At 44.1% G+C, this 72089-nt stretch overlaps 1 protein-coding gene across 5 annotated transcripts; it reads left to right on the top strand.

Annotated features, from left to right (window-relative positions):
- Positions 1–36384: 36384 nt before the first annotated feature.
- TMPO (thymopoietin) lies at positions 36385–59453 on the top strand. Of its 5 annotated transcripts, XM_073651578.1 has the most exons (11): positions 36385–36814; positions 40315–40441; positions 40548–40697; positions 50820–50917; positions 55186–55293; positions 55556–55675; positions 57204–57293; positions 57416–57526; positions 57754–57819; positions 58133–58227; positions 58343–59453. In XM_073651578.1, exons 1-11 carry the CDS (start codon positions 36590–36592, stop codon positions 58644–58646), a joined length of 1494 nt encoding a protein of 497 aa, XP_073507679.1. In that variant the 5' UTR covers positions 36385–36589; the 3' UTR covers positions 58647–59453. The 5 variants fall into 5 exon arrangements, with proteins under 5 accessions (XP_073507679.1, XP_073507682.1, XP_073507681.1 ...); XM_073651581.1 differs by lacking the exons at positions 58133–58227; positions 58343–59453 and adding an exon at positions 57909–58126; XM_073651580.1 differs by lacking the exon at positions 55186–55293 and having other exon boundaries at positions 36386–36814.
- Positions 59454–72089: the final 12636 nt, after the last annotated feature.

Consider the following 72089-nt stretch of genomic DNA (forward strand, 5'->3'; position numbering starts at 1 on the left):
ACTGGCATAGAGGGAAACCGTATGTACCCTGCGTGTCATTTCTCCCAGGAAGTCCTCTAAAGCTGCTTGCACTTGAAATGTGGCCTGAACATTACTGCTGGTACTTTTCTGTGGGAATTTGCTTGCCTCCTACCAGCCTGGAATATTTCCAGCAAACTATGGTACGACGCCATGGTATTAGCACTGCCCCCAGTACCAGTAGCGAAGCCATCTCCAATTTCCTTCTCAGGAATTTTATTTGGTAGACTGAGTGGCTGCCCAAATACATTTTCTCACAAAGGAGCTGAAGATAGAGTGGCAGTAGGTGCAAGTTTTTCCAGCCTGTTAGATATTAGAGGGTGAACGGCAGCACATTGGATCAGTTGTCAGCACTGAAGCCTTGCAGCACTGGGATCCTGGGTTCAAATCCCAGCAAGGACAACATCTGCAAGGACTTTGTATGTTCTCCCCGTGTTTGCGTGTGTTTCCTCCTCAGTAAAAAAGCAGCCAGAGAGTGTCGGGAACCTTCCCACACACTTTTCTTAGCCAGGGCTGCTTCTCAGCAGGGTTAGACGGTCCCACCAGAGAATCCTCTGGTGTGCCTTGGCTTCTACCTCAGGAGAGTTCATGATAGCGCTAACTTTGCAGCTGCTATGGGGCTCTTGAGCGGGTGAGAAAGGTTAGCCCTCAGAATCAAATCCTCTGGTGGGTACAATGTTTTTCAATCGGAAACAGCTTCTCAGTGGGAGTTGTATTTCACCACAGCCATATTCTTTAGTTCGGTGAAAGGACTGGCATAGAGGGAAACCGTATCTACCCTGGCTGTCATTTCTCCGTCACCAGGTTCCGTCCATTGTCACACACGACCATGCCTGGCTGTATGTTCAGCGGTGAGAGCCACAGATCAGGCTGCTGTGTTACAGCTTTCAACAACTCTGCAGTGCTGGGCGGTTTGTCAATTAAGCATTAAGCAGGGTATCTTCAGCACAGCCTGTTGCCGCTTGGCCAAGGCAGTGCAGCAGTGCTGTCAGCTTGGGACTGATGTGATCATTTCGGAGATGGAGGAGGAGGTGCATGAGCTCAACAATGTGATTACATTGAGGTTAAATTGGTGACGCTGTTTTTTATACTAAAGAAAAATCCTATTGTTTTGTTTTTTTACGTTATTTTTTAAGACAAATGCATTCACCGGGAAATGTCATTTTAACATTTTACAACCTTATCTGGCAATGTGGTGTGTGACACATCAGCAGACACATACTTTTTTATTTATGATGGAGGGACTCTGAAAGTCATAAAGCCTATTTTTACAGGGACATCAGAAGGCCCTTACTATTCTTAAAAGGCCAGCAGTCGGCCGTAGCTATTGTTAGAGAGCCATCAGCCGGCTATGCTTTGTTGTTCCCATTATTAACAAGTGGGTCTCCTATACTGTTATTGCGTATCCAGTGACTGCAAGGGCTGCCAAAAATTTGGACGCAACCCAATACCCCTTTGAAGAGACATAGAGGAGGGTCTCAGTAAAAAAAATGTTCCCATTATAAAGGAGCGGGTCTCCTATAGTGGTAATGCCCATGCTGTGACTGCAAGGGCTGCCAAAATTTGGGAAAAACCCCACTAAGAATTTAAAGACACATAGAGCAGGGCCACAGAAACAAGGTATGACATGTTCCCATTAGAAAGGAGAGGGTCTGTTAAACAGTTATAGGGTATGCAGTGAGTCCAACGGCTGACCAATTTTAGGAAAAACTCCACTAAGAATGTAAAGACACATAGAGCAGGGCCACAGTAACAAGGTACGACATGTTCCCATTAGAAAGGAGAGGGTCTGCTATACAGTTATAGGGTATGCAGTGAGTCCAACGGCTGACCAATTTTAGTAAAAACCCCACTAAGAATTTAAAGACACACAGAGCAGGGCCACAGTATTGACAAATTCCCATTAGAAAGGAGAGAGTTTCCCATAGTGTTGGCCTATGCAGTGAATGCAAGGGCTGCCAAAAATTTGGAGGCACTTCAATGCCCCTTGGAAGAGACGTGGAGGAGGGCCTCATAAAAAAATGTTCCCATTAGAAAGGAGCGGGCCTCCTATACTTGTAATGCCCATGCCCAAGTGTATGGGCTGACAAACATTTACCCCTGGGGGGTATACATGAACATACTGTATAAAAAAAATGCTCACGGCCATCATAAACACCCTTTAAAAAATTATGTGGGTGTTGCATCACAGACCACGGTCACCCTGGTGATATGGTGGTGGAGGATGAGGAGAAGGAGGAGGACAAGAGCAAATAGACAAAATCAGGAAGAGTATAACCATGCGTGAGTGTGAAAAGGTGCAAGGGAATACACCTCCCAAGAAAAGACACTGGATTTGAGATTATGTTACGCTGCTATCATTCGGTGGTGTTGAGAAGTCTGGCCCAATCCAGCCCTTGTTCATTTTTATAAGAGTCAGCCTGTCAGCATTTTCAGTTGACAGGCAGATGCGCTTATCAGTTATAATTCCACGAGCGGCACTAAAAACCAGGCCAGGACCTCCAAGGCATAGAGAGCCAGTTCATTCAATGTATCCAGCTTGGATACCCAATAATTATAAGGCACAGAGGAATCACGGATGACGTTGGTACGGTCGGCAAGGTACTCCCTCAGCATCTTCCCAAACTTTGCACTCCTTGTGAGAGTACCCCGCGCCTCAGGGCCTGTGCCATGGGAGGGTCTGAGAAAACTCTTCCAGAACTTTGACAGTGTTCCCCTGCCTCTGCTGGATTGGAGTTGTGTCTCTCTCACCTGTACTCCTTGGTTGTCCAACGAAGTGTGCTCTCTGCCGCAAGCGTTTTCAGATGGGAATTTTTTAATAGTTCCGCAACAAGGGCCTTCTGGTACTGCCCCATTTTTGTAGACCTGTCCGCCTCAGGAATAAGAGATATAAAGTTCTCCTTGTAGCGTGGGTCTAGAAGTGTCACCAACCAGTAATGACTGTCACCCAAAATTTTGAGAACGCGAGGGTCATGGGAAAGGCAGCGTAACAAACTCAGCCATGCTTGCCAGACTACTAACAGGCAAGACTTCCATGTCCTCACCAAGAGGATGACTGACCATGCTCTCCTCCTCCTCTCTGTCCTCTGGCCAGCCACGCTGAACAGACGGTATGACAGCTGTGCAGGTAGTACCATCTATAGTGCATGAAACTAGCTCCTGTCCTTCCTCCTCCTCCTCCTCTTCCTCATTGTCACTCAATCCACGTTGGGATGAGATGAGGCTTGACTGTGTGTAATCACCCTGTATGGTTCCTTGCTCCATCTCATTGTGCTCCGCCTGCAATGCATCCTCTTTGATTGTGAGCAGAGAGCGTTTCAGAAAACAGAGTAGCGGGATGGTGACGCTAATTATGGCGTCATCACCACTCACCATCTTGGTGGAGTCCTCAAAGTTTTGAGCGATGGTACATATGTCTGACATCCATGTCCACTCCTGAGGTCTTATGTGTGGAGTCTGAACTGAATACCGACGGCCTTGTTGATGCTGGTACTCAACAACTGCCCTCTTCCGCTCACAAATCCTTCCCAACATCTGCAGTGTAGAGTTCCAACGCGTGGGGACATCACACACCAGTCTGTGAGCCGGAAGCTGCAAACGCTGCTGAAACACTGCAAGGGCGGCGGAAGCTGTAGCTGACTTTCTAAAATGGGCACACAGGCGGCGTACTTTAACAAGCAGATCTGGCAGCTCCGGGTAGGATTTGAGAAACCGCTGAACCACGAGGTTAAGCACATGGGTCAGGCATGGTACGTGTGTGAGCTCGCCTCGCCTCAGAGCCGCCACCAGGTTCCGGCCATTGTCACACACGACCATGCCTGGCTGTAGGTTCAGCGGTGTGAGCCACAGATCTGTCTGCTCTTTCAGAGCTGTCCACAACTCTTCAGCATTGTGCGGTTTTTCATCTAAACATATTAGCTTCAGCACAGCCTGTTGCCACTTGGCCGAGGCAGTTCTGCAGTGCTTCCAGCTTGTGACTGATGTGGTCATTTCGGAGATGGAGGCTGATGAGGAGGAAGAGGATGAGGAGGATGAGGTGCAGGAGCTGTAGACCATGGGGGCGACTCTGATTGACCTAGGGCCCGCAATCCTTGGCGTCGGGAGGACATGTTCCGTCCCAAGGTCCGACAGGGTCCCGGCTTCCACTATGTTAACCCAGTGTGCCGTCAGCGAGATGTACCGTCCCTGCCCACAAGCACTTGTTCAAGTGTCCGTGGTTAGGTGGATTTTACCCGTAACTGCGTTGTTGAGAGCACGGCTAATCTTTTGGGACACGTGCTTGTGTAATGCGGGGACGGAACACCGGGAGAAATTTTGCGGCTGGGGACCGAGTACCAAGGGACGGCTGCCGCCATCAGGTTGCGGAATGCTTCCGTCTCCACGAGCCTAAAAGGCAACATTTCGAGCGCAAGCAGTCGTGAAATGTGAGAATTTAGTAGTGTGGCCTGTAGGGCGTTGGCTGCATATTTGCGCTTGCATTCCAAGGACTGGGGAATGGACATCTGAACGCTGCGCTGGGACAAGGACATGGACGCGCTTCCTGATGCTGCTACTTGAGAGTGTGCAACCACAGGTGCAGGGCAGGAGGCGTCTTCGCATGCACCATGGACAGGGGATTGGCTTGCATGCACAACAGTGGAAGAAGCAATGGTGCCACCCACAGACACTGTTCCCGGACCCTGGGGTTCGGCCCACAAAGTCGGGTGCTTTTCTGCCATGTGCCTGATCATGCTGGTGGTGGTCAGGCTGGTCGTTTTGCCACCCCTACTGATGCTGGCCTGGCAGGTGGTGCAAATGGCCTTTTTGGGGTTATCGGCAGAGTCTTTAAAAACAACCAGACTCAGAAAGACCTAACAGTTGTACTGGCAACTTCCTTCGTGTTGGTGTTTCGGGGAACGGTTGCCTGCCTTCTGTCTGCGGCCACCACACTGCTTCTTCCTGCCTGTTGGGGTGCTCTGCCTCCCTCCCCCTGTGTGCTGCTGTCCTCCCTCTGCATGTCCTCCTGCCAGGTTGGGTCAGTTACTATATCATCCACCACCTCGTCTTCCACTTCCACACCCTGATCCTCCTCGTGACTTTCTGGCAATTGTGTCTCATCATCGTCTACCTCTTGTGACGCTTTCCCACCGTCGCCTTCTTGTGACCATGGCTGCTCAAATATTTGGGCATCGCTACACGCGATCTCCTCTTGCCCCGCTTCAAGTGGACTGGGGGAGAGACCCGAATCTATAAATGGAAAAGTGAACAGCTCTTCAGAGTGTCCAAGTGTGGGATCAGTTGTCTCTGGGTACTCGGCATGATGGGAGGAAGGAGGATCAGGGTGAGGAATATGCGGTCCAGACTCACGGCTACTGAGACTTGACCGTGTGGAAGACAGGGTGGTGGTGGTGGTGGTGGCTAAGTGACTGGAAGCCTTATCCGCTATCCAGCCACCAACCTTTTGACACTGCTCTGGGTTCAATAGTGGTGTGCTGCGGTCCCCTAGGAATTGGGACAGGAAGGTCAGGCGAGAAGATGTGGGTGTTTGTTGTGGCACAATTTCGGCTTGCCCACGGCCTTGTCCTCGGCCTCTGCATGCACCATTACCATCACGTCCAGTTCGCCGTCCCTTGCCACGTGCCTTGCCCATTTTAAATGGAGGACAGTATCTTCCACGCTCACTACAAATGACTACGTTTGGAGCGAACTTATATGTGATCCGTGTGATAGAGAAAACAGAGTTTTAAATACCTGGCCTGTAGGTAAGTAGTTTGAACAGCAAACTGCGGTGAATTGCTTCAATGACACACTAAAGGAAAATTTAATGGAGGCCAGAAATGGCAGTATTTTCTGACAATGTAATTGTGATCCGTTTGACAGAGAAAACACGGTTTTAAATAACTGGCCTGTAGGTAAGTAGTTTGAACAGCAAACTGCGGTGAATTGCTTCAATGACACACTAAAGGAAATTTTTAATGGAGGCCAGAAATGGCAGTATTTTCTGACAACGTATATGTGATCCGTTTGACGGAGAAAACACAGTTTTAAATACCTGGCCTGTAGCTAAATAGTTTGAACAGCAAACTGGTGTGAATTGCTTCACTGACACACTGAAGGAAATTTTTAACCCCTTTAAAGCCCATGACGTACTATTCCGTACCTGCGCCCTGGTACTATGTGCAGGGAGCGGTCCCGCACCGCTCCCGGCACATTAACCCCCACAATGCTGCGATCTAAGTCGATCGCAGCTTTGCGGTGGCTAAGGGGAGGTGATCGCAATACTCACCTCCTCTTCCGGCCTCCAGCGCTGTCTGCCGTGGCTTCCCGGGTATTGCCATGATGACCCGATGTTGTCATGACAACATCCGGGTCACCAGACAGCAGGAAGATTTTTTGGTCATGCGCAGTACATGACCAAACAATCTTCTCACTGTGCAGCGCTGACTGCCTGCATGGCACAGAGATGGTGCTCCATCCCTATGCTATGCAGGCGATCAGAATAAAAAAAGTGAAAGTCCTATAGTGGGACAAAGTAAAAAAGTAAAAAACTGTAAGAAAGTGAAAAAAAAAAAAAAATTGTAAAAATATAAAAAAAAATAATCCACCAAAAATAAAAATATAATGTACCCATCAATAAATATTATTATGAAAAAAAAAAACAATAAAAGTACACATATTTGGTATCGCCGCGTCCGGAACGACCTGACCTATAAAATTGTCCCACTAGTTAATTCCTTCAGTGAACACGGTAAAAAAAATAAATAAAAAACTAAGCAAAAAACAATGCTTTATCATCATACCGCCAAACAAAAAATGGCATAACACGCGATCAAAAAGACGAATATAAATAAAAATGATACCGCTGAAAATGTCATCTTGTCCCGCAAAAAACAAGCTACCATACAGCTCCATCATCCGAAAAATCAAAAAGTTATAGCTCTCAGAATAAAGCGATGCAAAAAAATAATTTTTTCTTTAAAATAGCTTTTATTGTGTAAAAGCGCCAAAACATAAAAAAACGATATAAATGTGATACCGCTGTAAACATACTGACCCGAAGAATAACGCTACCTTATCAATTTTACCACACGCGGAGTAGAATAAAAAAATTTGAAAAAAAACAATTCCTGAATTGTTGGCTTTTGTTTATTCTGCCTCCCAAAAGCTGGAATAGAAAGCGATCAAAAAATGTCACATGCCTGAAAATGGCACCAATAAAAACGTCAACTCATCCCGCAAAAAACAAGCCATCACATGACTCAGTCGGCCGAAATATGGAAAAATTATAGCTCTCAAAATATGGCGATGCAAAAACTAGATTTTACAAAATATGTGTCTTTTAGTGTGTGACAGCTGTCAGTCATAAAAACCCGATATGATTCTGGTATCTCTGTAGTCGCACCGACCCGAAGAATAAGGTCGTCTAATCACTTATACCGCACTAGGAACAGCGTAAAAAATAAACGCTAGGGCTGGGGTTGGGGTTAGGGTTGTACTAATGTTAGGGTTGGGGTTAGGGTTGGGCTAGGGGTTGGGGTTAGGGTTGGGTTAGGGTTGGGGTTAGGGTTGTTTTTTTTTTCAAAAGAAAAAAAAAAAAAAGATGACGATATGGCAACTAGTGTTGAAAGCAAGTGCTGGCTACTTGAGTTTGCATTGGGTGCTCGAGAATGCATTGAGTATCGTGGGTGCTCGAGTCTCCGCCCCATATGCTTCGCGGCCAAAAAAACCTTGCGGGGATTGCCTGCCATGCACGAGCGATTCCCGCATGTTTTTTTGGGGGTGTCTAATAACCGTGAAACATGCGGGCGGGGACTCGAGCATTTCACTTGAGCACGCGTGATACATGGTGCATACCTGAGTACCCAATGCAAACTCAAGTAGTGAGCACTTGCGCTCAAGACTAATGACAACTTATTCAATATGATGACCTAATGTTATCAAATTCTGTGTCGTACCTCTGGGTTCAAAATGTTCACTATACCCCTTGATAAAATCCTTGAGGGGTGTAGTTTCCAAAATGGGGTCACTTGTCGGGGGTTTCCACTATTTAGGCACATCAGGGGCTCTCCAAACGCGATATTTGCCTGCCTATACACCCTGCCTGCCTTATATCTCTGCAGATAGATTAGTCCTCAGAAGGACTGTTTGTTAAGATGGATATGTGTAATGTACAGTTTTTCTCTCTACACTATCTAATACACAAGCAAATCTGTCCCTGACGCAGCAGCACCTCTCCCAAAACAAGCAAATGGCGCAGAAAAACGGTGTTCTCTGGATTGCTTTTTAAGCAAATAATGAGGATTAAGATCCAAAGAAAAGTATTCCTGGCCCCTGAGACCTGGGCCTTTGTATAGAAATATCTAACAGCAGCAGAAGACAGAATTGGAATGGAGCCTCTTGTGCTATATGCACATCAGTCTGCTATATACACCACCTGCCTGATATCTCTGCAGATGGATTAGTCCTCAGAAGGACTGTTTGTTAAGATGGATATGTGTAATGTACGGTTTTTCTCCCTACACTACCTAATACATGACCAAATCTCTCCCTGACACAGCAGCAGCTCTCCCTACACTGTCTGATCCGGAGTGACTGTGACAAGCATGGCAGCGCCAGGTCTGATATAGACCTGATGACGCTGTGCGGCCAGACAATCACATTAATGCCCACAATCAACATGGCTACGGCATTACAGTGCATGGCAGGCAATCCCTGCATGTTCATTGGCTCTCTAAAGAGAGCCAAACAGGCAGGGAGGGGGCCCGAGTTCCCGCCCGAGCAACCCGGAAATACTCAGCGAGCGCCGAGCATCTCGAGCAGTGAGATGCTCGGGCGAGCACCGAGCAGTAGCGAGCATGCTCGCTCATCACTAGTAATAACTTTGGAATGCTTCTTTCTATCCCAATGAGTCTCAGTTTTGTGACACACTGTACTTAATTTTAATTCTAAATTTAAGCACATACAATCGGGAACTGGCCCCAAGTTTTTAATTTTTAAAAGGGATAATAGGAGAAAATGGACTGTACAATTTGTTACACAATTTCTCCCGAGTACGTCGATAGCCCATATGTGGTCGAAAACTACTTTTCAGGCTATTGTAGTGCAGATTTTGCTATTTGCTGCTGATGATTTGCGGGTGTCATGACCCACTGAGAGAGGTCCTGAGGTGCCAGACCAGCAGAACCCCTATAAGTGACCCTATTTTACAAACTACACCGCTCAATGAATTAATTTAAGTGTGCAGTAATCATATTGACACCACAGGTGGGTCACAGAATTTTATACCATTGAACACTGAAAAAAAAATTATATTTTTACCACAGAAAAAATATTTTAGTCCCAATTTTTACATTTTCACAAGGGGAAATGGGTAAAAATGGCACCAAAATTTTTCACACAATTTCTGCTGAACGTGGCAATACCCCATTTGTGGCCGTATAGTACTGCTTAGCCACACGGCGAGACTCGAGAGGAAAGGAGCGCTATTTGGCTCATGGAGAACAAATTATCGTAGAATAGTTTGCAGACTCCATATACAGAGCTCTTAAGTGCCAGAACGGGATAATCCCTTCTCTAGTGACCCCAATTTGGAGATTACACCCCTCTAGGAATTTATATACAGGTGTGGTCACAATTTTGACTCCATGGGTGTTTTCCAGAAACAAGCAGCAGTGCATGTTGCAAAAAAATTGCAAATCTGCCAGTGTAGGGCCCAGTACATTGTAGTGCCCAGTACATTGTAATGTTCATACATTATGCCCAGTTTGTGCTTCTGAAGACAATGACCCGTAAATTAAGCGAGCTGTCATCGCTATAGATATGCCAAACATGTGGACGTTAAATGTGGTTTAGGCACACTGTGGGGCTCAGAAGGGAGGAGGGGCATTTGAATTTGGGAGCGCAGAATTCCCTGGATTTCTTTTGAGGGGCGAGGAGCCATAGCGTTTTTCCAGAGCCTTTGCATTACCAGTAACGTGGAAGCCCCCTATATTTCCATTGACGGATGACGGTCCTGAGTAGGGACTTGGTTTTTTTTTTGTGAATTGAGTTGAAGCTTTCATTGGGAACATTTTACACGACATTTTGGATCATATTTATCCTGCGCTCTATGCTGAGCACTTACATCGGGGTTGCCATCTAAATCTCAGAGTGACGTGATTCAGATGAAACCCCCGAGGGATCCATTTACTATAATGAGGCAGCAGAGTTACTCTGTACTCCGTCTGTTTTTTGTTCAATGGTGTCCTTTTTTTCAGAAGTGCACAAAACTGTGGCGAGAGGACATTTATGTACGCCTAAAAAGATGGACACCGCCATCTCATAGGCGTGCCTCCATCTGCTTCATTATGGGGAATCTTCCGCCGGGGGTTCCGACTGAATCACGTATTTCAGAGATTTACACGGAAACTCTGGTGTAAGCGCTCAGCACAGAGCGCAGGATAAATGTGGGCTGAACTTACTACGATCTTTGGGAGACCGAATGAACAAATCAACAGCAGGTCAAGAATTAGTTTTATTTATTTTTTACTCCGTTTCTTGTGCAGTATAAGCGATTAGATTGCTTTATTCTTTGGGTTGGTGCAATTACAGTGATATCAAATTTATATAATTTTTTTCTGTTTGGCTGCTGTCACACACTAAAAGATGCTTTTTTTCATATTTTGAGAGCTATAATTTTTCTATATTTTTACCGACAGTCATGTGAGGGTTTGTTTTTGCAGAACGAGATGACGTTATTATTGGTACCATTTTCATGCACATAGCATTTTTTGATTGCTTTCTGTCCCGATTTTTGGGCGGTAGAAGGAATAAAAACTGGCAGTTCAGGAATTGTTTTTTGTTTTTTTTTCTTATGCCGTTCACAGTGTGGTAAACGTGATAAGTCAGTGTGACGACACAGCATTTAATCTTAATTATGCCAGATGTAAATTTAATAGGCGCAGAGACATAGAATATTGCCTCAAAGTTGACTATTGAATTTATGTGTTTGTTTCTTTGGTGGGTCATGAGACATAGGCCATTGTTATATGAGCCTAAATGTTAACTCTTGGGTTGATGTTTGTTGTAACTTATTTTCTGTTATCTTTAGAGGGCAGGGAGCAGGGTCTTTGACCAATCGATCTTTGCTAATATGTTGATTACACATTGTACCAGGCGATGTAGCTTGTTGACCTGCAAAACAGTAGTGGACAAAGTAGGCAGATTGATTAAAATACTCAAACAATGAGATCAGTATGACCTGTGGATGACGGCTTGAAGGACAGTTATGAACTATAAAAAGGGGATCTGCCTCCATTCCAGGACACCATGGCTCCATAAAGGGAGAATTTACAAGACCACATCCAGGAACACTCTACAGCACAGCTGCCAGGACACCATGGTTCCATCAAGAGGGCTGCAGATTTGACATTCTACAGGATGCCAGAGTAAGGACCACGGCCCTAGTTGGAAGAATACAGATCTGCTTCATTGACCATCACAGAACCCATGGAGATGTATGGGAAGCCAAGAATGGTCGCCTGGCACCATTGAGATGTTTGGAGAAGCCAGGATTGGGACCCACTGGTCACCTGGCCCCATGGATATGTTCAGGGAAGTCAGGATTAGGACCCACCAGTCACCGGGCCCCATGGAGACGTTCGAAGAAGCCAGGTTGTGACCCTCCGGTCACCTGGTCACGTACCTCTGTCAGCTTCCTAAGCTTGTCGTTATCTTTTCTCAGTGGGTGCCTGCCAAAAGCGAGGTGCCACTGGCCGGAGTAGTCGGCCCTGGAAGCCACAGCTGCTCTAATCCCAGCAAGTCAGCGATAGGGGGAGACTCTGTAATTTGCACCATCTTGGGTATTTGATTGGATTGTTCTATATGTGTTATTGTCTGTTTGGTGCTTCAATAAAGTATTGCCACACTGTTTTACCCTCACCCAGTGTTGTCTGCGTAGTATTCTGCACACAGGAAAGGAGAGCAGGCGATAAGTGGGATGAGCCCTTCTCCATGCAGTCTCGAGACAGCGGATGAGAGCACCCACTGACACTCTGTGTCTCCACAGACAGCTTCAGGCTATGTGCACACTGTGTGTTTTTAATGCATTTTCGAGCCAGTTTTTCACCGCGGAAATGCACCAAAAACGCTAGGTAATCCATGTGCCAGCTAATGCAATAACAATCCTGAAGTGCTGTGCACATGATCAGGAATTTTCCTGTCAGAATTGTCAGAGCGTTTAAATCTGCAGCATGTCAATTCTTTGTGCGTTTCTGCAGCGTTTTTCACCCATAGACTTGAATTAAGTCAATCAAATCCGCAGCAAAAAAGCAGGTATAAAATATATTTGCAGTTTTGCTGTGGATGTTTGCTGCGCATTTGACTGACTCAACTCTAGTAAATGAGGCAAAAACACCGCAAAAACACAAAGAATGGTACCCAGGGAAGACTACTCCTCCCATCATCCGACAGCTGCTCCCGCTGATAACAGCGGGAGTGGCACGGCTGAGGGGAGAAGTAGTCTCCTCAGCCAGCGTCTGTGCGCTGTGTTTAAAAAAGAAAGAAGTAAATATCTATATTAAAATAAAAAACACCTTTTATTCTCACCTGTCCGCCATCCTCCCAATGTCCCACGGTGACCCAATCACCCGGCGGTACACTTACGGTAGCGCGATCGCTCCCGGCAGTGTACATCGCTGTGCTGCTGGGGCTGAATTCACCGGAGTTCATCAGCTGAAAATCAGCTGACAAGCTTCGGTACCTCACTTACGGCCTCTGTGCTGCGCGGGAATTTTACCACGCAACACTGATGGACTGAGGGTACCGGAGCTGATCAGCTGATCTTCAGCTGATGAACTCCAGGGAACTCAGCCCCAGCAGCGCAGCAATGTACACTGACAGGAGTGATTACACTCCTGTCAGTGTATACAGTGCTGTCTTCTACAGCAGTCACATCAGTGATTGCTGGTGTGACTGCTGTAGAAGTGACCCGGATCGTCGTGGGACACTGGGATTATGCCATGATGTTTGACAGGGGAGGGATATGGTTGTTTTTAATTTTTGGTTTCTTACAGGATACAAAGGATTTGGCGTTAGGTGAATATACAATGTTTTTTATTTAAATAAAAGCTTAAAACAGTGTGGAATTTTACTTTAATAAAAGACTTTATTTGAAAACGTCAGAAACCTTACTACGGGGTTAGTAATGGGGCGTCTTATAGACGCCCTCCATTACTAACCTGGGCTTTGTCAGGCGCCAATACAAGGCTGACATGAACCCCAACCATATTACCCCACTCGCCACAGCTACACGGCAGTGGGAAGAGCCAAGGCTAAGCGCCAGATTTGGTGCATCTTATGGAAGATCCATTTCTGGGGCTGCTGAGAGCTGATATTATTAGCCGCGGAGGGGACCAGGATCCATGGCCCCGTCCCTGGCTATTAATATCAGCCCGTAGCTGTCTGTTTAGCTGTTGCTGGTTAGATTTTATAGGGGGACCCTACATCAACCCTACGTCAATTTTTTTATGGGGTCCCCCTGTAATCTAGCCAGTAAAGGCTAAGCAAACAGCTATGGGCTGTTATTAATTGCCAGGGAACAACTTTGGCTAATGGCCCCTTCCCCAGGTACTAATATCAGCTCCCAACAGTCGGCTTTCCCTCTACTGGTTATGAAAATGATGCGGGAGCCCACGCCGTTTTTTTTTTCATTTTAGGATATGTGCCCACAATCAGAAACGTAGCAGCGCTTTGGATGCTGCATATTTTTGCTGCGTCCAAAATGCTGCGTTCTATTGAACGCAGGTAAATCCACATATGTTCACTGAACCGCATTGAATACATTCTAGTGGTCAAATTTCTGTTGCGCAGACTAGCGACTCTGCAAGAGAAATTGACACGCTGCAGTCCTGAAAGATGCATCGCATGTCAGTGTCTCCGGGTAATCTGCAGCCTCAGATGCATGCATAGTGGACATGGGTTTTCAAGAAATCCCATCCACTATGCTGTAATATCTGGCCGCTGCGGGTTTGATGCTGCATAAATACGCAGTGTCAACCCTGCAGCACTGACACATAACCCCAGCTTTAGTAATGCAGAGGTGTCAGCCAGACACCCTCATTACTAAACCTGTAGTAATGAGAATACACTGAGAATAAAACACTATGTTTGAAATAAAACAGATAAATTCTTTAATAATTTAAATTAACCAATATACTCACCCCAGGTCCGACGGTAATCCAAGGGTTAAAGCGATGTGCCATGTTTCTTTTTTCAAATATCTTTATTTAGCTTCAAAAAGCATTCATTGCTGTACAAAAACGCATAAAAAAATGCATCAAAATCGCAGCAAACTGCACATTTTTGCTGCCAAGAGATGCAGAAACATTGCAGAAATTTCTGCAATCCAATACTGAACGTACGCACATAGGCTTCTACAAATAAGCACACAGTAGATGAAGATGTATTATTTTAGTGCCCAATGCATTGCCCAGCTTGTGCTTCCAGAGATACACATCCCATAAATCCATAAATTTAATGGGTTGTCCTCACTACCGCAATGTGCTAATTGTTGTCTGGGCATGCTGCTGGGCTTAGAAGGAAGGAAATTCGTTTAGCTTTGGTACAGCAAATATTGCTGGATTTTTGAAGGGGCCGCCATGTCACTATTCATGAGCCTTTATTCTACTAGTAACTTGGAAACCCCCTATTTTCAATTAACAGGTGACAGACTTGAGCAGTGGCTTGTCTTTTAGCAGGGGTAAGGTAAGAAAGATCAGATTTCATAGATAAAATAAAACTTTTAATATTCAAGATTAAAATATGGGTAGCCAATACCTCGCAATGACATATACAGACATTAAAGTGATAAAGTGAACCAGTGCTCAATTAAAAAATGGTTGGGTCTTACCATTAGAAGTTTTCAATCAGCAAAAACATCATGAAGAAGGGAAAAAAGGGAAATAAAGTCAGACAGGTAAAACTGCATTCTGTGTCATGCCCAATGCAATAATTCCCGCCCTGACCAGGACACTTTATTTCCCTTTTTCCCCTCCTTCATGATGTTTTTGCTGATCGAAAACTTCTAATGTTAAGATCCAACCATTTTTTAATTAAGCACTGGTGCACTTTATCACTTTAATGTCTGTATATGTCATTGCGAGGTATTGGCTACCCATATTTTAATCTTGAATATTAAATGTTATATTTTATCTATTAAATCTGATCCTGCTTACCCCTACTTAGATTGGATTCTTCTACCCCTAGTGGGCTTTGCTTATCTTGTCTTATCAGAATGAGCCGAAGTTTTTAACAGTATCATTCTGGGATAAATAAAATTTTAGATCGCTTTATAGGTTCACATATTTATCATGTGCTCAAGTAGTTATGTCGGGGTTTCTATCTAAATCTGCAAACAACATGATTTATACAAAATCCCCACTGGAACCATTAACTATAATAAGGCATACTATAATGAATCAATCTGGACTCTATCCTGATAGTGTTCATCCTTTTGGAGAGGCACACAAGTGTGGTCAACTGAGCTTTTGTGCATGCTTAAAAAGACGAAAGAACATCGTAGGAATAGAGCCTAGATGGAGTCCAAAGTGAATTTGTATTTATTTATTTGCTTATAAAGCACCATTAATTTCACAGAGGGGGAGGGGTGATTTATTAGGATGTAATGGTTCTTCCATTAATATATGCCATATTTAATCTTTAGCCTAAGATTCCAGAAAACTTACTCTGCACTGTTAAAGCTGACTGCATTATTTATTTTATTATATTCACTTATATGGCATCATTAATTTCGTACTTTACTCACATTATCATCACTATCCCCATTGGGACTCACAATTTAAATACTATATCAGTATGTCTTTTCAGTGTGGAAAAAACATGGTATGCAGAGGAAACCCACACAAAGGGCGAACATACAACTTCTTGCAGATATAGTCCTTGGTGGGATTTGACCCCATCGCTGCAAGTATTCAGTGCGCACAACAGAGCCAATGTGCTGCCCGTACTTCATGTGCCTCCTTATAATGGATGGTTCTAGTGAGAGTTTCATCTGAATCCTGTTTTTTTTTAAGATTTAGATGGAAATCCCATGTTCAGAGTGAATCACAGCATCAATGTGAACCTAGCCTTACTCCGTTTTTAAGAGGCAGAATAAACAAATAAACAGCAGTTTAAGTTTTACATTGTTCACTGCGCAGTATAAAACATAAGACAATTTTATTCTTTAGTACTGTACGATTAAAACAATACCATATTTATATTGGTCTTTTTATGCTTTGCTAGTTTTAAATGATAAAAACACATCTTTTAGAAAACACTATTTTTTTTGCATTTGCATATTTTGAAAGCTGTAACTTTTTTATTTTTCTGCTGACAGACCTGTATAAGATATTTAACTTTGGCTACCTGATGAAGGGTGTCTAAAGCTAACATCAAAATAAAAGACGTCCTATGAGGACTCTAAGGTTTAACACATATTCTGATTTGTTTCACGCTTCCTTCATCTTTATTTCCATATGTGTTCCATCGTGGTTTTCCTGTTTTAAGTCTGAATCTACAATATCCACATTCCAATAAGAACAAGGAAAACCATTGCATGAACAGGTGTGTCCAACCTTTTGACCGGTATAAAAAATATATATATGTACCAATTAATTAGAGTAGTAATGCTGTGATATTAAACTAAAAGAATAGCAAGTCATAGGCAAAATGTCAATGAATACACAATAATATACTTGATGAATACACTATCATAAGTTAAAGAAAACCTTTAAGGTCAAGAAATACGATTTACATGCAGATATATAGTAATAGTATCTATAAGTAAATAAGGTTTAAATCATGCTTGGCAGCTCCATTATAGTGACTACAAAGAGAAAATGAACTTATATTCTACCTGAAGCGGCTTGCTTTCAGTCATCGGAGCGGTGCAGGGACCTGTCACAGTCACCACTCACTATACAATGAGTGCTCTGTAATCACTCCCTGGCACACTGATTGACAGTCTGCTCTGCAGGGATGATGGTAACAGCCCCCTACACCAGCCCAGTGATTGTAAGCAAGCATCTGCAGGAAGAATAAATCTTGATTTTCTCTCTGTAACCGCTGTTCTAGTGGGCCAGCCAAACATGATTTAAATATTATTTACTGGCAGATAACAACTTTTTATGCAGGTAAATAGCTTTCCAGGAGGTGACAGGGTGCCTTTAAATAACAAGTATACAGCAATACAATAATACTTATGATATATAATATCATAAGTGGACGAGTACTGACCCAGTTGCATAAGGGAGGAGAAGCCTCCAACACATGTTTTGCTACATCAGGGTGTATGGAGGTAGGGAGAATGTGGTGTAGGGAGAGCAGAATAGAAATGGCAGGGTGGCGGTGATATTAAACAACTAGATATGTCAACAAATCGGGGTATTCCACAGCGGAGGCACAGGGCTGAGTGGCCTGAATAACATCACTTCAGCACATCCAAAGGTCGCATTCAATGACATCAGACAAGTTCACTCATCACTCCACATCTGGAGTTTGTTGCACAACATACTGGGAGGTCATTTTAAATTAGGGAAAAACATGCATTATTTATGATAATAGGCTACTAGCAACAGGGGGCTGTGAAGAAAAAAAGAAGGATACAAAAACTATAGGTGCACAATGAAAACGAGCATCAAACCAAATAATGAGAAATACAGTCATGGCCAAAAGTGATGGCATCCTTGAAATTGTTCCAGAAACTGAAGAATTTCTCCCATAAAATTATTTCAATTATATGTTTTGTTATACACAGCAATGATTTTGGATCTAATTCCTATTGAACACCTGTGGAGAGATCTTAAAATTGCTCTTGGGAGAAGGCACTCTGCAAATATGAGAGATGAGCAGTTTGCAAAAGAAGAGTGCTCCAAAATTCCAGTTGAGAGGTGTAAGGAGCTTGTTGATGGCTATAGGAAGCGATTGATTGCAGTTATTTATTACAAAGGGTGTGCAACCAAATATTAAGTTGAGGGTGCCAACAATTTTATTCAAAGAAAGCAAAGAAATCCCAGCATTTACGTATTGAAGATCAATTGTTTAATTCATTTATTCCACATATCAATGAACAACAAGATGTTCCAGTCCTTCCAAGGCTTTTATCAATTGATAAAAGAACTGCACCCAATCTTAAACCCCATAGAAATCAATGAGGAGCCGACCTTTGTAGCTGGAAAATCTATCTCTCTCTTTTCTCTTGTCAATTTTAGCCTTTTGGAGCAAAGCGACATCCTGATGTTTTAGGAAAAAAATAATAAATCCTTGTGTATACATCATGAGTTATAATAGAAGGAAAAGACCCAACCTGCCGGGTGAAGCAGGCACCATGTATCAGTCAGCTGATGGTCCTGCAAGCATTTTGGAAAACACCTTTGAATGGGATGTGAAAGACAAGAGACTCCCTTAGAATTGTCCATGGAGGGATCAAGAGCTTTGTAAAAGTCCCCCACTAGAATCAATATTCCTTCTGTAAACATCACTAGTTGATCTAGCAACGTATAAAGCGCTTTACCTTGACCAGAGTTGGGTAAGTACAAGGAGGCGAACATGATCTTGTTAGATGCAATGAGGCCTTTGAACATTAGTAGATGTCACTCTCCATCAGTGCGAGACTCAGAGAACACCCAAGGGACCGAGCGTGATATAAGTATGCAAGAATCTCTGGATTTCAAATCAGGTGAGGGACTTTGATAGGCCTTAGGAAATCTGTATTTAGAAATATTATATAGTTTATTTTCACAAAAGTGGGTTTCCTGTAAAAAGGCAGCGTCTATCCTCTTTTTGTGAAGGAAGTTTAGTAGAATGGATTGTTTCTCAGGACTATGTAAGCCTTTGACATTTAAAGAGCCCACTGTTAGCTCACAGTCTGGGATTTTGTCTAAATCACGATTTTGAGGATATACACAAAAACCTCAACACAAGCACTTAGCGCAGAGCACAGAATAAGTGTGACCCGAGCCTTATTCTGTTTTGGAGGCAGAATGAACAAATAGACAAGAGTGCAAGAATAGTTCTTTTTTTTGCGCAGTTCACCATACGGTATAAGTGATAAGACAACTTTATTCTTCGGGTTGGTGCGACTACAGCAATATATATAGCGATATCAGATTTTGCTGCTGTCACCCACTAAAAATTATTTTTTATAAAAAATAGTTATTTCGTTGCCATAGTCTGAGAGCTGTAACTTTTTATTTTTTGGCGAACAGAGCTTTATGAGGGCTTATTTTTTGCGCGACGAATTGGAGATTTTTTTTTTCGTACCATCTTGGGGTACATAACGCTTTTTATTCAGATTTTTCAGACACAGAATGAACAAAATCCAGCAATTCAGTTGTTTTTATCGTCTTCTTTTTTGCGCCATTCACCGTCCAGTAAAAGTGATAAGATCGATTTGTTAGTCGGGTTGGCATGATTACAGCAATACCAGAATTACCGTATATACTCGAGTACAAGCCAACCCGAATATACAGATGCTTCTCACAAAATTAAAATATCATCAAAAAGTTATTTAATTTCAGCTCTTCAATACAAAAAGTGAAACTCATATATTACATAGAGTCATTACAAACAGAATGATCTATTTCAAGTGTGTATTTCTGTTAATGTTGATGATTATGGTTTACAGCCAATGGAAACACAAAAGTCATTAACTCAGTAAATTAAAATAATTAACAAAAAACACATGCAAAGGCTTCCTAAGAGTTTAAAAGGTCCCTTAGTCTGTTTCAGTAGGTTCCACAATCATGGGGAAGACTGCTGACTTAACAGATGTCCAGAAGGCAGTCATTGACACTAAGTAAATGCAAAGTAAATTTTGCATTTCATTTGGAAATCAAGGTCCCAGAGTCTGGAGGAAGAGTGGAGAGGCAGACAATCCAAGCTGCTTGAGGTCTAGTGTGAAGTTTCCACAATCAGTAATGGTTTGAGGAGCCATGTCATCTGCTGGTGTAGGTCCACTGTGTTTTATCAAGATCAAAGTCAGCGCAGCCGTCTACCAGGAAATTTTAGAGCACTTCATGCTTCCCTCTGCCGACAAGCTTTTTGGAGATGGAAATTCTATTCTCCAGCAGGAATTGGCACCTGTCCACACTGCCAAAAGTACCAATACCTGGTTTAAAAACAACAGTATCACTGTGCTTAATTGGCCAGCAAACTCGCCTGACCTTAACCCCATAGAGAATCTATGAGGTATTGTCAAGAGGAAGATAAGAGACACCAGACCCAACAATGCAGACGAGCTGAAGGCTCTTATCAAAGCAACCTGGGCTTCCATAACACCTCAGCAGTGCCTCAGGCTGATCGCCTCCATGCCACACCGCATTGATGCAGTAATTGATGCAAAAGGAGCTCCGACCAAGTATTGAGTGCATTTACTGAACATACATTTCAGTATGCCAACATTTCGGATTTTAAAAACATTTTTCAAGCTGTTGTTATAAAATATTCTAATTTACTGAGATAATGACTTTTGTGTTTTCATTGGCTGTAAGCCATAATCATCAACATTAACAGAAATAAACACTTGAAATAGATCACTCTGTTTGTAATGACTCTATATAATATACGAGTTTCACTTTTTGTATTGAAGAACTGAAATAAATTAACTTTTTGATGATATTCTAATTTTGTGAGATGCACTTGTAAGCTGAGGCACCAAATTGAACCACAAAAAACTTGGAAAACTTATTGACTCGAGTATAAGCCTAGGGCTGGAAATGCAACAGCTACTGGTAAATTTCTCGATCCTGGTAAGCATGGCCCCCTAATCCCCAATCCTGGTATGCATGGCCCCTTCATCCCCAATCCCGGTATCGATGGCCCCCTCATTTCCAATCCCGGTATGCATGGCACCCCTCATTCACAATCCCGGTATGCATGCCTCTCCCAATCCTGGAATGCATGGCACCCCTCACCCCAATCCTGGTATGTATGGTACCCCTCATCCTAATCCTGGTATGCATGGCACCTCTTATCCCAATCCTGGTATGCATGGCCCCCTCAACCCCAATTCTGGTATGCATAGCCCCCTCATCCCCAATCCTGGTATGCATGGCACCCCATCCCCAATCCTGGTATGCATGACCCCCCTATCCTGCTATACATGGCCCCCCATCACTGCACACAAGAAAAAAAATAAACACTTATACTCACCTTCCTTCCTCACCTATGCTCCAGTGCTGCGTCCTGTTTTGCCAGCATCTCACCTCTGCATCTGAGTAGCGCATGACATCACTGCCATGTGCCTTCAGATGCCGAGGTGAGGTGCCGGGATATTCATTCCTCACCACGCCGGGACTATGGTCGTAGAGAGGAGTGATAAGTCATCCTCCGTACTAGCGTAGTGTGAGTCGCAGCCGCACTTCCTGCAGCGGCTCAGGGATCCTCTGTGCCTCTCTAATAACAGGCACAGAGGATCGCTGAGCCGCCGCAGGAAGTGGCGGCTGCAACTCACACTGTGCTATTAAAGAAAATTAATATTCACCCCTCTCCACTCCCATGGGCGTGGAGAAGGGTGAATATTCATTTTCTTTAGCAGCGGGCACACGTGCCCGCTGCTCCACCGTCACAATCCCCCATGGTATGTACTGCATATATAAGTATATATAAAGTACAGTTATATGAAAAAGTTTGGGCACCCCTATTAATCTTAAGCTTAATGTTTTATAAAAATTGGTGTTTTTGCAACAGCTATTTCAGTTTAATATATGTAATAACTGCTGGACACAGTAATGTTTCTGCCTTGAAACGAGGTTTATTGTACTAACAGAAATGTGCAATCTGCATTCAAACAAAATTTGACAGGTGCATAAGTATGGGCACCCTTATCATTTTCTTGTTTTAAATACTCCTACCGAATTTTTACTGACTTACTAAAGCACTTTTTTGGTTTTGTAACCTCATTGAGCTTTGAACTTCATAGCCAGGTGTATGCAATCATGAGAAAAGCTACTTAAAGTGGCCACTTGCAAGTTGTTCTCCTGTTTGAATCTCCTCTGAAGAGTGGCATCATGGGCTCCTCAAAACAACTGTCAAATGATCTGAAAACAAAGATTATTCAACATAGTTGTTCAGGGGAAGGATACAAAAAGCTGTCTCAGAGATTTAACCTGTCAGTTTCCACTGTGAGGAACATAGTAAGGAAATGGAAGAACACAGGGACAGTTCTTGTTAAGGCCAGAAGTGGCAGGCCAAGAAAAACATCAGAAAGGCAGAGAAGAAGAAAGGTGAGATCAGTCAAGGACAATCCTCAGACCACCTCCAGAGAGCTACAGCATCAACTTGCTGCAGATGGTGTCACTGTGCATCGGTCAACTATACAACGCACTTTGCACAAGGAGAAGCTGTAAGGGAGAGTGATGCGAAAGAAGCCGTTTCTGCAAGCACGCCACAAACAGAGTCGGCTGAGGTATGCAAAAGCACATTTGGAGAAGCCAATTTCTTTTTGGAAGAAGGTCCTGTGGACTGATGAAACAAAGATTGAGTTGTTTGGTCATACAAAAAGGCGTTATGCATGGCGGCAAAAAAACACAGCATTCCAAGAAAAACACTTGCTACCCACAGTAAAATTTGGTGGAGGTTCCATCATGCTTTGGGGCTGTGTGGCCAATGCCGGCACCGGGAATCTTGTTAAAGTTGAGGGACGCATGGATTCCACTCAGTATCAGCAGATTCTTGACAATAATGTTCAAGAATCAGTGATAAAGTTGAAGTTACGCAAGACAATGATCCAAAACACCGCTCCAAATCTACTCAGGCATTCATGCAGAGGAACAATTACAATGTTCTGGAATGGCCATCCCAGTCCCCAGACCTGAATATCATTGAACATCTGTGGGATCATTTGAAGAGGGCTGTCCATGCTTGGCGACCATCAAACTTAACTGAACTGGAATTGTTTTGTAAAGAGGAATGGTCAAAAATACCTTCATCCAGGATCCAGGAACTCATTAAAAGCTACAGGAAGCGACTAGAGGCTGTTATTTTTGCAAAAGGAGGATCTACTAAATATTAATGTCACTTTTCTGGTGAGGTGCCCATACTTATGCACCTGTCAAATTTTGTATGAATGCAGATTGCACATTTTCTGTTAGTACAATAAACCTCATTTCAAGGCAGAAACATTACTGTGTCCAACAGTTATTACATATATCAAACGGAAATAGCTGTTGCAAAAACACCAATTTTTATAAAACATTAAGCTTAAGATTAATAGGGGTGCCCAAACTTTTTCATACAACTGTATATACCCAAGTATAAGCCGAGGGGGGCTTTTTCAGCATAAAAATGTGCTGAAAAAGTCGGATTATACTCGAGTATATACGGTATATCATTTTTATGCTTTTATACACTAAAAACAATATTTTACAAAAATAAATTCATTTTTGTATCTCCATATTTTGAGAGCTGTAACTTTTTTATTTTTTGCCCAGCTCCATTCCGGGGACGCACCATGCCAAACCAGGCTGTGTCCCCGGAATGAATCGCTATGCCAGTTCCCAGAGATGCACTGCGCCACTGGGTGTGACGTCAGATGCCTAGCTGGTTTCCAGGGAACAAATATATACCAAACAAAAAATGGAAGTAGAAAAATGCGCCTTAACTTTATTCATAAAAAATCCCAATTCTTTATTGAAGCATACAAATATAAAACAGTTAAAACAGACAAGGAGAAGTGACAATGAGTGCCACACCACCGTGGGTATATAAAATTCCACAAGGAGTAGATAATAATAATAATCTTTATTTATATAGCGCCAACATATTCCGCAGCGCTTCACAATTCAGTGGTTCATATACAACAGTCATAAGTAACATAACTAAAGATAATACAATAATTAAAGCAAAAATAATGACGACCCTGCTCGTAAGAGCTTACAATCTACAATGACGTGGGGGTGACACAAAGTACAGGGGCTTATTTACAAAGATGGTCAAGCCATCTTGAGGGGATGAGGGATAGATAAAAGCTGCATGAGCTCATCACCAGCAAGTATTGATAGTGCTAGATAAAAGATCAGTCCAATAGTACAACAGTTATAGGTGCATGCAACCCCAATTCATACAAGGGGATATCAGGGCAAAAACAAGCTCCTTAAAAATGTTTTTGAATATACTGGGATGCAAAATTCTTTAAGCTAATAACAGAAGACTGAACTGAGTGCTGATATGGAAAGCAGATAGATCAATATAGTACTATAAACAGAAAGGAAATACTTATATACTGAAGATAGTTAGAATGTGACTAAACTTGTCACACCTGTACCCCTATGTAAGGGCTGCTCCAGTACCAGAAAGAGCCATGACGGAGGGTAGTCCCATAAGTCAAGTACAACAGTACATAGTTTAAAGGTAGTCTCATGGATCAAAACACACATAGCGGATAATGCATAGAACAGGTAAGTACCTAAATATAAATTATAAACATATACAACCTGGTGGTGGAATGACAATTGCCCCAAGGAGAAGGACATCTTTTTCACTAATCCAACCCCTTTGATTGCCAAGTTACTGTTATGATCTGCAACATGTACTAAGGAAAGATAGGGGAAAGCTGTCCCTACAGTAAGACTAAGCTGAATCCCTACGATGTAGCGGGCTGCCTGTTCCTAGTGAACAGACCCGCCTTAGTCCTTGGCTAGTCTGAACGAAGACCTATAGAATTAAGGGGAAGGGTCCCTAAAAGAACTAAGAACTGGGACAAAAAAGGGACACCTCCTAAACAGAAGTTGTTGCAGAACACAAAAAGACAAACTGACAAAAAGTACTAGAGGTCCCAGAGGACCAAGCGAACTTGACAGAGAAAGACACAGAAGCACCTGGCTAGCAAAACAGTCAAACACTGAAGTCCAGCACAGCCAAAAGGGCGGAGCTGGAATATAAAGGCAGATGGTCACATGACCGCAAACCACAAGATAGAAAAAACAAACAGGAGGGTTCTAACAGTTACTTCTCTGGACCTGTTATATAGATGACGTCCTGACTATCTGACAAGGTAGTGAACAAGAACTTATTACATTGATCAAACAATTAAATCAGAATGAAATTAATATCAAGCTCACTTGTCATTGCAGCCAAACAGATGTCGAATTTGTGGATACACATATTTTCAAGAGAACAGATGGGACATACCGAGATCTATAGAAAAGAAACGCTGCGCTGCCTGTGCCAACCTGGAACGCAGAACCTCCTCGTATCAAGTAATGGACTCAAGGAGTTCAAAAGCACACAACATATCACCTGTAGCACCGAAGAAGTGATCTATGATGCGTCCTGCCCTTGTCAGCTTATCTATGTCGGACTCACATCCCGCCAACTCAGAGTTCAGGTTAGAGAACACGTCGGGGTTATATAGGAAACACATCAGAAGCAATGGATGACACTCAGCTTAAACCCATACCCAGACAATTTAAGGCTGTTCATAACTGCAATGCCAGTCTCCTCAGGGTGCACGGGATAGACCGTGTTATGATTGATAAATAAGGGGGAGACTGGAGGAAGAAATTGGCGCAATTGGAATCCCAATGGATTATGCAGATTTATTGTTTTTGCCCTAACGGCCTTAACGAGATCCTGAGTTTTGCCCCTTTCATCTAAAATTAGTTTTGTAGGATTTTATAATTTAGTTTTAGCTCTGTTTTTAACCTTTCATTCTATAGGCTCCTTGAGGTTGTTTCTGATGTATGTCCCTGCCTGTTTATAGCTGGAGATCGCCTATCACCTTTAAGTTTGGACTACACTGGGAATTTGTGGTTTATCCTATCTTTATGTGGAGTTATCGCCTCCTATCCTGATCTATTTACATTAATGACTTTGTTTATTATCCCGGTTTCATTTGGATATTTTTGAGGAGATGCACATGTATTGTGTTGACATATGTGGTGTCTTCATTTGAGTATTTTTGTGTTTTTTTTTAGCACAGTACTGAATAACACAACTATATATGGAAATGCTATAGTTTATTGGATGGGGGCCTAGAACTATTATTAAAGAAGTTGTGCGCTACTTTATATTATTCCCCCAATGTATCCCCCCAGGGCCCCTAAGACTTTTTGTAATTACCTTACGTTACTATTGTGGCCGCTCACAGGCATCACGTGACCCCATGCTGACGTCACGACAAGTGAGGCGTGACTCAGCGCTGGGGTCCCCGCGGTGGCTGTTGGGTTGTGGGCTGGGTTACCCCCCGCGTCACACCCAGCATCCACCGCGCGCTTTCCCAATGAATGGGGAGAGGCAGAGTGCGCGGTGGATGCCGGGTGTGACGCGGGGGGGGGGTAACCCTGCCCACGGCCTGGCATCACTGGTGGAACCAGGAAGATCATGACCCCGGCTGATGCCAGCACTTGTCGTGACATCAGCGGATGTCAGAGCCGATGGCAGCCGGGGGTCACGTGATGCCTGCGAGCGGCCAGAGATAGCGCTGCTCACAGGCATTATCTGCAACATTAAGTATTTACAAAAAGTCTTAGGGGTCCCGGGGGGTAATCTAAAGTACTGGACAACCCCTTTAGTTGTATGTCCCTTCACATACGCAGCACCCTTAGTGGTTTTTGTGTATCGGCACTTCTTTTTTAAATTGGACTGTGTATTTTATATGCCATCATGCTCACGTATACAGTATTTTAATCAATGTTCACTGATGCACTTGTTTTCTTGTGTCTTATACTTGTAGTATCTTTGACTAGATACTAGTTTATATCTGAGAAGTGAGATGCACTTGCACCTTTCTTCCTCTTTGGCCTTTTACGCTTCTCTACATACATACAACTGTGTCTATATTGCTGTACAATTTGGAAGTTATAATTTTAATTTGCACTAAAGTAGTGGAGAGGACTCGAGTTGAGTAGGTAAAAAATGTTTTTATTTGATACAGTATCCTAAAAAGTATTTTTAAAAGATATAAATTGATTTTTCATATTTCATAAAAGCAAAAATGATATAAAATGATATAAAAGGATATGGCACAATCACTTGGAGCTGGCGTATAGATTTAGGCGACCCACTGGGTTCATAGGTGGAGGACCTGTAAGGAAATTGCAGAATAGATTTATTATACCCAGCTGAGGGGTGATAACCTACAGTAATTATAGTACTTAGATCTACATATACCTGGTTGGATGGTTAGTAGGTTATTGAGTACGATGGATGGAGAGCCCCTCAATATTTCTGAAAATCAAATACACGAGTTACTATATTAGGTCCTGCTAGAGGATATAGCCCTACAGTGATTGTATCCACGTGTACCTGTAATGGTGATTAGTAGAGTATTCTGTATGGTGAATGAAGAGCCCTTGATTAATTCTAAGTAGGAGCTGGGCTATGAGAAAATTACATTAAAGCATGTAGAGGTTATTCAAGGTGATGGGGGTTTTATGGATATCACCAGAGATATAGGTGTTGTCACTGCATTCTTGGTCTTCTATCCTTTGGATTACGATATCGGAGAGAAGAAGACACAGGACAGGATGTTTGTGTCTAAACATACTCTAACCTTTATTACAAAACACAGGGCTAATATACACCCTGAAGGCATGAAACGGATTTGCCCTATATGGTTCGATTATACAGTTTAGCTGAACAAGCGAAAAAAGCTAGTTTCTGTATGCTTTAAAATATTTAATTAGACTTATCTGGTTAGCAAGGCCATTTTATCTTCTTGCAAGAACACATTATTGCTACAAGAAGAAACATCTGGCCAGGGAGAACACGTTATCTTTTTAGCAAGGACACGCTATTGATACAAGAAGGAACATTTCAGCTTGCTGTTGTTTTACCTAAAATAACTGTGAGACTTATATAGTATAGATGGGGCCTTTAAACTTGAAGGACTCCATCTTCTGCTATAACATTCCATCCTTTTGTTCCTTCATTTATCAATACGAATCTCTATGTTTTCTTTTAGTACAACGCTGAATACACATTAGAAAAAGCTTAAAAACCAAATAAACCGCAAGACACATTAGCAAAACCTGTAAAATAGCTTGCACTATACCAGCCAACCACCCACCGATACCTTTAAACCAATTTGCGGGATTTAGAAAGGAAAAGGTGTTTGCCCACCAGGAATCCTGATTCTTGAGGTTGGCCTCATCATAAAGCTTCCTTAATTTTACCACATCTTCCAACTTATGCTTCAGCGTCAGTACACTAGAATTGTCTATGTAATGGCAGCATGCGGGCCCTATAATCTGGCACATCCCTCCTTGTGCTGCTGTTAAATAATCTAGTACAAGGGTATGTTGGTTCGTGACAATAATCAATTGATTCTGTACTGCAAGAGATCCGTTAACTACTTCTAAAATATCCCAAATCTGATCATCAAGATAGTCTGTAGCTTCTACTAATTTATCCCACGTTTGTGTCAACATAGGGTATATAAACAATGCACTGAAAAATTTGTTTACCCCTCCCATTTGAACTATATGGGGTCTCCCACTTGGTCTTTCTTTATTGTCTGCTGATCGCTTATGCAGTGTATGTTTTGGGATAGACAAAGGATCTATCTGGTCTGGAGTAACAATATAAGTTGCGGGGGTCAATCTGGCTAAGGTACAAGTTCCTGATACTCCTACTGGGAGCCACTTGAAAGCCTTGTCTCCACATACCCAATACATGGATAAGGGGAGATTCCATAATGCTGAATGTTGCAGTATTAGACGGTGAACTAAATCAATAAACTTAGAAACATTTGACATCATACACCACCCAGGCTGCTGACCTAAGGGAGAACAATAGCCAGCATCAGGATTGCCACAAGTAGGTGCACCTTTCTGATAACTTGAGCTTTCATTACACTGTAGATTGCCAGGTATTTTGGCACAGGTATCACTTGTCCCGTTTTTAAAATAGACATTATTCACCCAATAAGAAGTGTGTAGATATCTTTCCAACAGGGAAGGTTTAAAGGCATCACTACTGTCTGAGGTGGGCTTGAAACTTACTTTTAACCCTTGTTCTGGTATCTTACCAAAATCAGTCATTTTTGTTTTGTTTTGAGGTACCCACTCCCCTCCTTTAAATGCTAAATACAACCTGGGAATTATTTGACCCGTCAGGTTCCCTTGCCACCACGGAAATTCTGTCCATCCTACTACGGGAATCCCAACAGTGGTATTCCACAGTCTCTGTGTGGCATTATTGGCCCAAGTATCTGAACAGTTCACCCAAAAGTTTATCTCTTCCCATGAGACTGGGACAGCGAGAAAGGGTATGCTAGTGGACGTCACAGGGGCATGTGTACATATCCAACAATTAGCAATGGTCTGGTTTTGCTCCTTTAGTCCATCGATTAGAGCAAGATGATGTCTAATGAATCTATTGTCGTCTCCATCTGTGGCGCTCAACCTAGTCCATGCACCTGTGGTTGTAAGTATGCAGGTAAGTATAAACAATGTCATCATTCTTTGTCCACTGGTTCTCCTAGTATCTTTTTGCAATGGGACGCGTGGATCCAGGTCTCTTTTCCCTCTAGCTTAACGGCTGTACTTGTGGTCAGCAGAACTTGAAAGGGTCCGTCAAACCGTGGATCTAGGCTTTTCCTCACGTGTCTTTTTATAACCACCCAGTCTCCAGGTTGCAGCGTATGGCTGCTAGAGTCTTGATCTGGAAGAGAACTGAAGACATTATCATGTACTTGCTTAATCTTTTTGTGTAAAGCCCTCACGTAGGAACTTAGCACATGGTTGTTCATTTCTAATGCTTGCGGATAGAAACACCCTAGGCTGGGTACGTTGCCAAACAATATCTCATATGGAGAGAGTCCAGTCTTTTTATTAGGCGTGTATCTTACTGAAAACAGAGCAAGTGGTAAACAGTCCGGCCATGGTTTTCCTGTCTCAGCCATGGCTTTCTGAATTTTTAATTTCAATGTCCCATTCAGTCTTTCCACTTTACCACTACTTTGCGGGTGATATGGGGTGTGGAATGCTTGTTGAATTCCTAGAGCTGACATGACTTCATTCATTATTTCACCTGTGAAGTGTGTACCTCTGTCACTCTCAATTACCTCTGGTACCCCATACCTGCAGACCACCTCCGCAAGCAGTTTCTTTGCGGTTGCCGCAGCCGTGGCTTTGGCAATCGGGAAAGCCTCTGGCCATCCTGAGAACAAATCAATACAGACCAACACATATTCCCATGATCCTGACTTTGGCAGCTGAATAAAATCAATTTGCAGTCTCTGGAATGGATAGAGGGGCCGGGGGGTGTGTTTGGGTGGTGTTTTAACTACTCTACCCTGATTATGTGTAGCACATATTATGCACCCTTGTACCAGGTTTTCAATACAGGTGGAGATTCCTGGTGCCACCCAATGTTTCTGCATCACACTCATCACACCCGTTTTAGATTGGTGTGTCGGCCCATGTAGTATCTGGGCAGCTGCTGGGTACAGTGCCCTTGGAAGGCATCGTCGTGTCCCTTTCCCCCATACCCCATTTGCTTCATTCAGGCATGCACCTTCCTTTAACCACTTATCAACCTCCTCCTTTTGAGCCTGAGCCTGCATTTGGGATAAGATGTCCTCCGACACAAAGGGGTTTTTAGGGGCACTTAGCTGACGTACTGTTGACCCTTGTTGCGGCTTACAGGCTGCTGTTTTTGCCGCTGTATCTGCCATCGCGTTTCCTCTGCTTACCTGGTCGGTGCATCTGGTATGTGCTCTTACCTTTATGACAGCTACATGTTTGGGTAGTTCTAGTGCATCAATTAACTGCTGGACCGCATCAGCATTCTTAATGGGGTGTCCTGCTGCCGTCAGGAAACCTCTTGACTTCCATATTGGACCAAAATCATGCGATATACCGAATGCGTACCTAGAATCTGTGTAAATGTTAACAATACTACCTTCCGCTAGTTTACAGGCCTCGGTTAGGGCCCTAAGTTCAGCTTCTTGAGCCGATTGGTGTGGGAGCATTGGTTCTGCCTTGATTACTGCATTGAGGGAGACAACTGCATATCCAGTATGGAAGGTACCTAAATCGTCCTGATGACGGGATCCATCTACAAAAAATTCAAAATCTGCATTTTGTAATTCATGTTCAAATACAGTAGGTAAACCTGCCGTTTCTTGTGCCATCATTTGTACACAGTCATGAGGAACTTCCTCTCTTGGATCTTCCTTTTAAAGCACAGTACCTGACCCCTCCTTTAGATCCGAGAGAGGTAACAAAGTTGCTGGATTCAGGGTAGTACACCTCTGTAAAGAAACATTGGGAGGCATTAACAGTGCACATTGTAACCTAAGATGACGTGCTGCTGAGAGGTGAGCGGGTTGCACTTGATTCAATATAGTATAGACATCATGAGGTGTTAGCACGGTGAGCGGATGATCTAGAACAATGTCTGCGGATTTATGGAGTAATAGTCCAACAGCATGCAGAGCACGTACACAGGATGGTGCACCTCTGGCTACCGCATCTAATCTGCCACTAAAATAGGCAACAGGTCTCTGATTATCACCGTGTGTTTGAGTTAAAACTCCTGCTGCATGTCCGGCTTGTTCATGAAGGTACAGAGTAAATGGGAGCTCATAATTAGGGGTACCCAAAGCTGGAGCGGCCAAAATACGGTTCTTGAGAGAATAAAAACAGTCTATTGCCTCTGGTGTTAGTACAAAAGGTGTTGGAGTAAGACAGTCATAGAGGGGCTGCATTAAAACAGAGACGGCATGAATCCACTGTCTGTAATAGGAAACAAGTCCAAGAAAAGTTCTGAGGGCTGCAACATTAATGGGGACGGTGAATGCCTGTACTGCTTGTTTGCGTGCATTTGTTAAATGACGAGCTCCTGGTGTAATGCAATGTCCTAAAAAGGTGACTGAAGATTTACAAAACTGAAGCTTATCTTTCGATGCCTTGCAGCCAGCGCGATAGAGAAACAACATAAGCGATATAGTTGCACTATGACATTGTTTCCTGGAGGGGGCACAAATGAGCAGGTCATCGACATATTGCAAAACAACGATATCTGGTTCAGACCATCCCTCCAGTATTTCCTGCAGACTTGCAGTGTACATTGTGGGTGAATTCTGGGCACCCTGTGGCAACACTGTCCATGTATATTGACTACCCTGGAATGTGAAAGCAAACAAGTACTGGCAGTCAGGATGTAATGGTACACTGAAAAATGCATTTGCCAAATCGACCACTGAAAAACAAAGAGAGTTAGAAGGTATCTGTGACAGAAGAGTATGCGGGTTGGGCACAACTGGTGTTAGAAGTTCTGTGGCTTTGTTAACCAACAGGAGGTCATGGACCATTCTATATGCGGCTGGTTGTCCTGGCATGCTCTTTTTCTTTACTGGGAACAGGGGAGTATTGCAAGGGGACTGGGTTTTGACTAGGACTCCTCTCTGTAGTAATTTTTGGACTTGCTGGGCTATGGCATTCTCCTGAGCCGAGCTAAGGGGTTACTGCCTCTGTTGAGGCAAGATTGCTCCTGGTTTTAATTTTACCATTACTGGTTGAACTCTTAACCTACCAACATCTGTTTTGTCTGAGGCCCAAAAATCATGTGGCACAGCCTGCTCTAATATCAGGGGAAACTCATTTGTCTCTTCTATGCTGGCAATATCTAGTAACATAATTTTGCAAAGGGTACTTGGTTTTAAACCTGGGGTCATGGTCACAGTGCCATCGGGATGATACTCTATATGTGCTTGTAATTGGGACAACACATCATTTCCCAAAAGATTACATTGGCCTCGGGGCGATACCATGAGCTGGCTATGTACAGTAGCTCCTTGAATTTGCAGGAGAATTCTTTTAGTGACATGGAGCAGGACAGACGGGGAATTGAAGGGGGTGGCAATGACATGATGTGAAAACTCAGTGTCAGTGTATGGCCAATCACCTTGCGTAATTACTGAATTGTCGGCCCCCGTATCTACTTGGAAATCGATTTCATGTCCCCCTGGTAGGTTCACCTGCACTATACAACTGGGAGTTGGGGGTAAGGAGATGAGGGGGTTCATGTGCAAGCTACCCTCATCCTATGGGGGCGTTGTTTGGTCGGCTGGAGGACCCGTACTCTGAGCATATGGATACGGGTTGGTCCTACAGTTCTTTCTAAAATGTCCTGGCTTTTTACATCCGTAACACAGTTTCTGTCCTCCTCCTTCAGTCCGTCCTCTGCCTCTGTTGTTTCTGGGGGTCGTCTCTACTATGTGTGTTCTGGCAGCTCTTTTTGCCTGCGCTATGTCATGTTGTGCCCCCTGAGCTATTCTAGCTAAATCCTCTGCTTTCACTGATCTCCAGTCTGGTCTACTTGCTTTTACCTTCTCTGCAATCTCTTTCTTTAGTCCATTCATGAAAGCACTTGCTAATACCCTCTCACTAGTCTTATTCCCGGGGTTGAACCCCATTTCTGACCAGGTTTTCTTTAGTGCATAGAAATAATCCTTAGGATCTTCCTCCTTCCCTTGCACTCTATCTTCTACTGTAACTTGCTTTTCTGCTTGCCTGTCTTGACATGCTTTTACCAACGCTGCTGCGAATAGGACTCCAGCTGCTGCATCATTAGATTCTGCATCTACGGGTCCGGTCCTATTGGCATACTGTTTTTTTGTCTCATCTATCAACCTATCATAGCGGGCTTCATCTGCCAATTTTCCCTTAATTACCCCCTGCAGATCTATTCTAGTGGCATGGTACGTATCCAGTATGGTGGTGATCATTCTAGAGAAACCCATAGGTGACTGGGATGGGTCTGGCAGCTGGGAGATCAGTGCCAACTGCTCTGAAGGACTCCATAGTCTATACATTAACATTGTACGAGCTTCCTGACCTGGAACCACTGCATCCCCCCCTGCTGCTGCTGCTCCTGGCACAACTACTGTCCTCATTGGGAATTGTCTAGCTGGGTGGGGTCTCGGTCCTCCACATGCCACACAGATGTCTACTGTCAAGGGGTTCTGCTGTCCACATCTGGGGCAAACCCAACATTTAGGTTCCTGGGAATTCTGATACTGGGGTGGGGGTGACGTCGGGGGCGGACAGGGAGGAAAATCTGTCATTCCGGTTTTTGTCAGTCTGTAACGTCCGTCTCTTAATTTTTCAATCTTTCCTTCAAAATAAGCGCATGCATTCATCCATACATCTACTGTCCCTAACAGACCCTTATCTTTCAGCCATCCATGATAGGAGTTAAAGAAGGATTTCCATTTCTCTCCATTCTCATTCATTCCCGCTTTACACAATATTTTGTCAATTCCAATCAGTGCCTATTTCCCTTCTCTGCGTACTACTAAGTCTTTGGCTATAATGCCTTCCTTGGCATTTTGGTTCCCCATTTTTTTTTCCAGTTCTCCTCACCTAGAAGAGACTCCTCAGTCACTTAGACAATGGTCACTTAGACAATGGGCCACAAAGGTTTCTGAACCATTCCACTACTAGCCTCTCTAGGACTTATACGCCAGCCAGAAAAAACAGACCAAAAACATCAATCCCGGGACACATCCACAACACAATCATCGGATCCATACTTTCATTCTTAAATTCTCCAAAGGATAGAAGGCAGGACTGATCTGAGGGGATTCTACCGGTTCAAAGGGACCTGAGCCAGACAACAATCTGTGAATTACCTGGGGAGCCAACCGCTCGGGGGTGAGGGAGTCTCTTCTATGCAGTGATATAATTAGGTAGAATATAACAGTTATTCTTACCTCAGCGCTGTATATATCACCAACAGAGAGCTTCACTCGTCCCACGTCTCGGACCGGTTGAGCACCCCTGGGTAGATTAACTGAAGGTCCCTGTTCGAGGCGCCAGCTGTCGTCACTGCATTCTTGGTCTTCTATCCTTTGGATTACGATATCGGAGAGAAGAAGACACAGGACAGGATGTTTGTGTCTAAACATACTCTAACCTTTATTACAAAACACAGGGCTAATACACACCCTGAAGGCAGGAAACGGATTTGCCCTATATGGTTCGATTATTCAGTTTAGCTGAACAAGCGAAAAAAGCTAGTTTCTGTATGCTTTCAAATATTTAATTAGACTTATCTGGTTAGCAAGGCCATTTTATCTTCTTGCAAGAACACATTATTGCTACAAGAAGAAACATCTGGCCAGGGAGAACACGTTATCTTTTTAGCAAGGACACGCTATTGATACAAGAAGGAACATTTCAGCTTGCTGTTGTTTTACCTAAAATAACTGTGAGACTTATATAGCATAGATGGGGTCTTTAAATTTGAGGGACTCCATCTTCTGTTATAACATAGGTTTATAGAGATCAACGGAGAGGTGAAATACCTTTTGCCGTTCTGGTATGAGAACAAATTATTGATTGGATTGGTAGTTTGATTTGACTACCAGGTGATGCACATCATTATGCACAGGTTCTGCTTCAGGGTTTTGGTAGGGTCCAGGGTTGTCCTTCGTAAACCTGGTGATTCAAAATATGCCCCCAGGTTTAGCTAAGTCAGGTGGTGTGTCAGTCTGGAGTCCGGGTGTAGTAGAGCTGAGTGCTCGATAGGTAGTACCTGATACAGGGATCCAGGGACGTTTTTGCAGAGTTCAATTCTACTCACAGTTTGGAGGAGGCAGGCAGGATGTTTGAGAGCCGGAGCGAGAGCAGAGTCCCGGCCGGTGACTGACGCTGCTCGCATACTTCCGGGTTAGTGTTTGCGCTACTTGAGGTGAGTTTGCAAGGACCTGTGTGACGTGGCGGCACGTGACACACACGTGGTCCGGACGATACGGTGGCTGTTTAGCGCTAGCTGAGCTGGATTAGTGACGATTCCAACGCGTTTCGAAAGCATCAGCTTCCTTCCTCAGGGATATATTGCTGTACAGTTGAAACCAGTTTACACGACACCGATTTATGTTTTTCTCAATATCTGACATGAAATCAGAATAAACCTTTCCTGTTTTAGGTCAATTAGGATTACCATATTTAGATTTGCCAAATGCCAGAATAATGAGAGAGAGAATGTTTGAAGGCATCTTTATTACTACAGACAGCGTGGTTTGGTCCTTATTACAGAAAAGCACAGTAATAAACTATAGAGATTTTTAAGGTAAAGAATGCAGTAGGGAATAAGCCTGTAATAAACTGGAGCGGGCTTGTCTAGGGCAGATGCTGGAGCTACAGCACTCATGGGTGACATTTGTGAGTGGCTTAGTCTCGGCTCAGGCTCTCTCCCTTTGATTAGACTCCGCTCCGTGCAGATACGAGCAGTCAGCTCAGTCTCTCGCCGCCCTCCTCAGTGGGCCAGGCAGCACAAAGGAGGCTCAGCCCCTCTCCACATCGCTGTCTCGGGGACTCTAATCTGTGAAAGGCCGCGTTGTGATGTCTTTTTTTTTTTTTTTTTAAAGGCCGCCTACAACCAATCCCCGCTCGCCTTGCTTTGCCCGGTAGCCAATCGCAGCGCGTGTTATTGTTTGGCATCCCGCTTCTTCGTCGCGCACACTGCGGCCGTTACTAGCTTGCACCCTGCTTCCGTGCCCTGCTCGGCACAATTGATATCCTTTTGTCAGGGCGGTGACTGGCGGCTGGTCCTGCAGCGCGGGGAGTTACGGCTGGACGGTGGTAGCCTGCATGTGCGCGCCATGGCCGAGTATCTGGAAGACCCCTCCGTTCTCACCAAAGACAAGCTGAAGAACGAGCTCATCGCTAATAAGGTGGTTCTCCCGAGCGGGGAGCAGCGCAAGGACGTGTATGTGCAGCTGTACCGCCTGCACCTCAGCTCCCGCAACCGCGCCACGCCGGACTTCTCCAGTGACGAGGAGCGGGAGTCCACGCCGGTACGGGGCAGAGGCCGGCCGCCAGGACGGGTGAGCTGGGGAAGGGCTGAGCGGCTGGGATGAATGAATGAGGCCCTAATGAGTGAGAGTGGCTGCACTGCCTGGCCAGGCCGCTTCATGAATATTCTATGAGGGAGTCATGGCGGGCTCCTGAGGTAACTGAACCCAGCTGTGTGGTGTTAGGTAACGGTTCAGAGAGGACATGTCGGCCGGATACGCCGCATCTTGTGTCCTGTCTGCACATTACCTCAGGGCTTGTGTCTGTGCTGCTTGGCCCGCTGCAGCGCCACCTGGAGGAGCTGACAAGACTCTTCCCGCCTTTTTTCTTCAGATTGTAGAGCAGTCATGGTTTACACACACTTAGCATGTCATTTCTAGCCTTAGCCTTCCCCCTGTAGATCTGTCACAGACAACTTATCTAGCCCTGGTGGATATTGTGCAAAGAAGTTCTTTCCATATGTCCTTATGGCTGTAGGCTTCTTTATGAACTCAGAGTGGGCTCACTAGCGCTGACCGAGCCATGAGGGGAGCATTTACTATGAGTGGGCTCACTAGCGCTGACCGAGCCATGATGGGAGCATTTACTATGAGTGGCCTCACTAGCGCTGACCGAGCCATGATGGGAGCATTTACTATGAGTGGGCTCACTAGCGGTGACCCGGCCATGATGGGAGCATTTACTATGAGTGGGCTCACTAGCGGTGACCGAGCCATGATGGGAGCATGTACTATGAGTGGGCTCATTAGCGGTGACCGAGCCATGATGGGAGTATTTACTATGAGTGGGCTCACTAGCGCTGACCGAGCCATGATGGGAGCATTTACTATGAGTGGGCTCACTAGCGGCGACCGAGCCATGATGGGAGCATTTACTATAAGTGGGCTCACTAGCGGTGACCGAGCCATGATGGGAGCATTTACTATGAGTGGGCTCACTAGCGCTGACCGAGCCATGATGGGAGCATTTACTATGAGTGGGCTCACTAGCGCTGACCGAGCCATGAGGGGAGCATTTACTATGAGTGGGCTCACTAGCGCTGACCGAGCCATGATGGGAGCATTTACTATGAGTGGCCTCACTAGCGCTGACCGAGCCATGATGGGAGCATTTACTATGAGTGGCCTCACTAGCGCTGACCGAGCCATGATGGGAGCATTTACTATGAGTGGGCTCACTAGCGCTGACCGAGTCATGATGGGAGCATTTACTATGAGTGGCCTCACTAGCGCTGACCGAGCCATGATGGGAGCATTTACTATAAGTGGGCTCACTAGCGGTGACCGAGCCATGATGGGAGCATTTACTATGAGTGGGCTCACTAGCGGTGACCGAGCCATGATGGGAGCATGTACTATGAGTGGGCTCATTAGCGGTGACCGAGCCATGATGGGAGTATTTACTATGAGTGGGCTCACTAGCGCTGACCGAGCCATGATGGGAGCATTTACTATGAGTGGGCTCACTAGCGGCGACCGAGCCATGATGGGAGCATTTACTATGAGTGGGCTCACTAGCGGCGACCGAGCCATGATGGGAGCATTTACTATGAGTGGGCTCACTAGCGGCGACCGAGCCATGATGGGAGCATTTACTATGAGTGGGCTCACTAGCGGCGACCGAGCCATGATGGGAGCATTTACTATGAGTGGGCTCACTAGCGGCGACCGAGCCATGATGGGAGCATTTACTATGAGTGGGCTCACTAGCGGCGACCGAGCCATGATGGGAGCATTTACTATGAGTGGGCTCACTAGCGGCGACCGAGCCATGATGGGAGCATTTACTATGAGTGGGCTCACTAGCGGCGACCGAGCCATGATGGGAGCATTTACTATGAGTGGGCTCACTAGCGGCGACCGAGCCATGATGGGAGCATTTACTATGAGTGGGCTCACTAGCGGCGACCGAGCCATGATGGGAGCATTTACTATGAGTGGGCTCACTAGCGGTGACCCGGCCATGATGGGAGCATTTACTATGAGTGGGCTCACTAGCGGTGACCCGGCCATGATGGGAGCATTTACTATGAGTGGGCTCACTAGCGGTGACCCGGCCATGATGGGAGCATTTACTATGAGTGGGCTCACTAGCGGTGACCCGGCCATGATGGGAGCATTTACTATGAGTGGGCTCACTAGCGGTGACCCGGCCATGATGGGAGCATTTACTATGAGTGGGCTCACTAGCGGTGACCCGGCCATGATGGGAGCATTTACTATGAGTGGGCTCACTAGCGGTGACCCGGCCATGATGGGAGCATTTACTATGAGTGGGCTCACTAGCGGTGACCCGGCCATGATGGGAGCATTTACTATGAGTGGGCTCACTAGCGGTGACCCGGCCATGATGGGAGCATTTACTATGAGTGGGCTCACTAGCGGTGACCCGGCCATGATGGGAGCATTTACTATGAGTGGGCTCACTAGCGGTGACCGAGCCATGATGGGAGCATTTACTATGAGTGGGCTCACTAGCGGTGACCGAGCCATGATGGGAGCATTTACTATGAGTGGGCTCACTAGCGGTGACCGAGCCATGATGGGAGCATTTACTATGAGTGGGCTCACTAGCGGTGACCGAGCCATGATGGGAGCATTTACTATGAGTGGGCTCACTAGCGCTGACCGAGCCATGATGGGAGCATTTACTATGAGTTGGCTCACTAGCGGTGACCGGGCCATGATGGGAGCATTTACTATGAGACTCTGGAGCCACATGTGGCTTGTGGACCCATTATGTGTGGCTCGCGGCTGTCTGCCAGCTTGGTGCATTAGCACCAGGTGTAACAAACAGCTATGAAGAGCATGTCTCTAAATGGTGACTTTTGTGTGTAGCACTGCACAGAAAAGTAGATCTGAATGGGGGTAAGATGGGAAACCCTTGAGCTTGGCATACTGCCTTGGTATGATTTTGGTAGAAATGCTTTGGCTGTCATTATACCGGTAGTAGCGGCTCTGGGTGTCACTACTAGGAGTTGGGCAGTAGCTGGATATGGCTCATGACCCTCTTTCATAGCTGAATGTGGCTCTGAAGGTCAGAAAGGTTGGGGACCTCTGTTGTAGGACATCGCCTGTGTAGTGACTAATTTTTGAACAGTGCTTTGGTGCTTGTTTTATAGATCTACTGTTTTCTATTTTTTTCTGAACTCCTAATTGCATGTATACCCTTGCTGGTCTCACTTCCCATTCCAGTGGTCAATGGCTGCAGAGGTGATGTTATGTCCAAGTCGAAAGAGAGCTGCGAGACTCTCTTCTGGCTTTGGCAGCAGTGCTGATATTTTGTCAATCAGTGGCCTTAATGGGCCCATTTATAAAATGTAAAAGCAGGCAACACCTTTAATAAACAGCCTGGGTGTTGGCACCCCCATGATATAGACCAGCATAGAGACAGTAAGATTGATTGTTATGCTCTCCTTTTTCTGCCCTGAATAAGGTAGAACAGTACATTTGTCTTGCTTCTGATTTTACCTTTTTTAACGTGATTAATAATTTGCTGAATTACATTCTATACTATATTTTTATTTTTTAAGAAAGCGACAAAGAAGACAGATAAACCAACTGTAGAAGGAAACAATGAACAAGACATAACTTCTCTCAGTAATGAAGCTCTCAGGGGGGAGCTGATAAAATATGGAGTGAAGGCTGGTCCTGTTTTGGGTATGTTTTCTGAATAGAGCACTTCAGTTTCACCCCTTTCATTTTGTATGAAAAAGCCTTACACAAAGTCACTGTAAACTTTTTTTTTCTTTTTTCTCATTTACAGACAGTACACGGAAAGTTTATGAACAAAAACTTTCAAAGGTGAAGGAGCAGCAAGAGGTGACATCTATTGCGCCCCATGTAGCAGACTTGTCAACTGCAGATAACAAACAGAATGGAAACACAGATTCTGGACAGTATAGCGACATTGATGGTAAAGCTTCTATTAGAATTTCAAGAGGTTGTCTAGCCTTAGGCTACAAGTCTGCAGTCCCTCTATTGTGACTGCAGACTTGTGAATCCTTTAAGTGCTTGCAATGTGAGGATTCACAAGTCTGCAGTCACATAGTGACTGCATACTTGTAGCCTAAGGCCAGGCAACCCCATTTAAGAAGTTGTCCGGTACTTTTTTAAATTGCCCAATGTATTCAGCATGTGGGCATGAGTACATTTGTAAATATCTTGTGTTGCTGATAGCGCCGCTCACAGGCATTATCGGTGGCCGCTCACAGTCATCACGTTACTCTGCGCTGACGTCACGACAAGTGAGGCGTGACTCAGAGCTGGGGTCCCTGCGGTGGCTGCTGGGTTGTGGGCAGGGTTATAGCCCGTGTCACACCACTGCGTGCTTTCCCAATGAATGGGGAGAGGGAGAGCGCGCGGTGGATGCTGGGTGTGAAGCAGGGGAATAACCCCGCCCACAACCCAGCAGCCACCGGTGGAATGCGGAAGAGGGACCCTCGGCTGCAGCCGGGGGTCACGTGATGCCTGTGAGCGGCCAGCGATAGCGCCGATCACAGGCATTATCTGCAACACAAGGTATTTACAGAGATACTTATGCCCACATTCTGAATACATTGGGCAACTTAAAAGAAAAGTACCGGGCAACCCCTTTAAGGAGGCACTATTGCCACTATGTGCATACCAAATGTTTTTGAAGTGGGTACTCCAAAAAAAAACCTTTCTAGTTATTTCTGTTGTAAAACCACTTTGCTGCTTATATGTTCAGTCTTGAGTGTAGTGTGTTCTGTTTTGTTTTTTTGTTGTTGTTCATTCTTTAAAAAAACACATGGTGGGGGGGGGGAAAGTACGTGTCACTTCTTTGCCAAAACCAGGTGAGGAACAATCAGAGAAAACAGAGAAAAGGTGTAATAGAAACAAGTCACCAATTCTGCCTTTATCACCCACTCCTGGTTTTGGCTTCCACTCCTGTGAAAAAATATTGATCGTGGGGCCGTGACCTTAAGGCCGAAGTCACATGAGCGTGCTATCTGATGTTTTATCCGATAGCATTCTACCCAATGTTATATTATGGGGCAGTGCAGATCAGGGATTATTTTCTCATGCCGATTTGGCATGAGAAAATTAATCAATTGGCAGCGAGACTCTGCTCACGCGCACCCATACAAGTCTATGGGTGCGTGTGAAACATCGGACTGCACTCAGATGTCATCCCAGTGCAGTCCAATATATGACGAGACAGGCAGTGGATAAGATGGAAAAATTATTTTCTCCGTCTCTTCCGCACCTGTGCTGTGAGTCTCTCATGCGAGAGAATTGGAGCACAGTGCATTGACACTCGGCTCACATTCACATCATGCTACGGCCTTAAAAAGAGAAGACTAAATAGTTTTACTATTTTTTTTTTTTATTTGCAACTATCACAACCCTTTAAAACTGCTTCAGGTAATGAAAAACTATAAGAAGCGTTTCCCGAAGTGGTTTCCACTAGAAAACTTGTTTTTGACTGCCACAAAAAACTGTGTGCGCATACCCTTAGAGAAAATTGAAGTTAGCACGCTCATGTGATCCCGGCCTTAAGGTCACGGCCCCACGATCAATATTTTTTCACAGGAGTGGAAGCCAAAACCAGGAGTGGGTGATAAATGCAGAATTGGTGACTTGTTTCTATTGGACCTTTTCTCTGATTGTTCCTCACCTGGTTTTGGCTCCCACTCCTGAGAAAAAATACTGACCGAATACTGATAGTGGGGCCGTGGCCTAAGAGTAATTTCCTTCAGGAGCTGCTGCAAAGAAGTGACATGTACTTTTTTTTTTCCCCACCATGTCTTTTTTTTTTTAAAGACTGAACAACAAAAAAAAATAAAACCCCACACTCAAGACTGAACATATAAGCAGCAAAGTGGTTTTACAATAGAAATAACTAGAAAGAGGTTTTTTTTGAGTAGCCACTTCAAAAACATTTGGTATGCACATACCCTTAAATTGTCAGAGCCATGATCACTAAATTAAATATTTTTTTTTTTTTGCTTTCCTATAAATTTATTTTAGGTTTTATATTTTGGTCTCCTTGTTAATTCATGTAGTTTTCCAGGTGGCTCTGCTTGCTGTTTTATTATTTTTGTTAGCTGGTTAAGACTTCCTGTCTTTAAGATGGGGGTAGGTACCGATGTGTGGTGTATGAAATGTGCAGCATCAAAACACACAGGAGATCTGTGCTGTTACCTTCATGCTAAATCAGTTTCCCAATTCCTGTCCTCACGGCCCCCAACACGTCATGTTTTCAGGATTGTTTTTAGTATTGCACAGTAGACAGAACCTGTGGCATTTTTTGATGCCTTTAAAAATATTGTCCAGTCTAAAATGAAAAGTTTGCTGTCTGAGACTGCAGTATTATGAATCCCCCAAGTGCACGCACTGTGCTACGAGGGTTTACTGGTTCCTGAGCCGTGAACGGCAATGATGTATACGATATGCATACTACCAAGCAGAGCCTGTCTAGTGGGTATGGCCTAGCTCTATACAAGTGTAAGTGTAAAATGCATACATCACCGCCTTTCCCGGCTCAAAACCCGGCGAATCCTCACTGTGCGACTGCAGACTTTTCATTTTAGATCAGACAGCCCCTTTAATAATTCAACCACCTGTGCAATACTAAGGAAATTCTGAAAACGTGATGTGTTTGGGGGGCTGTGGGGACTAGTGTTTGGGAAACACTGTGCTAGATGAAGTTATAAGAGAAAGTGTAGGATAGATTCTTGTGTTCTACGGGACAGTAGGTGGAGACTAGTAAATCTTCCCTTACTAGCTGACTGCATAATGATCAGGCTCGTAAGTAGTGTTGAGCCACCCCTGTAGTGTTCGGGTTCGGTTCGGTTTGAGGAACTGTTCGTCGAACTGTTCGTCGAACACCTTAGAACACCGTCGAACACCGTTAAAACCAATGGCAGGCAAACAAAAACACATAGGAACACATAGAAAACACCTTCAACGGTGTCCAAAAGCTGACAAACTGCTCAGAAGACGCTTTCTTTAAAAAAGCCGGCCGGCAATTCAGCAGCGGCATACACCGGTACCCGACAATTTAGACATGAAGGAATAGAGCATCACACATAGATTAGATAGATAGAAACATGTCAGTCACATATATATGAAGTACAGTGACAGTGTTGCTTACTGTACTTGTCATTTAGTGTAAAGGATTTATTAAAAAATATAATAGTGTTTTCGTGCACCGTCTCTTTAAAAAAGCCGGCCGGCAATTCAGCAGCGGTACCCGACAATTTATAACAGACAGAATAGAGCTTCACACATAGATTAGATAGATAGAAACATGTCAGTCACATATATATGAAGTACTGTGACAGTGTTGCTTACTGTACTTGTCATTTACTGCAAAGAATTTATTTAAAAAAATAATAGTGTTTTCATGCACCGTCTCTTTAAAAAAGCCGGCTGGCAATTCAGCATCTGTACCCGACAATTTAGAATAGAAGGAATAGAGAATCACACATAGATTAGATAGATAGAAACATGTCAGCCACAGATATACGAAGTACAGTGACAGTGTTGCTTACTGTACTTGTCATTTAGTGTAAAGGATTTATTAAAAAATATAATAGTGTTTTCGTGCACCGTCTCTTTAAAAAAGCCGGCCGGCAATTCAGCAGCGGTACCCGACAATTTATAACAGACAGAATAGAGCTTCACACATAGATTAGATAGATAGAAACATGTCAGTCACATATATAATAAGTACAGTGACAGTGTTGGTTACTGTACTTGTCATTTAGTATTAAAATAAAGGATTTATTATTAAAAAAAATTGGCGTGGGGTTCCCCGTAATTTTAGTCTCTAGCGGAGGTTAAGCAGACAGCTGGGGCAGATGTTTGAAGCCTGGGAAGGGGGTAATACCCACGGAGCTTCCCAGGCTACTAATATCAGCCCCCAGCTGAATACCTAGCCTTTACTAGCTATTAAAATGGAGGACCCCCCAAAAAAAATGACGTGGGGTCCCCCCTAATTTAATAGCTAGCAAAGGCTAGGCAGACAGCTGGGGGCTGATATTAATAGCCCAGGAAGGGAGCCATGAATATTGGCCCCCTCCCAGGCTAGAAACACCAGCCCTCAGCCGCCCCAGAAATGGCGCATCCATAGGATGCGCCAATTCTGGCACTTAGCCTCGCTCTTCCACGCTGCCCTGGTGCGGTGGCAGGGGGTAATAGGGTTGGGGTTGATGTCAGCTTATAATGCCAGCTGACATCAAGCCCAGGTTAGTAATGGAGAGGCGTCTATAAGACACCCCCATTACTAACCCCATAGTCAAAGTTAAAAAAAAAACACAAACACCCAGAATAAAGTCCTTTAATTGAAATAAAGACACAATTCTTTATTGTTCTAAATTAAACCATACTTACCATCACGCCCATTCCAGCTGAAGCCAACGATCTCCTGCAATAAAAGAAAAATAATAAAGCAACCTCATCCTTACCTTTCCATGGTTCCCAGGACAGCTCCAGCTCTGCTACATCGAGATGACAGGCTGGACCGCAGCAGAACGCTGCCATCCAGCTTGCCATGCCGCACACACTGAGAAGCGCAGGCATGCTTGCGCTCCTCAGTGTCTGACTGTGACGGCATCCAGATGAGCCGACAATGAACTCGGCTCACCTCATGTACGTCACTGACAGCGTGGGAAAATTCTCCTGCACTCAGCGCTTCAGCGTGAGAATTTTCCCACGCTGTCAGTGACGTGCATGAGGTGAGCCGAGTTCATTGGACATGACCTCGGCTCATCTGGATGCCGTCACAGCCAGACACTGAGTAGCGCAAGCAAGCCTGCGCTTCTCAGTGTCTGCGGGATGACAGGCTGGATGGCAGCGTTCTGCTGCGGTCCAGCCTGTCATCTCGATGTAGCAGAGCTGAAGCTGTCGTGGGAGCCATGGAAAGGTAAGGATGATGTTGCTTTATTATTTTACTTTTATTGCAGGAGATCATTGGCTTCAGCTGGAATGGGCGTGGCGGTAAGTATGGTTTAATTTAGAACAATAAAGAATTGTGTGTTTATTTCAATTAAAGGACTTTTTTCTGGGTGTTGTGTTTTTTTAAATACTTTACTAGAAATTCATGGTGGTCATGTCTAATATTGGCGTGACCCCATGAATTTCGGGCTTAGGGCCAGCTGATAATGCCAAGCTGGCCTTAACCCCTTTATTACCCAGTGAGCCACCGCACCAGGGCCCTGGATGAGTTGGGTACAGCGCCAGAAGATGGCGCTTCTATGAACGCGCCATTTTCCGGGGCGGCTGCGGACTGCAATTTGCAGCGGGTGGGGCCCAGAAAGCTTGGGCCTCCCTGCGCTGCAGATTCCAGCCCCCAGCTGCCTAGTTGTACCTGGCTGGACACAAAAATAGGGCGAAGCTCCACGTATTTTTTTTTTAAATTCATGAAATTCATGGAATAATTAAGAAAAAAAGGGCTTCCCTATATTGTTGTGTCCGGCTAGGTACAAATAGGCAGCTGGTGGTTGGGAGCAGCCCGTTCCTGCCTGCTGTACCTGGCTGGACACAAATATAGTGCGAAGCCCCACATCAATTTTTTTTTTCATTATTTCATGAATTTCCTGAAATAATTTTAAAAAAATTGACGTGGGGCTTCGCCCTATATTTGTGTCCAGTCAGGTACAGCAGGCAGGAACGGGCTGCCCCCAACCACCAGCTGCCTATTTGTACCTGGTTGGACACAACAATATAGGGAAGCCCTTTTTTTCTTAATTATTCCATGAATTTCATGAAATAATTTAAAAAAAAAATGCGTGGGGCTTCGCCCTATTTTTGTGCCCAGCCAGGTACAACTAGGCAGCTGGGGGCTGGAATCTGCAGCGCAGGGAGGCCCAAGCTTTCTGGACCCCACCCGCTGCATATTGTAGTCCGCAGCCGCCCCGGAAAATGGCGCGTTCATAGAAGCGTCATCTTCTGGCGCTGTACCCAACTCATCCAGGGCCCTGGTGCGGTGGCTCACTGGGTAATAAAGGGGTTAAGGCCAGCTTGGCATTATCAGCTGGCCCTAAGCCCGAAATTCATGGGGTCACGCCAATATTAGACATGACCACCATGAATTTCTAGTAAAGTATTTAAAAAAACACAACACCCAGAATGAAGTCCTTTAATTGAAATAAACACACAATTCTTTATTGTTCTAAATTAAACCATACTTACCGTCACGCCCATTCCAGCTGAAGCCAATGTCTTCTGCAATAAAAGTAAAATAATAAAGCAACCTCATCCTTACCTTTCCATGGTTCCCACGACAGCTTCAGCTCTGCTACATCGAGATGACAGGCTGGACCGCAGCAGAACGCTGCCATCCAGCCTGTCATCCCGCGGACACTCAGAAGCGCAGGCATGCTTGCGCTCCTCAGTGTCTCGCTGTGACGGCATAAAGATGAGACAAGCTCATGTCCAATGAACTCGGCGCACCTCATGCACGTCACTGACAGCGTGGGAGAATTCTCCTGCACTCAGCACTTCAGCGTGAAAATTCTCCCACGCTGTCAGTGACGTACATGAGGTCAGCTGAGTTCATTGGACATGAATGAGCTCACCTCATGCACGTCACTGACAGCGTGGGAAAATTCTCACGCTGAAGCGCTGAGTGCAGGAGAATTTTCCCACGCTGTCAGTGACGTGCATGAGGTGAGCTCATTCATGTCCAATGATCTCAGCTCACCTCATGCACGTCACTGACAGCGTGGGAAAATTCTCACGCTGAAGCGCTGAGTGCAGGAGAATTCTCCCACGCCGTCAGTGACGTGCATGAGGTGCGCCGAGTTCATTGGACATGAACTCGTCTCATCTTTATGCCGTCACAGCCAGACACTGCAGAGCGCAAGCATGCCTGCGCTTCTCAGTGTCTGCGGGATGAGAGGCTGGATGGCAGCGTTCTGCTGCGGTCCAGCCTGTTATCTCGATGTAGCAGAGCTGAAGCTGTCGTGGGAACCATGGAAAGGTAAGGATGAGGTTGCTTTATTATTTTTCTTTTATTGCAGGAGATCGTTGGCTTCAGCTGGAATGGGCGTGACGGTAAGTATGGTTTAATTTAGAACAATAAAGGAATGTGTCTTTATTTCAATTAAAGGACTTTATTCTGGGTGTTTGTGTTTTCTTTTAACTTTGACTATGGGGTTAGTAATGGGGGTGTCTTATAGACGCCTCTCCATTACTAACCTGGGCTTGATGTCAGCTGGCATTATAAGCTGACATCAACCCCAACCCTATTACCCCCTGCCACCGCACCAGGGCAGCGTGGAAGAGCGAGGCTAAGTGCCAGAATTGGCGCATCCTATGGATGCGCCATTTCTGGGGCGGCTGACGGCTGTTGTTTCTTGCCTGGGAGGGGGCCAATATTCATGGTTCCCTTCCTGGGCTATTAATATCAGCCCCCAGCTGTCTGCCTAGCCTTTGCTAGCTATTATATTAGGGGGGACCCCACGTCATTTTTTTGGGGGGTCCCCCATTTTAATAGCTAGTAAAGGCTAGGTATTCAGCTGGGGGCTGATATTAGTAGTCTGGGAAGCTCCGTGGGTATTACCCCCTTCCCAGGCTTCAAACATCTGCCCCAGCTGTCTGCTTAACCTCCGCTAGAGACTAAAATTACGGGGAACCCCACGCCAATTTTTTTTAATAATAAATCCTTTATTTTAATACTAAATGACAAGTACAGTAACCAACACTATCACTGTACTTATTATATATGTGTGACTGACATGTTTCTATCTATCTAATCTATGTGTGAAGCTCTATTCTGTCTGTTATAAATTGTCGGGTACAGATGCTGAATTGCCGGCCGGCTTTTTTAAAGAGACGGTGCATGAAAACACTATTATTTTTTTTAATAAATCCTTTACACTAAATGACAAGTACAGTAAGAAACACTGTCACTGTACTTCATATATATGTGGCTGACATGTTTCTATCTATCTAATCTATGTGTGATTCTCTATTCCTTCTATTCTAAATTGTCGGGTACCGGTGTATGCCGCTGCTGAATTGCCGGCTTTTCATGTTTCACTGTGAGCACTGTTCCCATCGATTTGGGCAATCACTGTAATGCCACAACCACCATGGCTGTGGCATTACAGTGAGTGGCAGACAATCCCTGCATGATTGGTGCTCTAAATAGCGCCAGACATGCAGGACACGCTTTTGGTGCACGAACAGTTATCGAACATAACCTCGAACAGCCGAATTTTTTGCAAATCGTTCGGGTTCGTCGAACAACTCGAACACCGCCCAAAACAGCTCGAATTTGAGATTGGCGAACAGTTCTAGTCGAACAACGCTCATCTCTACTCGTAAGTATTTTATGAGTAAAGTTAAAGCCCATGGTGGGAGGTGAGGTAAAGTTTTGACCCCTTTGCATTTTACTAGTTCATTGCCTGTTGGGATGCTGCTGTGAATTTATTCACCATGTTTGTGTGTGATAAATTTGAAACGTCCATTGTATTATGTAGACCAGCAACTCACCAAAATGGTGACACATGCCAGATCTGAGCACAATGTTTCAATTTGCCATTGAAATGCTGTATAGAGTTGACTCCTCACAGGTGAGAGAATCTCACCATATTTATTTTAATCTCACTGATAAAATAAAAGTAAATTCTGTATCACTGTACAATACCGAGAAAATCCTCATGTATTTGTTAATGACATATTTAGGAAAATACAACTGCATATACTTTGAATGTTTTTCTCCTAACTCATAGGTCGTCTTAAATTTTTCTTGTAGCTTTTGATAATAAATAGAAAAAAAGGATACATTAACTATGTGCACACCCAAAATAAATATTCAAAATTTTATTACAACCAAGACAATTTAGACATGATTAAAATGTAACATAAAATCAATACCATGATTGCAGATATGGAATACAATAATATACACCAGAACTGGAATGTATCAAAATAGGATAATAGATCAATAAGGTACACCAGGGGAAAATATTATTATTGCACCAAACCCAAATTATGCTTGTAATAGTATTGCACATAGAAACTACTAAATTTCAAAACCCAATGTATACATGGTATGTGATTATACACAGCATCAGTACTTTAATAACAATATTTTATCAATGTAATGTATATGGTGTAATAAGCCTGAATAGATTACATCAATACTGCTGTCACATACAAGAATCAGTAAATAAATAACCGCTATATATGCAATACATACCGCTCCCTGCATATATAGTGAATGAAATATAAACTGGATGGAAATGAACCTCCTAATTCCATAGTGTTATGTACGATAATTATGATAATCAAGAGGAACAAAATCATGTGCAATATGCAAAATCCCCAGAGCTCACACCCTGCATATCATGCCAATTTGCCAGAAGGTCATCAAATATGCCATATGGGAGCCCCCATCATATCTGCAATCACCACCTCACTAGCCCACACGTATCGCTGCACACGGCAGCTTCCTCAGGGTAAGTGTATGTGCACACACTGTATTTAAGACGCTGCCGGGACACTCAAATTTACCAATGTGAAAATGCTTCTGACAATTGATTGCCTGCGTTTTCCTGAAGCATCTTCTCAATCGTTTTTGCACTATATTTTCAAGTACATGGAGTGGGTGACTTCCAGCCAAAGCCACCAGAAGAATGAACATACAAGGCTTGAGAAACCGAAACGTTGCCATTTGGGCTTAATGAAGTTCTTTTTTTTTTTTCAATTTTGTATCTTTATATTGGAGTGCTCCATTCTTACATACATGTATACAGTATATTCCCTAAGTAGTTTTCACACATTGTACATTTATAGAGTACTATAAGGATATGCTGTGGAAGTCTGAGTTGCAGTAGACTTGATTGGTGAACATCAAAAAATGTGTTAACGTGTGTGATAAACTGGCATATATGTCACTCTGTAGGGAAATTCAGTGCCCTGATAGGATGCCACTCCATGAATAAGTATGCAAGAATAATCCCACACTCTAATGTAAGAAAGTGTATTTCATTTTGATTGTTCAGATTACCATGGTGTTTTATAAACGTTTTTTTATGCTTTACAATCTGCCTATTTATAGAACCCAGGACAGACCAGACTTTTGAACCTAGAGAGCCAATAAGAAGTAAACCAAAGGCTCAAGTAACCTCTCGGTCTAAAAGACTGGAGCAAAATGAGGTATGTGTAAAAGGTGGTTCTTCCGTGAATAAGATGTGAAAGTGTTTGATTTTGTTTTTTATTATATATTTTTTTTCTTTCAGCATACAGTGTTTTGAGTTGCATTGTCCAAATGGTGAAAATTTGAATTTAGCTACAATGCCTTTAACCCCTTAATAACATCTGACGTACTAATACGCGTCTGTGCCCTGGGACTTAAGATCCAGACCCGTATTAGTACGTCATCGCGATCGCGCGCGCACACAGGCTGTGCGGGCGCGATCGCCGCCGGGTGTCAGCTGATTGTCACAGCTGACACCCGGTACTATGTGCAGGGAGCGGTCACGCACCGCTCCCAGCACATTAACCCCCGCGATGCTGCGATCGAAGTCGATCGCGGCATTGCGGGGGCAAGGGGAGGTGATCGGCGATACTCACCTCCTCTTCCGGCTTCCAGCGCAGTCTGCAAAGGCTTCCCGGGTGTTGCCATGACGACCCGATGTCGTCATGACAACATCCGGGTCACCAGAGAGCAGGAAGATTGCTTGGACATGCGCAGTGCATCTCCAAGCAATCTTCACACTGTGCACTTCTGACAGCCTTCATGGCATAGGGATGGTGCTCCATTCCTGTGCCATGCAGGCGATCAGAAAAAAAAAGTGAAAGTCCCAGAGTGGGACAAAGTAATAAAGTGTATAAACTGTGTGAAAGTGGAAAAAAAAAAAAAAATGTGCAAAAATATTATAAAAAAATAAAAAAAATAATACACCAAAAATAAAAATATAATGTACCCATCAATAAATATTATTATAAAAAAAATAAAAAAAAAACAATAAAAGTACACATTTGGTATCGCCGCGTCCGGAACAACCTGACCTATAAAACTGTCCCACTAGTTAACCCCTTCAGTGAACACGGTAAAAAAAAAAAAAAAACAAGCAAAAAACAATGCTTTATCACCATACCGCCAAACAAAAAGTGGAATAACACGCGATCAAAAAGACGCATATAAATAAAAATGATACCGCTGAAAACGTCATCTCGTCCCGCAAAAAACAAGCCGCCATATAGCTCCATCAGCCGAAAAATAAAAAAGTTATAGCTCTCAGAATAAAGCGATACTAAAAAATATTTTTTTCTATAAAATAGCTTTTATTGTGTATAAGCGCCAAAACATAGAAAAATGATACAAATGTGGTACCGCTGTAAACATACTGACCCGAAGAGTAAAGCTACCTCATCAATTTTACCACACGCGGAACAGAATAAAAAAAAAAAAAAAAAAAAAAACAATTCCTGAATTGTTGGTTTTTGTTTATTCTGCCTCCCAAAAATCGGAATAGAAAGCGATCAAAAAATGTCACGTGCCTGAAAATGGCACCAATAACAACGTCAAGTCATCCCGCAAAAAACGAGCCGTCACATGACTGTCTGCCAAAATCTGGAAAAATTATAGCTCTCAAAATATGGCGATGCAAAAACTAGATTTTACAAAAAATGCGTCTTTTAGTGTGTGACAGCTGTCAGTCATAAAAACCCCATATGATTCTGGCATTGCTGTAATCACACCGACCCGAAGAATAAAGTCGTCTAAGCACTTATACCGCACAAGGAACGGCGTCAAAAATAAACTCTTGGGTTAGGATGGGCTAGGGTTGTGCTGGGGCTAGGGTTGTGCTGGGGCTAGGGTTAGGGCTGGGGTTGGGATTTTTTTCAAAAGTAAGAAAAAAAGATGACGATATGGCGACTAGTGTTGAGAGCAAGTGCTCGCTACTTGAGTTTGCATCGGGTGCTCTGGTATGCATTGAGTATCGTGGGTATTTGAGTGACATGCTCGAGTCTCTGCCCCATATGCTTCGCGGCCAAAAAACTTTACGGGGATTGCCTGCCATGCACGAGCGATCCCCGCATGTTTTTTTTTGGGTGTCTAATAACCGTGAAACATGCGGAACAGGGACTCGAGCATGTCACTCGAGCACACGCTGTACATGGTGCATACCTGAGTACCCGATGCAAACTCAAGTAGCGAGCACTTGCGCTCAAGAATAATGACAACTTATTCAATATGATGACCTAATGTAAACAAATAATGTGCCGTACCTCTGGGTTCAAAATGTTCACTATACACCTTAATAAAATCCTTGAGGGGTATAGTTTCCAAAATGGGGACCCTTGTGGGGGAGCTCCACTGTTTAGGCACATCACGGGCTCTCCAAACGCGACATGGTGTCCGCTAACAAATTGAATGGAAAATCTGCTCAAATTGTTAGCGGACGCCATGTTGCGTTTGGAGAGCCCCTGTGTGCCCAAACATTGGAGCTCCCCCACAAGTGACCCCATTTTGGAAACTAGACCCCCCAAGGCACCTATCTAGATGCATAGTGAGCACTTAGAACCCCCAGGTGCTTCACAAATTGATTCGTAAAAATGAAAAAGTGTTTTTTTTTTTCACTTTTTCATTTTTACGAATCAATTTGTGAAGCACCTGGGGGTTCCAAGTGCTCACTATGCATCTAGATAGGTGCCTTGGGGGGTCTAGTTTCCAAAATGGGGTCACTTGTGGGGGAGCTCCAATGTTTGGGCACACAGGGACTCTCTAAATGCAACATGGTGTCCTCTAACAAATTTAACGGAAAATCGGCTCAAATTGTTAGCGACACCATGTTGCGTTTGGAGAGCCGCTGTGTGCCCAAACATTGGAGCTCCCCCACAAGTGACCCCATTTTGGAAACTAGACCCCCCCCAAGGCACCTATCTAGATGCATTGTGAGCACTTGGAACCCTCAGGTGCTTCACAAATTGATTCATACAAATGAAAAAGTGTTTTTTTTTTCACTTTTTCATTGTTACGAATCAATTTGTGAAGCACCTGGGGGTTCCAAGTGCTCACTATGCATCTAGAAAGGTGCCTTGGGGGGTCTAGTTTCCAAAATGGGGTCACTTGTGGGGGAGCTCCAAAGTTTGGGCACACATGGGCTCTCCAAACACAACATGGCGTCCGCTAATTATTCAAGCAAATTTTACAATCAAAAAGTCAAATGGCGCTCCTTCCCTTCCGAGCCCTGCCGTGCGCCCAAACAGTATTTTTTCCCCAAATATTGGGTATCTGCGTGCCCAGGGGAAATTGCACAACAAATTTTGGGGTCCATTTTTTCTTGTTACCCCTGTGAAAATAAAAAAAATTGGGTCTAAAGTAACATTTTTGTGAAAAAAGTTAAATGTTCATTTTTTTCTTCCACATTCAAAAAATTCCTGTGAAGCACCTGAAGGGTTAATAAAGTTCTTGAATGTGGTTTTGAGCACCATGAGGGGTGCAGTTTTTAGAATGATGTCACTTTTGGGTATTTTCTGTCATAAAGACCTCTCAAAGTGACTTCAAATGTGATGTGGTCCCTAAAAAAAATGGTTTTGTAAATTTTGTTGGAAAAATGAGAAATCGCTGGTCAACTTTTAACCCTTATAGCTCCCTAACAAAAAAAAATTTTGGTTCCAAAATTGTGCTGATGTAAAGTAGACATGTGGGCAATGTTATTTATTAACTCTTTTGTGTGACATATCGCTCTGATTTCAGGGCTTAAAAATTCAAATTTTGAAAATTGCAAAAATTTCAAAATTTTCGCCAAATTTCCATTTTTTTCACAAATAAACGCAAGTGATATCGAAGAAATTTTTCCACAATCATGAAGTACAATATGTCACGAAAAAACAATCTCAGAATCAGGGGGATCCCTTGAAGCGTTCCAGAGTAATTACCTCATAAAGTGACAGTGGTCAGAATTGTAAAAATTGGCCCGGTCATTAACGTGCAAACCACCCGCGGGGCTTAAGGGGTTAAAGGGAATGTGTCACCCCCCCCGGGTGATATCAGACCTCTAATATGGGCATACAGGTGCTAGATATGTAAATCTGTACATGCATGTAAGGCCCATATTAGAGGTCTGCTTGCTTTGATATATCTCTTTAGAAAATCCGTTTTTCTAGGCTTGGTGACCAGGGGACCCCAAGAACTGCCCGCCTACCTACTTAATTTAAATATTCCCCACCTCCCCTGCACGTCACAGGGCCCTGAACTGTAACCGGAACCATCCATTTATGGTATGGGGTCGAAAGAAGCTAGTTATTTGTATTTTAAGATAGTTATTTTTATACTTTTACTATAGAGATAACATGTACATATTAGTCGCCAGTGGAAAATTGCTGAGCTTAAATGAGCTGCAGCTTGTATATTCAATGCAATTTTATTCTTAAGTATGTACAGGTGTTTGTGTTTTTGGGTTTTTTGAATGTAGATAGCCGAAGATACGGAAGTCTGGTCTGAATTAAATGTGAAACGAAGTAGCAGACTGCCTCCGAAGGATTTTCTGCCAGAGATTGAGGAATTATCCATCAATCTAACTGTAAAGATTTTATTTATTTATTTTTTTTTTTGGTGACTTCTTTCCACTCAATGTTTATACTTTACACAAGTATTTTCATTTTTTTCTTCTGAGCTACTCTTCACTATTATCTTTTTCACTGACTTGCTGTTTCTCAATTATGGGATTTGGTGGTAGAGCTCACCACATTGTATTTTGCTTGTTCTGTTTTTATTTTTCTTTGTAGAAGGTAGTGTACTTAAGAAAACTTTCTTACCTAAATATTTATTTAACACTTGACCAGAACATTTCCGGTGATTCCTTTTCTGAGCTTCCAAAGATGTTGGAGTCTGAAAAAGGTGGTCGACTGCAGGCTGTTTCTAAAGAGTCAACAAATGTAGCAAGAAGAACGCCAAGAAAGAGGGTGACTGCATAGTTATTGTTTACCACCATGCTTTGGGGTTGGGATGGGATTCAGTACATTGCTATGCTTAGATATTTTTCCAGTATGGTCCTCCGGACAGCACACCAGGAGGTAGTCCTTACTTGACCTATGATGGGACAGGATCACAGAGAAGTTAAAAGGCCCCTCACACTTCCACCGTCCAGTGTTTTTCCTGTCCCTACAGGGGATAGTCGCATGAGTGGTGCTCCTAGAGTGAAAGTATCCTATACTGTGGAGCTTTATTGCACTGACTTGGAGGCGTGGGTGGGAGGAAGAAGCACAACCTTCCCTGCTGAGCAGTCCAGGGCCCGACACCTCTGAGTAGAGGTCCCTCAGTCATCAATCGTGCCAGAGTACAGACTCGTGGGGGGGGGGGGGGGGGTTATTCGGCCTTCCCTTCCACCTGTCATGTGGTCTGGGGGAGACACCTCTCTGTGTAGAGGTCCCTCAGCCAACAGAGCTTATGAGGAAGGAAAGGGTGAAGCTATGGGATGGTGTGGGGGCAGCACAGGTAAGTGCACTGTGTATATGTTGTCTCAAAGGGCTAGGCCTCTGGGCTCATGCTGAAGCTGGGCTTAGGGCTTCAAGTGCTGAAGTTTGGATTCAGGTTTGGAAGCTAGGCCTTAGACCTCTAGGCTAAAGTTAGGCCTCATGATTTGAATTCAGTTTGCCGCATGTCATGGCTGCACAGGGCCTCATGATTGGGCTTCAGATTTTAAGTTTTGCCAAGCATGTTTGTCCTCATTTTGTGGTTGAATAACATTCAGATGTTTCTCAGTGTTGTCCGCCAGACCAGTATCAGTCTAACTACTCCATCCATAGTAGGACACATGGTGTTAATACAGCACATTCTCTCTGAAGACTGTACTCCAGCTGCACCACTTTAATTGGCTCCTTCAGGTGGGGCTAGTCTGACAATTAAGATGTACCACTCAAAGTGAAAGTTTATCCTGAATTGAGAGGGATTAATCTCTTAAATGTAAGTCTGAGCCTGGTCTCATGTCTCGCACCTTCAAGTGTAGCCCCAACCTGTGCCTCTGTCTAGTTAGAAGTATTCAGATTTGATTGCTGAGTTCATCCTATAGCACGATAATCCTACTGATGCGGCAATACAAAAAAATTTCCCATAAGGTAGATGCTAATTTCCTCATGTTGAGGTGGGGGGGGGTGTTAAGATCCTTCCCGGCTCCACATACCGCAGTCGGACTAGTTATCTTGTTCAACATCCTGTCACCAGATTCTAGTGCCATAATCTGTAATATTAAAGTGTTTATCTTGCATATGAGTTTCTATTGGCTCGTATAGACAATTTGCATCCATCATTCTGTGGTACTATGAAAAACGGTGGAGGTGGGAGGGCCTTTTAACCTCGTTGCTTCTGTCCCGCCATAGGTCAAAGTACTTCCTCCTGTTGTGCTGTCCTCAGAGACTACCTGGAAATCTAATTACTGTAGACCTAATTTCCTTTTTTTTTTCTCACTTTTTCCTTAAAAAAATAAATAAATAGGTGGTAGCTACAGACCCTACTGATGAAACAGCTAGCTCTGAGGTTGCGCCCATATCCGAAACTATATTGGCTTCAAGCAACACAACTCTAGTATGTTTTACCTGCTTCCAGTGAAGTCTTAAGTTTATTTTTAACTGAAAATATATTTTTCTTTTTGCACCTGATGATCTGTGTAGGCTAATGCAGAATTCTCTCAATTTAAATCCCATCAGGTTGATTATCAGGTGACTGAAAATTTCAAGCATTCTAACGCATTGCGATCAGTCAGTGAGTTCACAGATTTGTCAAGAAGGACACCAAAGAAACAGCTGATCAGTGAAAAAGTAAATACCACAAAGTGAATAGTAACTTGTTTTCTTGAGACACTGACCCTACTCTATTTAAAATGGTGTGAACTAAACCATTTATCCTTTATAGTTAACGATTAATGGATATATTCAGACTTGACCACCTTTTGTTTTTTTCAGATATTAAGCATTGGGGCCCCTCTGTGTGTAATGCAGTAATTAAACTTAGTGCCACAAACTGATAAAGCTTCTTTTTTAATAAGGTCATTGATGTTCAAAGTGTTGGTCATACAGATCCAAGTGATATTCTGAACACCGCAGTGATTGAGGTGACAACTTAATATCTTTTCAGCTTTCCTCTTAAATGTTAATGACCTCATTAGGGTGCCAAATTAAAATAGTATTGTTCACATTGAAGGATACTGGAAATCTGAGTGAACAGCATCTGGAAACTCCAAACAAGACAAGACAGTTGAAAATAACAAAGTTTGTTACTCCTATTAACAAACAGGGAAGATATTTTTCTAGCACTTGTGGTGATAACTTTGCTTTAGTCACACACCTAGTTGGGTTTCCTGGGGCCTGGATTCTGTTTCTGCTGTTTAGATATTTATAGTGAATGTTTTTTTTTCTTTTGTGTAGATTATAGAAAAGACATTTACAGAAGAAAAGCGAGAAGGAAGAGATATTTTGAAGGAAATGTTTCCATATGAATCTTCAACACCTACAGGAATAAGGTTTGTGCTTTTTGCTTTTTTTCCCTTCCCCTTTTTAGCATGTGTGCAATAAATTATATTCAAAAAGGTTTGAGCATATTTTTTTTTTTCTTTTTTTTTTTTCCCTCCATCACAGTGCAAGTTGTCGCAGGCCGATAAAAGGAGCTGCTGGTCGACCTTTTAGTGTCAAAGATTTCAAAGATTACAAATTGGATGAAAGTTATTCTACTAAATATATCTCAAAATACCAACCAGTAATTGAAGAGAAACCTACTAAAGGGAAAAGTGGGCGATCCATTCCCATTTGGATAAAGTTACTTATTCTTCTCATTTTGGCTGTGCTTTCCTTCTTGGTTTACCAAACAATGGAATCCAATGAAGGGAACCCGATTATGCAATGGTTTCAGGGCAACCAAAATTTAAGCAAAGATGAAAACTGATTTTCAGTGACTCAACGTTATATTTAACAGTCCTAAGTACATAAACTGCCATTTTGTCAGGAACCTGCAAATAATGTGACACCTCAAACCCATTTGTACATAAATAAATACATTTGGTACATATGGACATCTGCAATCTATTTACTGTGGAAAGCTAGAAGAGGACTGTGCCATAATGCGTAATGTTATTTTTTATTAGATATCAAGCATTTTGTAGTATTTCCTATATTTTTAACAGGAATACTTTAGTTACAGTAATACTTAATTGACAGAGGAAATCATAAGGTGATGTGAATTAATTTCTTAAATTCACTCAAACAGATTATGCTTCTAGGTAGCTTTGTGTGAAATTCTAGAGATCGGCTAATCTATTGTTATATCATGAAGAGGAAATGTTTTGCTATAGCTATGTAGTTTAGCCTGCCTACAATTATGCTGATAAAACGACTGCAATATTTTTTTAATAACATTGTTGTGCATTCTGTGTTTCAAAGTAACTCTTTAAGTATTCCTGCTGCAGAAATTCTTATCTACTGTATCTTACACTTGCCAATCTTTTGGACAGATGATCTTTCAAGATATCATGCAATTAAATAAAAAATTTGGTAAATGTACTGTGTAATATACTCTTCATATGAAATTCTGAGCAAATAATTATGAAAAATATTTTGGGTAATATATTGCTTGCCTCAGGATTATTATGTTTGCTGTTTAAACAGTCTTTTCACCTATACTGTGAATATCGTCACTGACTAGTTGATGGGTTTTATGTCAATGTTTCATAGATAAAGCAAAGCATTCATGTAAGCAGTCTTCTCTTTATTAATGCCTTATTGACCGCCAATGCGCTTTTTTTTTACGGTGGTCCTTAACCCCTTTGTGACATTGTCAGTAATAGTATGTCCTTGTATCCTGGGCCTATTGGATCAGGTACATACTACTACGCACAATGCCATCGCGCCAGCACAGATCGCCGTTAATGTGCTGCACCGCTCCTGGCACATTAACCCCCGAAATGCTGCGATCGAAGTCAATCGTAGCATTCCGTGACCAAGGGGAGGTAAGCGCAGCCTCTTACCTTGTCTCTAGCTAGGGCTAGGGTGTGGGTTGGGGTTGGGATTTTTTCAAAAGTAAAGAAAAAAAATGGTGACGATATGGCGACTAGTGTTTCGCGCAAGTGCTCGCTTCTTGAGTCTGCATCGGGTGCTCGGGTATGCACCAAGTATCGCGGGTGCTCGAGTCTCCGCCCCATATGCTTTGCTGCCAAAAGAAACCCTCATGGGGATTGCCCGCCACGCACGGGCAATCTGCTGCATGTGTTTTTCTTTTTTTTTTTGGGGGGGGGGGGGGGGTCTAACAACCGTGAAACATGCAGTGCGGGGACTCGAGCATGTCACTCGAGCACCCGCAATACATGGTGCATACCTGAGTACCCGATGCAAACTCAAGTAGCGAGCACTTGCGCTCAAGACTAATGACAACTTAATCAATATGATAACATTAGCTCATCAAACTCTGTGTTGTACCTCTGGGTTCAAAATATTCACTGTACCACTTGATAAAATCCTTGAGGGATCTAGTTTCCAAAATGGGGTCACTAGTGGGGGGGTTTCCACTGTTTAAGCGCATCAGGGGCTCTTCAAATGCAACATGGCGTCCGCTCTCGATTGCAGCCAATTCTGCGTTCAAAAAGTCACACAGTGCTCCTTCCCTTCCGAAACTTGCCGTGCATCCAAACAGTGGTTCTTCCCCCACATATGGGGTATCTGCGTGCTCAGGAGAAATTACACCACAAATTTTCTGTTACCCTTGTGAAAATAAAAAATTGGGTATAAAGCAGTGTTTCCCAAACCCCATCCTCACGGCCCCCCACAGGTCATGTTTTCAGGATCTCCTTAGTATTGCACAGGTGAGAGAATTCCTGATGCCTTGATGATACTTCAATCACCTGTGTAATACTAAGGAGATCCTGAAAACATGACCTGTGGGGGGCCGTGAGGATGGGGTTTGGGAAACAATGGTCTAAAGTAACATTTTTGTGAAAAAAGCTAAATGTTCATTGTTTTCTTTCACATTCCAAAAATTCCTGTGACGCACCTGAAGGGTTAATAAACTTCTTGAATGGTTTTGAGCACCTTGAGGGGTGCAGTTATTAGAATGGTGTCACTTTTGGGTATTTTCTGTCATAAAGGCTCCTCAAAGTCACTTCAAATGTAATGTGGTCCCTAAAAACAATGGTTTTGTAAATTTTGTTGGAAAAATGAGAAATTGCTGGTCAACTTTAAACCCTTATAACTTCCTAACAAAAAAAAAAAAAATTGGGTTCTAAAATTGTGCTGATGTAGACATATGGGAAATGTTAGTTATTATATATTTTGTGTAGCATATTTCTCTGATTTAAGGAAATGAAAATTCAAACTTTGAAAATTGCAAAATGTTCAAAATTTTTGATTTTTTTTTCACACAGTAACGCAAGTCATATCGAAGACATTTTACCACTATGTCACGAAAAAACAATCTTAGCATCAGTGGGATCCGTTGAAGTGTTCCAGAGTTATTACCTCATAAAGTGACAGTGGTCAGAATTGTAAAAATTGGCCCGGTCATTAAAATGCAAACCACCTAAAGTTGTTAAATTACAAAAGGATATAAGAGGCATGGCTTAATTGCAGAAAATTACTAAGGCAGCCTGTAGCTTCTGGCCAGAAATCTGCCACAGGAATTTTGTTGCATAACAAGTGGAAAATGTTATTTGACAAATAAGACCATCTACTATATATAATTGTCTTATCCTGTCTGTCTTTCTTTCTTGGAAATCCCGGGTCGCTGATTGGTCCGGCCTCGGCCAATCAGCGATGCGGCATTTCTGAAAAACATGGCGGCCGTTAGCGGCTCATGTGCGGCACGGAGGTCAGCGGCGATGCAGCCGGCTACTCGCAGCATAAGTCCCCCGACCGCAGGCGCCGCTGACCTACATGCGGCTATCGTCGGGAGATCAGCGGCTACGGCCGCTTATCTCCCGAGGACAAGTGTGACGCCTCTCCCCTCCCGTCGTCGTCCCCCCCCCCCGATCGATCAGGACCCCGGCGTCATACTTGCCCCTCCCCGTGCCTCCGCAGCAGCTCCTGTGTCTTTCGCTGATGCTCTGTGACGTCTCAGGTCAGAGGGCACTGTGACGTCTTTACACCGCGCTCTCTCCTGCCCGGTCACAGCGCACAGCGTCAACATGCGGGCTACGCTGGAGTCCAGAGAAGCAGCTGAGAAGAGAGGTGAGTATTGGATTTTTTTTTTTTTTTTTTTTGTTGTATGGGGCCATAGGGGACCTGCATGGGGCACTATGGGGGGATGGATATACAGGGGATATGACTTCCTGCATGGGGCATTATATGGGGGGAGAGGTGACTTCCTACATGGGGCATTATATGGGGGGGGGGGGAGGTGACTTCCTGCATGGGGCATTATATGGGGGGGGGGGGAGAGGTGACTTCCTGCATGGGGCATTATATGGGGGGGGGGGGGGGGAGGTGACTTCCTGCATGGGGCATTATATGGGGGGGGGGGGAGGTGACTTCCTGCATGGGGCATTATATGGGGGGGGGGAGGTGACTTCCTGCATGGGGCATTATATGGGGGGGGGGGGGGTGTGACTTCCTGCATGGGGCATTATATGGGGGTGTGTGACTTCCTACATGGGGCATTATATGGGGGGAGAGGTGACTTCCTGCATGGGGCATTATAGGGGGGGGGTGACTTCCTGCATGGGGCATTATATGGGGGGAGAGGTGACTTCCTGCATGGGGCATTATATGGGGGGGAGAGGTGACTTCCTGCATGGGGCATTATATGGGGGGGGGGGAGAGGTGACTTCCTGCATGGGGCATTATATGGGGGGGGGGGGGGGGAGGTGACTTCCTGCATGGGGCATTATATGGGGGGGGGGGGGGGGAGGTGACTTCCTGCATGGGGCATTATATGGGGGGGGGAGAGGTGACTTCCTGCATGGGGCATTATATGGGGGGGGGGGGGGGGGAGGTGACTTCCTGCATGGGGCATTATATGGGGGGGGGGGGGGGAAGAGGTGACTTCCTGCATGGGGCATTATATGGGGGGGGGGAGAGGTGACTTCCTGCATGGGGGGGGGGGGGGGGAGAGGTGACTTCCTGCATGGGGCATTATATGGGGGGGGGGGAGAGGTGACTTCCTGCATGGGGCATTATATGGGGGGGGGGGAGAGGTGACTTCCTGCATGGGGCATTATATGGGGGGGGGGGAGAGGTGACTTCCTGCATGGGGCATTATATGGGGGGGGGGGGGGGGAAGAGGTGACTTCCTGCATGGGGCATTATATGGGGGGGGGAAGAGGTGACTTCCTGCATGGGGCATTATATGGGGGGGGGGGAAGAGGTGACTTCCTGCATGGGGCATTATATGGGGGGGGGGGAGAGGTGACCTCCTGCATGGGGCATTATATGGGGGGGGGGGATGACTTCCTGCATGGGGCATTATATGGGGGGGAGAGGAGACATCCTACATGGGGCATTATATGGGGGGGGGGGAGAGGTGACTTCCTGCATGGGGCATTATATGGGGGGGGGGGAGAGGTGACTTCCTGCATGGGGCATTATATGGGGGGGGGGGGAGAGGTGACTTCCTGCATGGGGCATTATATGGGGGGGGGGGAGAGGTGACTTCCTGCATGGGGCATTATATGGGGGGGGGGGGGGGAGAGGTGACTTCCTGCATGGGGCATTATATGGGGGGGGGGGAAAGAGGTGACTTCCTGCATGGGGCATTATATGGGGGGGGGGAAGAGGTGACTTCCTGCATGGGGCATTATATGGGGGGGGGGAAGAGGTGACTTCCTGCATGGGGCATTATATGGGGGGGGGGGGGGGGGGAGGTGACTTCCTGCATGGGGCATTATATGGGGGGAGAGGTGACCTCCTGCATGGGGCATTATATGGGGGGGGGGGATGACTTCCTGCATGGGGCATTATATGGGGGGGAGAGGAGACATCCTACATGGGGCATTATATGGTGGGGATGTGACTTCCTGCATGGGCATTATAAAGGAGGGTCGGGAGACATGCTAGAATACCCGATGCGTTAGAATCGGGCCACCATCTAGTAGATTATAAGTGTCTGTGTAGTTGAGGTCAAAAAGTATGGGATGGTGCATGTAGGAGCTAGGGCTAAAGGAGAACATGAAGGCGGTAAGACCTTTTCAATAGCTCGTTTCATAGTTAGGGTACTAGAGATGATGCTATTAAAACATATCAGGTGGAGGAAGGGAGTTGCTCCAAATAGATCAATGGGTGTTTTTACCTTGTAATAGGAATTGTCAGATTTGTTTTAACCATCTTCCTAAGCAGATTGCTTTGTAGTAAGTATAGATATCTGAGACATCAATGCCTTCTTGAGATTTTGGTCGGGCTAGAAGCTTATATGGTTGTTTTGCTTTTTTGTATTTCCAAATAAATAGTTTTAGAAGTCATTTGAATATATTAAAAAGAGTCAGTGAGATCAATAGGTAACATGGAGGATGGCAGGCAACTGGACGTTTTGCGTCATTTTGTAGGGTCTAGTACCGCTACACGATTGATGAGGCCTGAACATGTTGAGGCTGTGTTAGATTGGATGGCTGAGAATGCCTCCAGTTCTTTTGCATTATCTTCCACCCGGTCACTTGCAGAAACCGTAGAGTTGGCAAATCAGCCAAGCATTCTGAGCCCCAAGTCACGCAGAAGTTAGTTCTGCTTTTTGCTCTGAGTCCACTGGCTGGGGTTCTGTGGCCCATCCACCTGTTCCTGCCCCAGTAGTGGAAGAGATTGAGAGTGCACTGATGCCTAACCACTTGTTAGGTTGGAGGGTGAGTATGTGGGAGGGCTAGTGCACACAGTCAGTGGACCACCACAGCACATCTCAGAATGATGAAACAGTTGCCAACTGCAGTGGCTTTCTGCAGAGTGCAGACCGGCAAAGAGGGCAGGGGTGAGGAGTGGGTGGAAGATGACATGTGGGATGATGAGGTTGTAGACCACCCACATAGAGCAATGGCCATCCTCGTGATGTGCGCATTTCGGAGGAAGAGGAGGTGGTCACACTGCCCCATCAGCACAGCAAGAGAGTGAGCAGGATGCAAAAGCACAGCGGGCAACCCCTAGCCAGTACGTCAGCTGCTACTGCCCACCGCAATGATGAAATGAGCACACCAAAACCAGCTCAAAGAAGCTCTCTTGCACGGAGTTTCTTCAGGCAATGTGCTGACACCTAGCGATGGGTGGTTTGCATGCTGTGCTGTCAGAGCCTGAAGTGAGGCGTAAATGTTCTGAACCTGAGCACCACCTGCATGATGAGGCATCTGAATTCCAAGCATGAGGTGCAGTGGAGTACACGCCTTAAAAAGCAAGACAGATCTGAGCATCCTGCTCCCTCTTCTGCTGCGGTCTCGGACTATTCTTCCCGCTCACGATCAACAGGGCTCCCTGCCTCCCAACAAAGAGAGGATGTGAGAGCACCACTACCACCAGCAGCAGTGTTCAGCTCTCCATCGCCCAAACCCTTGAGAGAAAGAGGAAATACGCCCCTTCATCCCTCATGAGCTATGGTCCTAAATTACGGCATTTCAAAATTCCTGGCCTTTGAAATGCACCCATTCCGGCTGGTGGAGACGGACAATTTTTAAAAAATACTGATGGCAGTGACTGTTCCTCAGTAGTTGTTCCCAGCCACCACTACTGTTCCAGGTGGGCCATCCCTGCGCTGCGCACACATGTTGTGGACCAAATCAGGTGTGCACTGTGCAACGCCATCAGTAGCAAGGTCCACATAACCACTGATACGTGGATTAGTAAGCATAGCCAGAGACGTTACATCTCCCTAACTGCCCTCTGGGTAAATGTAGTGGCGGCTGGGACAGGCAGACTGCGTGCTAGTGCATGTCCTACCACCACCGAGGATTGCTGGACGTATCTCTGTCCAGGTTCCCTCTTACTCTGCTTCCTCCACCGCTTCCTCATCCGGTCACAGTAAGATCTGCACCACCAACTTCAGCACAGCCAGGGGGAAACAACAGCAGGCTATTCTGAAACTCTTTTGTTTGAGGGACAAATCCCACACTGCGAAGGAGCTGTGGACGGAGATCACATAGCAGACAGATGAGTGGTTAGTGCTGGTGAAGCTCTTGCCCGGCCTGGTGGTGTGCGATAACTGGTGAAATCTCGTAGCAGCTCTGAGCCTAGCCGGTTTGACGCACATCCCTTGCTGGCTCATGTTCTGAACTGGTGGTGCAGAGCTTTCTGAAAATTACTTACACATGTCAGAGCTGCTGCTGAAGGTGCGAGCAGTGTGTGTGTGCGCGCTTTCGGCGCTCTCACCCTGCTGCTCGCCTGTTTGCGCTGTAGCGTCATTTCTGCCTTCCCGCTCACCGCCTCATATGCAATGTACCAACAAGGTGGAACTCTGCTCAAAAACACCACTTCACCACCAATGAGTTGGCCTCCATGCTGGACACAAAAATAGGGCGAAGCAATTACTTTTATTGGATGCAATAAAAGTAAAATAATAAACCAACCTCATCCTTACCTTTCCATGGTTCCCAGGACGGCTCCAGCTCTGCTACATTCACATGACAGGCTGGATCGCAGCCGAAAGCTGCCATCCAGCTTGCCATGCCGCAGACACTGAGAAGCGCAGGCATGCTTGCGCTCCTCAGTGTCTGGCTGTGACGGCATCCAGATGAGCCGAGTTCATGTCCAATGAACTCAGCTCACCTCATGCACGTCACTGACAGCGTGGGAAAATTCTTCTGCGCTTGCGTTGAGCGTGAGAGAATTCTCCTGCGCTCACGCTGGAGACTAAATTTTTTTTTTTTAATAAATCCTTTATTTTAACACTAAATGACAAGTACAGTAATCAACACTGTCACTGTACTACTTATATATGACTGACATGTTTCTATCTATCTAATTTATGTGTGATGCTCTATTCTTTCTGTTCTAAATTGTCGGGTACCGATGCTGAATTGCCGGCCGGCTTTTTTAAAGAGAGTGTCTTCTGAGCAGTTTGTCAGCTTTTGGACACCTTTGAAGGTGTTTTCTATGTGTTTTTGTTTGCCTGCCATTGGTTTTAACGGTGTTCGACAGTGTTCTAAGGTGTTCGACGAACCGAACCCGAACGCTACGGGGGTGGCTCAACACTACTTGTGTCTGCAGGGCTGACAGCCTGTATAGCATAGGGGATGCTGCTACACATATATGGTATCGCCGCGTCCGGAACGACCTGACCTATAAAACTGTCCCACTAGTTAACCCCTTCAGTGAACACGGTAAAAAATAAAAAGCTAAGCGAAAAACAATGCTTTATCATGATACAAGTAAAAAATGGAATAAAACGTGATCAAAAAGACGTATGTAAAGAAAAATGGTGTGGCCGAAAGCGTCATCTTGTCCAGCAGAAAACAAGCTGTCATACAGCTCCCATCAGCCGAAAAATATAAAAGTTATAACTCTCAGAATAAAGCGATGCAAAAAAATAATTTTTTCTTTGAAATATTTTTTATTGTGTAAAAGCGCCAAACTATAAAAAAAGATATAAATGTAGTACCCCTGTAAACATACTGACCCGAAGGATAGCGCTGCTTTATCAATTCTACCACACGTGGAACGACATAAAAAAAAAATAAAAAAAAAACAATTCCTGAAATGTTGGTTTTTGTTTATTCTGCCTCACAAAAATCGGAATAGAAAGCAATCAAAAATGTAATTTGCCTGAAAATGCTACCAATAAAAACGTCAACTTGTCCCGCAAAAAACAAGCCCTTACATGACTCTGTCGGCCAAAATCTGGAAAAATGTTTGCAAAAACTAGTCTTTGCAAAAAAAAAAAAGCGTCTTTTAGTGTGTGACAATTGCCAAACATAAAAATCAGATATGAATCTGGTATCGCTGTAATCGCACTGACCGAAGAATAAAGTAGTCTAATCACTTATACCGCACGTGGAACGGCGTAAAAAATAAACTCTAGAGTCAGGGTTGTGCTAGGGTGTGGGTTGTGCTAGGGCTTGGGTTGTGTTGGGGTTGGGATTTTTTCAAAAGTAAAGAAAAAAAATTACGATATGACGACTAGTGTTGAGCGCAAGTACTCGCTTCTTGAGTTTGCATCGGGTATGCACCAAGTATCGCGGGTGCTCAAGTCTCCGCTCCATATGTTTAACGGCTGTTATACAGCCAAAAAAACCTTGCGGAGATTGCCTGCCATGCACGAGCGATTCCCTGCATGTTTTTTTTTGGGTGTCTTAACAACTGTCAAACATGCGGTGCGGGGACTTGAGCATGTCACTCGAGCACCCGCGATACATGGTGCATACCCGAGTACCCGATGCAAACTCAAGTAGCGAGCACTTGCGCTCAAGACTAATGACAACTTATTCAATATGATGACCTAATGTTATCAAATTCGGTGTAGTACCTCTGGGTTCAAAATGTTCACTATACCTCTTGATAAAATCCTTGAGGGGTCTAGTTTCCAAAATGGGGTCACTTGTGAGGGGTTTCCACTGTTTAGGCACATCAGTGGCTCTCCAAACGCGACATGGCGTCCGCTCTCGATACCAGCCAATTTTGCGTTCCAAAAGTCACACAGTGCTCCTTCCCTTCTGAACCCTGGCGTGTGCCCAAACAATGTATTTTCCCCACATATTGGGTATCGGCGTACTCAGGAAAAATTGCAGAGCAAATGGTATAGTGCAATTTCTCCTGTTACCCTTATGAAAATACAAAATTGGGGGCTGAAAAACATTTTTGTGGGAAAAATTTGAACATTTTATTTTTACGGCTCAATGTTATAAACTTCTTTGAAGCACCTGGGGGTTCAAGGTGCTCACCACACATCTAGATAAGTTCCCTGAGGGGTCTAGTCTCCAAAATGTTGTCACTTGTGGGGGGTTTCCAATGTTTAGGCACATCACAGGCTCTCCAAACGCGACATGGTGTCCGCTAATTATTCAAGCAATTTTTACATCCAAAAAGTCAAATGGCGCTTCTTCCCTTCTGAGCCCTGCCGTATGCCCAAACAGTGGTTTTTCCCCCACATATGAAGTATTGGCGTGTTCAGGAGAAATTGCACAACAAATTTTGTGGTCCATTTTTACCTGTTACTCTTGCGAAAATAGAAAAATTTGCCAAAAATTCTTGTGAAGCACCTGAAGGGTTAATAAACTTCTTGAATGTGGTTTTGAGCACCTTAAGGGCTGCAGTTTTTAGAATGGTGTCACTTTTGGGTATTTTTTTTATCATAAAAGCCCCTCAAAGTCACTTTAAATGTGATGTGGTCTCTAAAAAAAATTATTTTGTAAATTTTGTTGGAAAAATTAGAAATCCCTGGTCAACTTTTAATCCTTATAACTTCCTAACCAAAAAAATTTTGGTTCCAAAATTGTGCTGATGTAAAGTAGACATGTGGGAAATGTTATTTATTAACTATTTTGTGTGACATACAGTATTTCTCTGATTTAAGCACATGAAAATTCAAAGTTTGAAAATTGCCAACATTTTCGCCAACTTTTTCACAAAGTAACGCAAGTCATATCGAAGAAATTTTATCACAATCATGAAGTACAATATGTCACGAAAAAATCTCTGAATCAGGGGTATCCGTTGAAGCGTTCCAGAGTTATTACCTCATAAAGTGACAGTGGTCAGAATTGTAAAAATTGGCCTGGTCATTAACGTGCAAACCGCCTTCGGGGGTAAAGGGGTTAAGTCAGTTCCCTAAAAAAGCCCAGAAAAACAGTGTTGGATTACTCCTCCCTTGCCTCTTCAACTTACACCACCACGTCCACCTACTCCACTTGGACCTCCACTTCCTGGTTCTAGATTTTTTTTAATTCTGTTCTTTTAAGTCAGTTCCCTAAAGAAAAAAAACAAAAAAAAACACACCCAAAAAACATAAAAACAGTGTTTGATTCCTTCTCCCCTACCTCTTCCACCTACACTGCCATGTCCATGTTGGCCAAAATCTCACGATACATAATGCCATCCATCCTCCTTTCAATATGGTGCAGTCGTCCTGTCCCCTAAAGCATAATGTTTCCCCCACCATGCTTCACGGTTGGGACGGTGTTCTTGGGGTTGTACTCATCCTTCTTTTTCCTCCAAACACGGCGAGTGGAGTTGATACCAAAAAGTTCTATTTTGGTCTCATCTGACCACATGACTTTCTCGCATGCCTAATCTGGATCATCCAGATGGTCTTTGGTGAACTTCAAACGGGCCTGGACATGTGCTGGTGTGAGCAGTGGGACCTTGCGTGCCCTGCAGGATTTTAATCCATGACGGTTTAGTATGACTGTGGTTCAAGCTCTCTTCAGGTCATTGACCAGGTCCTCCCATGTAGTTCTTGGCTGATTCCTGACCTTTCTCAGAATCATCCTTACCCCATGAGGTGAGATTTTGCATGGAGTTCCAGACCGAGGAAGATTGACAGTCATCTTGTGCTTCTTTAGTTTTCTAATAATTGTGCCAACAGTTGTTGCCTTCTCACCAAGCTGCTTGCCTATTGTCCTGTTGCTCATCTCAGCTTTGTGTATGTCTACAATTTTGTCCCTGGTGGCCTTAGACAGCAATTTGGTCTTGGCCATGGTGGAGAGGTTGGAGTGTGACTGATTGAGTGTGTAGATAGGTGTCTTTAATACAGGTAATGAGTTCAAACAGGTGCAATTAATACAGGTAATAAGTGCAGACTAGGAGGGCTTCTTAAAGAAAAACTAACAGGTCGGTGAAAGCCAGAATTCTTGCTGGTTGGTAGGTGATCAAATACTTATTTCATGCAATAAAATGCAATTTAATTATTTAAAAATCATACAATGTGATTTCTGTTTTTTATTTTTAGATCTGTCTCTCACAGTTAAAGTGTACCTATGATAAAAATTAAAGACCTCTCCATTCTTTGTAGGTGGGAAAACTGGCAAAATCAACAATGTATCAAATATTATTTTCCCCACTGTATATATTTGGTCTTACATTATATGCCTACAACTTCCGGTCCTTTTGGCTATTACTACACTGTTGCTGTGCGTATGTTCCCCTCCAACTGGCTGGCTGTATCTCACGCTCATCCTGGTTCGGGCCGGGTCATGTAACCGGCTCATGGTCATGTGACAGGCCACGTGATCGGAAGTTCGCTCACGCCGCCCACCCCACCCCAGGATTACACGGCATTTGATGCACCTGGCTATTGTGGGAATGTCACTATGCGCCGCTTTTAACACGCAGTTCTTATTAGTTCCGCATCTTTTGATCGGTCCGGCTTAATATAAATAGACTCTACTGCTGTTCTGCCGAAACGCGCGCCGGGACTTGGCGCCATTCTAGTGGAAGGAGATTAATTCACGTTAGATATTTGGTATTTATCACCCTATTGTTGTATTTTCTGATTGTATTTAAGGGCACATAGATATGCGTAAAGCTTTGCTATAGTCATGCTGCTACTCCTTTATATATGAAATACATAATTTTTATTTATGCATAGTGCTTACTAAATATAAATATTTATATAAAAAAGTTTTTTCATATTCTTATATATTAATTACCATTTATATTTATTACTTGCACTATGCACTTTATATTGGACTATCTTTTGAACGTATGTCTATTTACTTTACTTTACATCTCCTCCTGCTGTTTGTTTGTTGCCCCCTTGTGTGCACGCATTGGTATTTTTAACCTTATATTTATGAGAATCAATAAAGTTTTATATATTTTTCAACAAAGAGTTTTTATCTTTTGTGGTTATACTTATCATGTGAATTGGCTATTACTGTACCTCAGAAGTATTTTTTGACCACATATGGGGCAAATTGGTAAATTTTTGGTCCATTTTCTCCTATTAAACTTTTTGAAAATTAAAATCTTGGGGCTAAAAATATTTTAGTGGAAAAATGTAACTTTTCCTTTTCACAGCCCAATGTTATTCAATTCTGTGAAATACCTGTGGATTTAAAATGCTCGCTACACCCCTAGAGGAATTCTTAGAGAGGTGTGGTTTCCAAAATGGGGTCACGTGGGGGTTTCTGCTATTTTGGAATTTCGGCGGCTCTCCACAATCTATTCCAGACAATTTTGCACTCCAAAAATCAAATAGTGTTCCTTCCCTTCCAAGCCCTGCCATTTGACAAACAAGAGTTTCTGAGCACATATGGGGTATCCCTGAACTCAGGAGTAAGGCTGAGCAGACCCGTGGAAGTTCGGGTTCTGGCACCCAACCCGAACTTTAGTTCAAAGTCCGGTTCAGGTACCAGAACTGTACCCGAACTTCAACCAGAGCCCAATCCACATTGAAAACAATGACCACCCGAACTTTGGAACTGGAAAAAAATCTCTCTCTCTTTCTGCAACGGAGTTCCCCCAGAACTCCGAACATTGCAACGGACTTCCGAGAGAAGTC

Source organism: Phyllobates terribilis, unplaced genomic scaffold (genome assembly GCF_046119375.1).
Source record: "Phyllobates terribilis strain yellow unplaced genomic scaffold, ASM4611937v1 Scaffold_11__3_contigs__length_659146591, whole genome shotgun sequence".
Classification (NCBI taxonomy): Eukaryota; Metazoa; Chordata; class Amphibia; order Anura; family Dendrobatidae; genus Phyllobates; species Phyllobates terribilis.

Excerpts from the sequence above, each read along its gene's own strand:
- TMPO (XM_073651578.1), top strand. The coding sequence starts at position 36,590 with ATGGCCGAGTATCTGGAAGACCCCTCCGTTCTCACCAAAGACAAGCTG. Across the intron at positions 50,918-55,185 it reads AAAGACTGGAGCAAAATGAG|ATAGCCGAAGATACGGAAGT; the intron begins GTATGTGTAAAA and ends TTTTGAATGTAG. Across the intron at positions 55,294-55,555 it reads AATTATCCATCAATCTAACT|AACATTTCCGGTGATTCCTT; the intron begins GTAAAGATTTTA and ends ACACTTGACCAG.